Raw genomic sequence first — 56,265 nt, 5'->3', positions numbered from 1 at the left:
TTTAAGATATATATATATATTTTACTATTAGATCAAATTCTTGGAGTTTTAAAGTCACCCTTTTTAGAAGTGACCTTATAATACAAGCTTAAACTAATAATATAAAATATGATTGTGATATTACAAGCTATGAGGGGTCTCTTTTAAAACTTCATTGTTATCGAAGTAGCAAGAATCTAAATGTGACTTGACATATAATTTGTCTACAAACAAAGATGATGTGCAGTCTAGTTTTATGTCTAAAGTATCTTAAACAAGTATAACACATGAAAGATTTTTGAAGAATCTTTTTTGGAAGATGTCATCATTATACAGTCCAATAATTGATTTCTTGATCTTAATGTATATATTACTCCACCAAAATATGTCAAAAAAATTGATCTATTTGGTCTACATTATAAAAACTGTTGTTGACATATCTTGTTTGGCTGAGAAACACCACGAGTAAAATATGGAAATACCCTTCGGTAGTTAACTACCGAGAAAAAAATAGAACCACCTGCAGTTAACTACTGAGGAAAACCTCGGTTGTTAACTGCCGATGATCTTCTGCTACAAATCTGGTAGAAGCTCTCTCATCTTACAAATTTTTTTCCAAATCTCTCTAAAAAATCTCTCAAAAAAACCCAACCAATTCCAACCAAATTAATTCAACAAAATCACAAGTAAGTAATTATAATGCTATTAACTTACATTTTAGTTGTTATAAATGTTTTTATTTTTTAATTTTTGAGTAGATTTTTTTTTTTTTTTGAGTAGATTTACATGTTATAGTTCATTTTTAGAGTAAATGTTAGTTGATTAATGTTGTTAGAATATTTGCATAATGTTTATGTTATAATTTAGAATTTTAGGGTTATTTTTTATTTTGGTGTTTTATATTTATTTTTTCTTTTGGTTTTTAAGTATATTTACATGATTTATTTTAAGAGTAGATATTAGTTGAATAGTTTTGTTATACTTTTTGCATTTTTATGTTTTTTTTAGAGTTTAGTTTTTTTTTTTTTTTTTATGATTTTTAGGGTTTATGTATAATTTGAACATGAATTGTTTAAATGAGTTTTTCATTGATTGTTTTTTATTTCTTATTGTGTAGATTTGAAACAATGGTCAGGTGGATCGACGTTCATGCACAATTCAACGGCGGAGAACCTCAGAGGTTGAAGGTTCGGTGCCTTGATGTAACCTTAAGAGGTCTCAAGGATTAACTGAATGAATTCAACCAAGGAGTCAACCCCAGAGACACAAGGAGGGTGGAACACATTCGGTATAAACGTCAAACCCTTGACGAGGGGAGAGCATCATTCACTTTGGTGGAATTAACGAACGACAAAAACGTGAAGAACATGTTTTGGGAGCACAACATGTTCCAGTGGATCGATATGCGGGGAACGTTGCTGATATCAACTGAAGATATTATCAACAGTTTGATTCCGCCACAAGATCGTCATTAGGTACCGAATGAATGCATCTTTCAGCTACAACAATTGTGTTCCTCTAGATGGGGTAATTCAAACTTGCCAAACGGCAGGACTCCAGCATACGTCCGACATTCCCATTGTTTCTTTCAAAATATTAAATTCATGTTAGACAGGTTTAGATGAAGGTATTGAAGTGTCAAGGAATGCACCTCATTCTTTTAACACTTGAATACCATCATTTAATCCCAGCCTAACAGGAATTTAATTTTGAATGGAACAATGGGAATGTCGTACGTACGCTGGAGTCCTGCTGCTTGGTAAATTTGAATTTACCCCATTCAAAGGTAACACAATTGTTGTAGTTGGAAGATACAAATGTTCGGTATAAACGTCCAAAAGATCATCAGTAGGTACGAAATGAATGCATCTTCCAAGTGCAACAATTGTCTTTTTCTTTGAATGGGGTGATTCAAACTTGTTAAACGACATGACTCCAACATTCGATGAACATTTTAAATGATGGTATTCAAGTGTCAAGGAATGCACCTCATTCTTTTGACACTTGAATACCATCATTTAAAATGTTGATCGAATGCTGGAGTCCTGCAGTTTAACAAGTTTGAATTTACCTCATTCAGAGATAAGATGATTGTTGCAGTTGGAAGGTACATTCCGGAATGTAATGTAATGTGATAACACATATAATTGAATATGCATAATACATGTTGTTTTGAATGGAACAATAATTATCTTATATATTCACTTTTCGAATTTACTTATTCAGTACGCAATTTTAATTATTTGAATTCACGTTATATTTAATTAGTTTTTATTCAAATACGAAATTATTCAAAACGCGACTTTAATCGAAATTATTCAAAACGCGACTTTAATCGAAATTATTCAAAACGCAATTTTTATTCAAAGAACTAGGAAAATGTAGTTTAATGTACCAAAATGCACGCGACATATAAAAAAACATAAAAAAAGATTCAACACAGTTAGGCATTACAAGCCACTACACATCTTCCTCGTCACACAGGTTAATCAGGTTGCCCGCTACAGTCCCTGGGGCACATTCTTTTGGTTGAGGACCAAAATAGCATGTCCCCCCGCTCCTCCTCAACCTCGAATGATTGTACACCGGCAACTTCGAACCCTTTTTTTTTTTTTTTTTTCCGGAACCATCACAAACAATTCCGTGCCATTTCATAGATGATTTTTCTTTGTTCTTCTCATCACACTGAACGTTACCCTGATTCTGATTCTGAGACATATCTACATAAAAAAAAAATGGCGATCAAAACCTAAGCTAATCAACAATGCCATAAAATCATATAATCAAAAACTAAACCTAAACCTAAACTATCATCAAAACCTACACCTAAACATAAACAATTCTAACAATTCTACAACAATTCATCAAAACCTAAACCTAACAATTCAATGAAACTTCTGTAACAATTATAACAATTCATAACAACCTAAACCTAAACAATTCTAACAATTTTAACCTAAACTATTCTAAATCATAAAACCTATATAATCGAAATTTAACAAAAAAAAAAAAAAGTTTGACCACAAAACAACAATGCAATAAGATTCAAAAAAACTTGTTTTTGTGATTGAAATTAGCTTGGAATGGCTTGAAATTGCTCAAAATCGTACTTAGGACAACCAAAAACCTAACAATGGAGTTTTGGAAACTCCTATGTTTGTTCTGTTCTTAAAACAGATTATCGGCAGTTAACTGCCGAAGTTTTCCTCGGCAGTTAACTGCAATCGGTTTCTTCAGAATTCGAAAGTTAACTGCCGAGAGGTATTTGAGTAAATTACTCGTGTTTCTCAGCCTTTGCATTTGTGTCAACAACAATTTTCCTACATTATTCACTAAATAAATACATCAATTTTTATTAACTCATTTGTTTATTGTAAAAATTACTAGATAGAGTTGTTTTTTTTGGTAAATACTAAATAGAGTATTTACTTGCAAAAAATATATTTTAGATTATATATTAATATATTTGTATATTCACAGACTTTAGGATATGTTTGTTTTAAGAAAAATTATAATTAGAGTAAGAGAAGAGAAACAGTAAAATTCTCTTGATTATTTTGGAGAGAATTAAGATAAAGCTCTCACTATTTAGGAAGGGAAACAAGTGTTGCTCATCGTATTAAAGTTGAGAAATGTTAAGAACACTCTCTTTTTAACAATTTTTTATTGGATGAAATTTATATAGATCTTACCATTTTATATTGGATCTATTTCAAAATATGGTACCCACATAGATTTTATTCAGTAAAAAAGTGGGTGCTAGGGAGAATGTTAGAAAAAGAATATCCATAACACTCATCGTAAGAGATATTATTTTATCATGTAAAGCTGTTTGTTAGGTATTTTTGTGCAACGGCCTAACATATGATAGTATGGTCCCTCTACATACTAGAAGGTGGACATAGTGTATCTATCGCTGTTGTTGGTTCATTCTTAATGAAATCCATTTAATTATAGGAAAATGTCATTTACTGTCCTTCATAATTTATGACATGGCTAAATTACCTATTTAGTTATGGATTGTCAGGTTATAATCAGAAGTTTCCATCATGGTTTAAGTGAAGATTAATCTCTATTGTGGAATATGTTGGACATACTAGATAAATTCTCTCATTCCAATTGAATTTTTAATATTGCAAAAGTTAAAGATCTCATATCTAACCATTTGCTTAAGAGCAAAAATCTTTTATCACTAGGATCATCTCAGTAAAACATACATAAATTTGCTTAGGTTAGAAATTGGACCGAATCCATTTAAAGGGCTTTGAGAGCATATTTTGTAAGAATTGGTAATTTATGTGAGAATGGTGAGAACACTTATCAATTTTTAAATAAAAATTGAAAGGATCAGATTAAAAAGTTTCACATGTGTCTCATCCTATTCAATCAATTTTCATGAGATGTGAATTAATTGGATAAATCTTAAATAATATATTAAAGAAAATAGCTCATATGAATAACATGATATAAGTCTAATGAAAGGCTCAAATATAAAATTGGCCTCTACTTCCATAGTTCCACACTATTGATGAAATAACTCAACCACTCATCATTATTCATTTCCTTGACCTTGAATTGACAAAGGCAACCCAAGTTTGAGATAAGTACAACATAAAAGGAGAAGTATGAGAATTACATGTGTAAATTCATTTTTGGATATAAAATATTGGATTAGATGATTAAATAAAATCCAAAATTAAATACATTTACTTAATTAATTGAAAAACAAGATCCATTAATTGAAAACTAATGACAAAATGAATAGAAATCACTTTTGAGAAACCAAAGATTCTACTTGAGCTTTTCCACAAGGCCCTTTTGTCCTAATGTAAAGTCTATATTCATCAAATGTCATTGGTGGGTAGAGTGCTGGCCTATCCTTAGTGATAAGTTCCTTAGCAGGTTGAATTAGTAAATCACTTCTTGGATTATAAAAGAAGGCCAATGAAACTCTATCTTTGTTGGAGTTCACAATTACTCTGTGTTCTATGCTTTTGTATATTGCATTGCTTAACACCTACAAAGATAAGATAAATCATTGATGAGTAGGTAAACAACAACTGATTTTTAAATTATGTGCAATAAATAATTTAGGGTTCGGATGGACCACAGTCTACCCGACCAAAATAAAATAATTTTTTTATAAAAGAAATTATTAAAATATTTTTTACTTTGAGAGAAAATTACTTCATAGCTTATCCTCTTATCCGTCTCACTACATTTTTACTATCACATTTTTTAGTAACTCTAAATACAGTTTATTTTGGTGGTTCACCAAAACATTTTTTCTAGCTCCATGCTAAACATGACAACGTGTATTAAAATTGTATTGAAGTCTCACATTGTTAAAATTTCTAGTTGTTGGATGTGTGTGTATATATATGTGGTTCAATACCCTTATAATTTGATCTAGCTTTTTAGGATAAGATTGAAACTCATTTAACAAACCAAAATTTCACATTGTTAGTTAGGAACGTGATCATGATAACAACTTAGCAACTTAAATAACGTCCAAAATACTTAAATTATTTGAAATCTATGAAGCACAAACACTTCTTAAATTAGGCGTATCCCAGTGTCAGACATGTGTCATATCTAACATCGATACATATAATCACACTAAATTATATGAGTTTTTTAAATTATTAACAATGTCGGTATCCGTGTCGTGTTCTGTGTTCGTATCCGTGTTTCATAACTTCGAATTAATATCATAGAATAGATAAATAGAGGACCTGAATTTGGTCACCAATATTGATGATGAAAGCATTTGGGACAGGCTTAACTGTGATCCAATCTTCTCCTCTACGTACTTGAAGTCCAGATACATAATCATCAGGAAGAAGAATGGTCAAACCACCAGGGTCAGAGTGAGAGGAGAGACCAAGAGTGAGATCAGGTTGAGGACACTTTGGATAGAAATTCACCCTTAAGCAACCACCAAGATCATTTTCACCACCAAATGCATTTAGAAGGAAATCATCATTAAGGCCAAGATTAATTGACAATAATTCAAGTACTCTTCCTCCTAACTTCACAACTTCTTCACCATATTCGTTGATCACATTCCTGTTATCACCAAAAGAAACTTTAATATATCAAAAAGAAATGTAAGTAGCCAAAAAAATATTTTTATTTTTAGATCATTTCATCTCATCTCATTCCTAGTTTGTTTGGATACAACTATATAAAAGAGATTTTTTATTACAAAATTAGTTCAATCTTTTAAACAATATTATGTCTCTCCTCTAAAAAAAATCTAATTTTTAAAAGCTGCTCTTAACAGCTTCTCATTTGAAATTGTTATTAGATTCTGATTTTTTTTAAAGTTGTAACAAACGGATGCAAAACTTTTAAAAGTGATTATTTTATTAAAATAAGTGATTTTTTTTTCTTGAAAAAGCTATAACAAACATGCTCTTTGTCGCGCGCACAAGAATGAACATATATGAAATGCAACTCAAATAGTTTGATACTACTCCCTCCGGTCCTATTTATAAGAGAAATTTTGGTCAACAAAAGTTAATGTATCTGATTAAAAATTGGATCGGATACATCCACTTTTACTGATGTAAATGTCTCTTATAAATAAGACCGGAGGGAATATTAGATAGCCCAACAAAAATTGAATAAATCGATAATATCAATACAATTTGACTTGTAAGGAGAGAAATGACTCCCACCTATAAACACACTTTCAAGTCAAATCCTTTCTTATGGCTCCGTTTCCGGTGGGAGACCTCAATAGGTCTCCTACCATAGGAGACATGCTCTTTTTTTTTTTTTTTTTACAAAAATGAATGTGAGCCATTGGATAAAGGTCAACCAACCCTTAGATCAAAATGCTTACCGTACACCTTCAACATTCAATTGTTTTCTTTTATTTTAAATTAGTAGTGTATTTTTCTTGTGTTGTTTGAGTTAGACATATAATATTAGTGATTAAAAATTATCTGGCATCTATTTTTTAAATTAGGAGACATACTATTTTCTTTTATGAACATTCAACAAATAATACACTACTATTTTCTTTTATGAACATTCAACAAATAATATTAGTGATTAAAAATTGCTATCACACATGATTTGATTATTGGTAGCTCTCATTCGTTATTAATTGTTTAGAAGATATTTTAGATTGATTAGTCATTGAACATTCTTTCATCGTGATGATGTATTCAAATAAGTGTTTTTGTGTCCTGCCGTGGCATTGGAGTTATGTTTGAAAAAAATAATAATAAACGTTGATAAACAATTAAACATTGTTTATATTAAAAAAATTGATAGATTAAGATATATTATATGAGTTTGCACATGTTAAACCAATTAAAAGTGGTTAGTGTTTTTATTGAAAAACAACAATTATTTATTTAAAAATTATATATTTATTACAAAATGTATAAATTTCAATGCAAAATTTCAATTATAAACTTCTTAACATGTGCAAATTTGCACATGATAGAAAAACTCATATTATATATAGAGATAGAGAGGGATATATTAGCCGTAATCCTATTTAATTCGAGTATTACCAAGTTTTCTATTATTGTCTTTAGCGTTAAAATTTCTACTATAATACAAAATCATGCCTTCGTTCATCAAATTAATTAACCATTTAATAAACATCCCCAACTAAAACTTCAATATGCAAAAAAAGGATACTATAATTTTTGTTGAATATTTATTTTTCTTTTCTTGAGTTTGTGGAGCAAAAATATTGATGAACTATAAAACTTTGATGGGAACATATATAATGCACGCCAATAGTTTACTGGCCATTTTCATATTTTTCCAACTATGACATAAATACCCTTTATGTAAATTGATTGCTAATTCAATTACTTTATTAAAGACAAAAATTAAACATTATAATATACATTGCTAGTGGCTCAACATATTTAAAGATCTATACCATTGAAAATTTCTTTCCAAATCCAACGGCTCACAAGCAATTTAGAAACAAAAAAAAAAAAAAAATGTAGTCATCTACGGTAGGAGACCCATTGAGATCTCCTACCGTAGCCTAAGCCCTTTCTTATGTGAAACCCTCAACAAGATCTTACAGCCTTGCAACTCTTTCCAGCTAACAACATAAATCACATCAACTTTTCACAATCTAACCATCTTTTTTTTTTTTTTTTTTTTTCTTTCTTTCTGAGAGAACAATCTAAGAATCTTGTAGCTAGGTTCAATAACATATCAATCTTTAAATTAATATGACAACTCAAAGCCTATCAGTTGTTAGATTAATATGTCTCTAAACCGTTTAGATTAGTGATAACATTTTTAAGAAGATATTGATTTTCATATTCAATCACTGTAAAATATTTTTCACTGTCGATAAATGAAAAATTCATATATATGACTTTAAAAATAATTATGGTTAAAGTTAAATATTTTTAATTATCATATACAACGAACATTTACGGTTCAAAGTTTATACAAATTAAATCCTTTCAAGAATTTAGGGAGTCATTAAGATCCAATAAAATAGTTTTAATTTTTGAGTCAAAGTTGGTGTGAATGGCGAGCTTGATAACACAAACTTGTGATCTATGAGCAATAAGATGTTGGAAAGTCCTTTATGTGAAAACAAAAAGTTGGCGTGTGTAGATTTTTATTATATTATTCTTTTTTTTTTAAATTAAAAAAGAAGATATATTATATGTAAAGTGTAATATTCACTTTGTATTTTATCCACTTTATTTGTTTCATAGAACGTTATTTTAATCCACTTTGATTTTACCTAACGTTGTTTTTGGTTTATATTTGTGGTGGTTAGTCAATGTCATGATCATGAATGTATTATTTAACTATTTTTTTTTTACAAAGTATTATTGAACTTTTAATTAGTCTATGTTGTAACTGTTTTTAACCACTATATTGCTGGTAGTGATAAGGTTGTACGGCCCATAATTTGTTGAATACAGCTTCTCAATGTAAAACAAAATTGCCACATGTGTCAAGTTAAAAAAAAATTGAATAATATTTCTTGATGATTTTTTATCAGCATATTTTTATTGATATTTTATTTCCACGCAGCCACTTATTTGTTTTTTTTTCCCTTTCACGTGCTTATTTTAATAGTATTTTACGACCATGCACTTATGTTGACGTCTGACTTAGACATGATGAATATATACATCACGTTTTACATGCAAGTGTACAACGTGACAGTGTGAGTATTGGCTAGAGTTACACCGAAAAGCCAACTACCTTACATTGTTTTGATACAATATAGACAATTTGTTTCTCTGACACTATTTTCTCTTTATATACACATGCAATATTGGCTAGAGTTTCTCTGCCATTTGCTACTATCAGATTTATGTTATCGGACCATCCACCGTTTATGTATTTAAAACTCTTATATTTCTTAAGTACATGTCAAGAGGAAGAAACCAAAGAAAGCAAGAAAGACATATCTTGTCCATGATTTTTTTTGAAGGATATCTTGTCCATGATTAAATCATGGATGAATATTATAAAAGAGAAATTTATTTTTCCGATCAAATAGTTTAATGGATGAAAATTCACCTATTAATGTGAATAAGTAAGAAGGTATCTGGAACGCAAAATCCAATTGTTGCATATATTATGCAATGTTCTGTCAACTAAGTTAAACTCACTTAAATATTATAAGGGATAAATATAATTAATTAAAGACTTTTTAACACACATATGTTCGTTGTGAATATAAACTATCAATCAATTATAACTATCAGATTGTTGAAAATATTTGACTTTAGCACATATGTTCGTTGTAATTTACCCACTTATAAAACTTTTTACATCAATATTGTATGAAAATCAATCACATGTGAAATATGCTAAAAAAAGATAAGCTTGGTAGGTGATATAGTACCTTAAAGAAGTTGGAAGGGAAGGCCACTTGGTTTGGTCCCTAAGTGAGCAAGGCATGTAATGAAGAAAAAAGTAGTCACTCCAATCCAAAATGGCACCTTTTTTCACTCCCAAACGACTTCCATATCCCTCATAAGTGGTAGGAGAATTAGCATACTCCTCTTTCACCTCAAGTGGTAGTTCAAAAAACTCACGCCAAACTTCCCTAGCACGTTTCATCAAGTCATGACTAACTCCATGGTTCAAAACTTGGAAGAATCCCCATTCTCTACACGCCTCCGAGACGCGCTTTAGCGTCTCCTCGCGGAGCTTCTCGTCCTCGCCGTATAAGTGTTGTAAATCAATGACTGGAATATTGATGTTATTCTTGTTGTTTTCATCATGAACATGATGAAAAGTTTGGCTAGTGAAAGAGTTTGTTTTGGTAGGTCTTTGGGATTTTGGTTTGATGAAATGTTGAGGGATTGAGCTTATGCCACTTTCAGCTAAGGCTTGGACTCTAATCACTGGCTCTGGCCAACCTTCACTAGCCATCATTTTTTGTGTGTTTTGCACTAGCTTTTTAGGTTGTTATATAAGAATATTTAATGCTCTTAAGAAAAATAAAAGAGATATATTACTGGAGGGGACCTAAAAAAAAGATATATTATTGGAGGGGAACACTATACACTAAGCTAGTGCATGCGTCTAAGTGAGTGCGTTTGTGGCTTCTTGTTTTGTGATTAAGATCAACAAAGAGAGGGACTATATATAGGTATTAATGACACGAGAGACTATATATTATTATAGCTATCTATAAAATTCGGATACGACTACGGATACGGGTATAATACGATACAGGTACACAAATACACGAAATTTTAAAATTTAGAATACGATGCAGCTAAAATACGTTAATAATATTTTTATATTAAAACTTATATGTATGTAAAATACTTGATAAAAATAAGCATTGATTATCTTTTCATTGTTATATTATTATAAAAGTCAATTTTTTAAAATTAATATATATTATATTTTCATCCATATGTTATAATATCAACATAAGCATCATTGAAAGAACTCAACACAAATTTTGTCTAATGCCGATTAACTAAATCTCCTCTTTCTCGCTAACTTCATCCACAATAAGTATAATTTTAAGTGGATTATCGAGAAACAATTACTTTGATGCATATCTAAAATTGATCATATACATTTCCACTAAATTATCACAACATTGTCTCACTTTTTTACCCTTCATCTTTTCTAGGATATATATTTGTGAAGCATCTTATAAGTATTCTTGGGTATTTGTTGAGTATTCTATAAGTATCGATAAAATATTTTTAAAAATTAAAATAATTAATTATGATACTTTGTGGTACGTATCCGCAAGTATCCAATGAGTATTGGTATCTGATACATATCCGATACATGCACTTCTCTTTGTTTGAAGTATACGGGCTTCATAGATAACTACTATCATAACACACTACTTTTGACAATAATATCGGACATTTGCACCGTTTATGCTTCTCTTGCCTATATTTTTTTAATTGTAAAATAAATTAATATAGAGAAGGATTTTTGGAAATTAAAAATTTTGAGTTGCGTCATTAACCAATTTCACAATTTCGCTAATCATAAAAATCCAAATCATTAACCAATTATTTTACATAGTTTAAAACAGAAATTTGAAGTACATAAATTTATAGAAAATAAGCGGTCAATGTCTTACATTTTGTGGTTATTAAAAATTAAGCATGTGCAAGACATTGTTATCAAAATGTGTGTTTCAATTGGAGTTTAGATGGAAATTAGAATGATTGATGTGTCATAATTGAAATTCTAACGAAATGGCATTGAAAATATTTTTTCTTCAAACGCATGATCATGAATTGGATATAACGAGACATTGCAGATAAATGTCTAATTTTGTCAAGAAATGTAAGTTCTTTGCACCCAAATGGTATAATATGCTTTTGGACATTCTTTAATTTGCACAAAATTATTGGTTATATTTGTCTACATACATTATGTGATGTGATATTTGTGAAGGTCACAAGTTGCAATTTGAAACGTTGCAGCTTCTTATTTATCCAAAACTATAATTCTATTTGATCACGAGGACAAAATAACTCGTCCCATGAACTTATTTCCCTGGTTTTTAAATTATGATTTCACTTTATGATCAAGTGATTAAGCATGTGCAATTTAATGTCGCCACAAAGAGTGCTGTTCCTATATGCCCCCCACCAAAATTAAAGTCTTCGCACTTTGTTTGAAGTTGTGAACAAGTTCTACAAGTAACTTCACTATTGTCTTGATTAGAAGTTTATGTTTAGAAAATTGTTGTTGACACATTTCATAAGCTGAGAAACATGAGTAAAATACGTTTTTGTTCCCACGGCAGTTAGAATTTAAAAATTGGCTGTAGTTAACTGCCGAGGAAAACAATTATGCAGACAGTGGTTTCTGCATAATTGTTAAGCATTTCCAAGCCATTTTTCGACTAGTTTTTACCTGTAATTTAACCAGAGCATTTCCAAAGCCAATATAACTTATACAACATTTAAACTCAGTCATAAGCAAGTAAAATACAATATCATTTACAATTGTCCATAATTAAATCAAATCGACATTTGGTTCAAAATACACAAAAGTTTGAAATTCATTAAATCGTTACATAGTGTCCATGCATAAACAACACATTACAACTCATTACACATCATTAAATTAAATCCCTACTTACATGCAACGCAATTGCATATGGAACGAACATACATATATAACATATTATCTTCCACCATATTCCGAAACATAAATCCGACGTCGCTATCGTCGCAAATAAGCCAAGCCATATAGCTTGCCGTTTTCCATGCGTATTCATCTCTATCTTCTCCTAGGTCTATGCACGACATTTGCCAAACAAGTGACGTGTATATTGATTTTCACCAAGATGCTCAAAATAAGTGTTAAGTTGTGCATTCAAATCATCAAGAGAGTCTGTCGGCATTATCATAACCTTAATTGTCTTTTTAAAAGCGGAGTACCTAACACGGCCTTCAATTTTTGCAACCTCGGACATGTTTCACTTGACAAAAGCTTTAAGAAAAGAATCATAAATTAGAACAAAATGAAATGAAATGTAATAACGAATAAATCAAGTGCGTAAACATTAATAACGAATAAATAAGTATTGCATTAGTTTCACCACATAAAAGTCATATTATCATATATATCAATATAAATTACATAATGTTAATTATATATTGGCCACAAAAAATTGGCGTTACAATTTCGACCCCAAAATATACGTCGGTGTAATTTCTACCAAAAAAAGGACTAACACCGACAAAAAAAATCACTCATTAAAGACCAAGTGATTCGGGAGTGTCCAACAAAATAGGCGCCGCTTTGTTTGACTCATTTTGTGGTTTCGGCGGTTTGTTTCTACTTTCAATAGCCATGAGCTTTCGGAACAACTAATGTTGATCCAAATACTCATCTTCCCAAGTTACCGCATCTTCTTTCTTGTGATTGTGCCACTCCGTAGATGATGGAGGTAGTGGACAACCATTTTTCAAATAAATAAGCACGAAATGATTCGGAACTGCCCCAAGGCACAAGATGAGAGTTTTTTGCTTACCCGGCGGTGGTTGTAACGCCCACTTTCGTTTAATCGTTATTTAATTGAGTTTAGGCAATTATATTATAATTATATAGTATATGCATGATTTTGTTATGTTTTGGTGATTCACGATGAATTTAGTGATTTGATTGATGACGTGATAAGTTATGAGTTTTGGAGGATTTGATTATGATATGAGATTTATTTTATTGTTAAATAGAATAAAGATTTGAAAATAATATAAAATATTTAGTTGAGGGCTGTTTTGATATTTTAGATAGTTTTGGGGGTGAAAGTGAGATAAGATAAGTAATTAGGAAGAGATATAAATAGGAGAAGACCTAATATTTTAGAAACTCATTGTACGTGAAAACTTTTGAAAAAGGGAGAAAAGCTTAGAAGGGAGAAGAGCATAGAGAGGGCTGCGATTTCTTCATAACCAGGTAAGGGTGAGACTAATAACTCAGTATTGTTAATTGAATGTGATTCTGATGATTAGTTAACAAGAATTAGGAGTGAATTGGAGAAAACGAAAACTAGGTCAAAACCTTAGAATTGATGATCAAACGGTGAGAATTGGTTTAATTGATGTAGAAAGTGTTCCTAGACCTTAGATAATGTTTAGGACGAACTTTGGAATCAAAAACAAGCTTAGAACCATGTGAAACGTCGAGTTTTCGTGAATTTAGGAAGTCTGGCCGTAGCGACATTCATCGCTCGCCACGGCGAGCTATGAATCTCGCCTCGCGAGTGATGAACATTCATCGCTCGCCTCGCAAACCCTGTTTCCTCGCCTCGCGAGTTGTGCAATGCAGCTCGCCATAGCGAGCGACCTTACTCGCCATAGCGAGCTAAGGCAGAGTGCATGTTAGATTTTGTGTTTCGACCTTTTTAGTTGGACCTTGAATGCCTTTGAGTACCTAAACATACCTAGTATTGATTAGGAATGAATGTAGGATCAGAGGGAACCCAGAACAACCTTAGTTTGGGAGTTGAGTGGTACTCGCCATGGCGAGTAAGTACTCTCGCCTCGCGAGTACAACCAGGATGAACTTGGCTATGTGTTTGTGCGATCTGTGTCGCACTTGTTGATCAAGAGTGAACCCCTAACTGGTAATGAGACCTAGTGATGTTGTTAAATGCAATCTGTAGAGTAGTCTAAGTCATGATAATATTGATTGAACATGAGCTAATGTAATGTATATTTATGCAAGATATGAAGAGTTGATAATGATACAATTTATGTGCTATTGATATAATGATATCATCTTGTTATGTGACCTGTTTATGCTGCTTCCGTTATTTAACTAAGTGCATAATTATATGATGAAGTTTAGCTCCAAATTATTGGATGCATGTTGATAAGTGATTACGATGTTTTGTTCATATGTGTCCATGCATAGCATATCATTGAGCTTAGTCCTCACCACGAATATTAGGAGCTTTGTCCTCCGCACGTTTTATAGGAGCTTTGTCCTCCGCACGATTAAAGTATATTAATACTTATGATGACGATTGGTACCACATGCATATAAGGAGTCTAAGAGCATTGTCACATTGTCATGTCCATAATGCTATGTTGTTGATGACGGTTGAATAAGTGAATACGTGATATTGTTGAATATATGAATACGTGATACTTGTTATTTGAATATGCAAAAGTTATCCAAGAATGATTATGATGTTAATGTTAATTTATGATTCGAATTACTTTGATTAGCATTATTTTGTTATGAAATCTCACCCCTTCTGCTTGAAAATGTTGCCCTTCGTATGGGTAACTTGCAGGTGATCGTGCTTAGTGTGCAGTTGCTTCTGTGAGTGGCCTTGCCTCACTGTGTCGTCTAGGTCGCTCTGATACGTAACGGGATGGGGTTTATGTTTATGCATGCTTCATTCTCTTACGTGACTAATATGTTATTTTTATAATGTTATGGATTATGATTATGAACTTTTGATGGGGCCTACGTGCCAAAACGTTTTATGAATTATGATTATGATTTTCCGCTGCAATGTTTAAGATATTGGTTAAATTATTATTTAACTGTTTTGGATTATGTTTTATGTGATATCCCGTTGTTTATGATGCTTACTCTGATAAATGTTTTTAAGAATTTTTATGTTGGGAAAACGGGGTGTTACAGTGGCGGCCCTCTTAGTGGGAAAAAAGATTCCGAGTTTCCAACTTCAAGATTTGTCAACACGACCACACACCTTTTGTAATAATTAGCAACAATGTGTCCCATGTTCGGAAAAGTCAACCACTTATCAACAAGATGTGCACAACTTTTTGTATTTGCGGGAGGATGTAAGCCCTTTAAATATAGTTATAACGATCCTCACCCGCAAATACTTCAACATAATCATCTCTATGATTTTTCAACTCTTGAATAAGAAGTGTACGAATCATGATATGATTTTGTTCGGTCAAACCCATGAACTCGGCTATAACCCGGAATCCACAATGTCCATCGCCAATAACATCCACCACTTTTTCAATAAATGGAAGCATGGAGCGTGACATATAATCAATAGGCCTCATAACTGGGATAGCCTTAGGATTTGGATACCGAGAAGGTGGTGGAAGTGGGTTAAGTGATGTTTTACCAAGACGAGCACCTTTTTTTCTTTTATATGATGATGTTGTTGGTGATGGTGACGGTTGACTATCCGGATTTTAGGAATCAACAACCTCCCACGAAGAAGGGATCCGACTAGTCTATGTAATTTTTCCTTTAGACCTCACAATGTCCACTTTTTTCTTAGCTCCCTTGGTTGGTACTTTTCGTGGTGGTGGAGACATCATGGTGGTTTCAGGAAATGCCAACTGCCACAAACCCTCTTTGACTTCAAGCTTCATTTGGAAAGGGAGTTTCTTGAGACGTTCTACAATAGCCTTCAACTCAACCTCGACACAAAAACCAACTTCGTTACTTTCTTTGCCCATACATAACCTACGTCAATGGTGGTGTATCTCATCCAATAAAATTGGCTTCCCTTCAAGGAGTTTAGTAGCAATTTCGCATGCACATGGTAGCCCGTAAGATGTCCTTTTAGCACAACCACAAATGTCATTGTCCATGCACAATGTTTCACTACAACGTATCTCTTCCAAAGCAATGTTGTCCAAAGCATATCTAGACACATGACCACCTAATTCAGAGTACAAAATGACATATTTGAATCTATGTTCCAACACGGCAACGCTCTGACCAAAGGTTGTTTGTATCGCAGTGAACTGAAGCAACATGTCATGCATTTTCTCCCAACAAGTATCCAAATCACCCACACTGTTGTCCAAATATTTCTTCACTAAAGCATGAGCCGATTCGACCTTGTTGGTGGTCCTGCAACCAAGATGCAACACATGGTTTGTCCATGCCCTCACTATTTTCTCCTTCACTTCATTCAAGGTGGTCATGACATAATTTTGGAAAAGTGGGAAATCACTACATTAATCTTGGAACTCCACTAATGCATTTGCATATAAATCTTGAGTGGGCGATTCAACCATAGCTTTCCATGCCCTCGTTATTTTCTTCACAACATCGCGATGTTTCACCTCTTTCCCATCCTTTTTTTCCAAAGGATATTTACAATCTAAGACACACATTTGTTTAATATTTGCTTGCACATGAAAGTAACAATTCATTGCATAACTTTCGGGGAAAACATTTGCAACCGCTTTCATCAAAGACATATCCCTGTCAGTCACAATCACCTTAGGCATATTCATCTTTGACGTAAGAAGATTACGCAACATTTTTAAAACCCAAACAAAGTTTTTCTCTTTCTCATGTGTCACAAATCCAAACCCAACCGAATATGTCAAATCGGTCGAAGTGACCCCAACTACCTCAAACATTGACATCTTGTACATGTTGGTTTTGTAGGTGGAGTCCATAACCAAAACCGTTGGAAAATTGTTAAACAACTTAACGGATGTTGGATGAGCCCAAAAGATATCTTCGATTGTAGTACTTTCACTTTGTGTTCTTGAGTAATAAGTATAGTTGTGCTCCTCCAACTTCGAAATCAGAAATTGCAACGGCTTCTTGTCACCTCTATTTGCCTTCCATATTTGTAGACATTCATTGTACACTTGCTTCACATTTGTCATGCAATGTGGTCTTTTGTTCTTCAAATCAATTTATCAAAATATTTCTTGAAAGCATCTTGCTCTTGGTCAAGTCACGTACAATCTTCTTGTCGTCCTCCTTTAATCTACCGGTAAGAATGTGTCCTTCTAAACAACATAAAAATATGAATTAACAACTAACTAATGCATAAACATCAATGCCATAATGAATTAAAACAAAAAAAAAAACAAAAGAATTTTTTTTTTTTTTTTGAAAAAATGGCAGTAGCTGCCATTTTTTCGTTGCGAAAATTTTTCACAAGTATTCCTCGGTACCTTACTACCGAGGTTTAACTGCCAATGATTCCCATGACAGAGTTCTACGTAACTGACAGAGATATCCATAACAAAACAAAAAAATGAACGAATTAAAATGCTATATACCTGTTTTTTTACGTCAAAAGGGTGTTGATACCTCCTATGCTTGATGCTTGAATGATTTTGGATCAAGATTTGATGAAAAAAATATTGGATTTAGGGATTGGATGGAAGTGGTATGGAAATTGATGATGAAAATAGTATGTAGGGGGAGCAGGTGACTGTTTCATATGATGAAACATATTTCTCGGCAGTTAACTGCAGCCAGATTTTGAATTCCTCGGCAGTTAACTGCCGAGGGGGCAAAATTATATTTTACTTGTGTGCATCAGCCTTATGAAATGTGTCAACAACAATTTTCTTATGTTTATCGTGCCTTTTTATTTTTTATAAGTAAAATGTATCAATGAGAATATAAGCACACTACAACTCTTATACATAGCAATCAACCACTTAAAAGATGTTGCAAGTATATCACATTGAGTTTACACCTGAATTTGATATTTAAGATATGATATTCTAATATCTTATAGATAATTTTTTGACTCTCATCATTAGTTTAAGGATTAAAAATTCATATTTTTATTGAGATTTGAGCTACTGAATTACCTACCAAAGTTAGTTGGATTAAGGCACACCACTAAATAATGATATATGAGTGAAGATACTGAAAAGAAGATTATAGTCAATAGAGTGAAAGTTGCCATAAACGTCGACTTTTAATCATGCAACACTATTATCATTGTTGTCTCTGACAATTCAGAGGCTCTGCTGTAATCTTGACAAGTTTTAATGTCGACTTTTAGTATAGGCTTAAATGCAGTTTTATCCCCTCTATTTTGACTGAAACTGATATTTGTCCCTCTATTTTAAAACTCGGAATTTTAACCCCCCCCCCCACAGTTCATCAGTGCTCAAGTGGCTTAAATTATATTAAACAAATATCCACCTATTAAAATTAATTTTTTTAATACCATAAAATATATAAAACCCGGAAAAAATACCAAGAAATATAAAGCAGAATTAAAAAAAAAAAAAACAGAAAAATGCTGGAAAAACCAGAAGAAATACTAGAAAAATGAAGAAAATAACAAAAAATATAAATTCATTAAAAAACAAAAATAAAATCAGAAAATGCAAAGAAAATACCAAAAAAATAATAGAAAAACAAACAAAATACTAGGAAAAATCCAATTAAAAGTACATGAAAAAATTAGCATGCACCTGCAAATATATAGATAATCATTAGCATTATATCCCAAAATAATAAAAGGCTGGTTGTTCATAATCCTAAGTGCAAATGTGGCATTGCCAATATTTTAATATGCATAATGTTGTTAATTATTTGTAATACTTGCTTATTCGTAATATGCATAATGTTCTTTAATCCAGCATTTTTCTGTTTTTTTTAAACTCAGTTATATATTTTTTTCGGGTTTTATATTTTTTTTGGTATTAAAAAAATTAATTTGTATAGGTGGATACTTTTTTTTTTTTTTTGAGGGAGAAAAAAAAGGAGGTCCTTAAAAAGCTATCACAAATAAAAGACTATTACTATTCCCATCCTATCCTTTTCTCGCGTACCCTATTTATTTATTTATTTTTATGAAAATTCTCATGAGATTTTTATATTCTATAATCCGAGTTGAATTTTCCCCTTATTTTGGGTGGAAAAACGAGTGTTTCACCAATTCATATTCAATAATCCAAACACCCTTTAAAAATAGGTTGCATTCCTTGCTTTTTTCGAATTATAGAATCCAAACACCCCTTAAACATAATTAGGGAAAACTGTTCAGATTATATAATCCGAACTATATAAAAAACGTTAATAATATTTTTTTTTACAAAATAAATATTTTTTAATATATTTTTTTTTAAGGTGACATGTGTCACTTTGTCATTGGCTTTGGGATTATTTTAAAAAATATATTATTTTTTTTGTAAAAATAAAATCTTAGAGCCAATGACAAGGTGACACGTGTTCAGGAGTTAACTTTTTTTTTTGAAACCCTAACATAAAGGACCAAAACGAGACTTAAAGAAACTTAAAGTACTCAAACAATATTTTTTAGTTAAATTTTAAAAGAATAATTATTTATTTAATATGCTTAAAGAGTGCCTTGGACATTCGTTAAGAAGACCCTTTTAAAATTATATAATCAATTTTTTTTTAGTTTAATGTGACTATGCTTAGGCATGGCAATGAGGCGGGGTGGGGACGTGTTTTACCTTCCCCGTCCCCATATCCGATTCTCATATACTTACCTGTTACCCTATCCATACCCAACGGAGATGAGAAATTGAATCTCATCCCCGTCCTTGACGGGTTCGGGTATCCTTGCCTCATCCCCATTCCCGCATCGAATAAACTTTTTTAATAAAAAATAGAAGTTTTTTTTGCATCCCCAAAAGCAACGTTGTAATACATTATCCAACAATATGTTTACTTTAACATTTGTTAGAGGTAATGATTTAGTTTATCCTTTAAATATCAATGATAGTTTTTTATTAACATGACAATTATCAAATAAAATAACATAACATATCAACATAAAGTATTTACATTTGGGACGGGTATGAGTTTGGGTGGGTACCTATATATCTGTTACCCGTGTTTTGAATTCGGGGAAAACCTATACCCATACCCATATCCAAACCCATTCAAAAAGGAAAACCCGTCAAATTAAGTTTGGTCGCGCGCGTAATGGGTTTTGTTGCCATTGCTACATCTTCTGGGCTGTCTTCGTTGTCGACTGTTTTCCACTTGACCTAAGTAAAAAATACGCACACTCTCCACCGCACGCCGTCGCCTCCCGTTTCTCACTCGTCGGCGTTACTTCGTCGAGCTTATTCCTCCGACATCACCTCTCGTTTTGGTTAATTAAGTGAGTATTTATAAATTCTACACCTTCCTCATTCATCTATCTCCCTCTTTTTGATGATGTAATCTTGTATGTATCTGCTTATACATGAAATCGGCGATGAAATGTGTGGTTATGACGACCTTGTTCAATAAGCATATATAGATTTCTATGAATTATGTGTAAGTGATTTGTATTTGTGTGGAATGCCAATTTTCATGTGTCTGATGGATGTGAATGTGAGTATGTAATATGTGATGTTTGTTAATTGAGAATCGCGGAAAGTAAAGTTTTGTTAAAATTCCGCTATGCTACCGCGCTATAGGGCTGCAATAACGGCTATTTGACGACATTTTTATACTATATACCAGATTGCAGAACAATAGCTATTTACTCAAATTCTGCTGTGCTATAGCGCTATAACCGTCATTTGACAACATCGTGTGGATCCACTATTTGTTTTGGAAAGTTTTGATCATTACTGAATGAATGAATTGATATAATAATGGAAAAAACCGATGAACTTAAAAGAGTAAAGTTACGCATTTTTAGGACCCTAATCAGGTTCGTAAATGTCTTGGAAGGAAATAGAAATGAGAATATATGATTTTTAGTATTTTAGAAACTTTGAGCATGACAACAAGTGATGAATCAAGGAGGTTTATCATGAATTCAATGATGGTTTTAGTCTAGCATGATTAGGTAATGATTTATATTCTTTATAGTGATTGGAACGATGTTTCAGATGATAGAATTGTAGTGGAAAATAATAAAATGCTAGACCACAATTTCCTAACATCATTTTAAATCACTATTGTTTCTACATGACTATGCGTGAAACGAAACACACCGTATCATTTTTTTTTTAAAAATAAAAAATAAATATATATATGTAAGGAAGAATCGAGAGTTTTGTCTCTCTTTCCACTCTTCCATCTAACCTTTCCCCTTTCTCTGTGTTCCCACTACCCCATGATTCATCATCCTTTTTCATTTCATTCTTCTACATTTTCTCATTCAAGCCATCAATTTTCAAACTTTAAGAGTCATTAATAGATTAGGATAGGATAGCCAAGGACAACCCCAAATCACCAATATCTAGCATCACACTTATGTTCCTTTAGTTAATCACCGAATCACCATCTTTCAATTCTTCTTGAACTAGAAAACCCCAATTTCGTTTTACTTCTTGTGGCCTACATTGAGGAATTGTATGCCATGCTTATGAGTTGATTTGGTAGCTAGAAATTTGATGGAAGCTAGAAGAATGTTAATACTTGAAGATTGAGGCAAAATAAGAGATTTAGAAGCTAGTGTCGATGCACTTAGAAGGCTATGAGAAGGGAACTGTTGCTGTCTTTTCTGTACAATAAGGAGTTGTTGCAGCGCAATTGAGTTGATTCATCATAACTGTGAGTTGATAACGATCATTATCGCATATTTTCCCTATTAATTTTCTATGTTAAAGTGTTTATAAAAAAATGGGGAACACACCCTTTGAACTTTTTCTTCTCAATGATGCTCATGTTTAAAGTCATCGATATTATTATGGTCTCTGTTTGAATTTATCTATGATTTGTTGGGCCAATGTTTGAAATTGAGATTTGGATGCATATATTTTGACATGTGTTTTGGAGATATGGGAAATACGGTTTGAAATATATGTTTTTGGAAACTTTCGATATTAATATGCGCTCTATTTGGATTTGGATTTTACTTGCGATTTATAAAGTAGAGGGATTGAAATGGAGAATTTGATTGTATGTATTTTCACAGTAGTTTTGATATGTTGTGAAACGTGGTTTTGAAATATGCGTCTTTGAAAGGATTTGATATTAATTTGTACGCGATTTGGATTTGAATTTGGATTTACTTATGATTATAAGTAGTAGATTTTCGATTGAGTTTTGATGATACGTATTTTGAAATAAGTTTTGTTATGTTGTGAAATATGGTCTTAGCATTGTGTTTTAAGAATGGTGTTTTGAAAATTATGGTTATAATGACGACGACCTAGGTACACCTAGTATGTGATTTCAATTAGGTAGAATTACCCCGTTAGATGGAGCCGCCCCTATGGAAAGGCCGCCATTAGGAGGAGAGGGCTATCAATGAGAGGTAAACTCCCTAATTAAAAATGTTTTACACTTTGTTTTGAGTCGAGAGAAAAGAGCTATCCATTAGATGGAGCCGCCCCATGGAAAGGCCACCATTAGGAGGAGAGGGCTATCAACGAGATGGAGCTAGTTCTCGATTCACCCATTTGATTATTTTCACCAAAGTTAGATTTCTATACTTTATTTAAAGTTGATTATTTTGGTATTATGAAATTGAATATGATTTTATATTTTCTTTGAAGTGATTATTTTGATTCCATTTCGTTAAGCCCGATTTTTATATTCTATTTGGATTTGATTATCTCGATTCCTTTTCATTATAATCGATTTATATATTTTCTTTAAAGTTGTGGATTTGGTTTCACCTCTTGACGACGACATTGAAATTCTGATATAGCCTTATTTGGTTTGATAAAATTACCAAGTTTTATGAATTTTCATGGTACACTTGATTGCGAATTTATTATATTTTTATACAGTTACTAGCCTTGTAAGTTAAAAATTAGATTTGAGAAAAATAACTATTCGTGCCATTGTGTGTTTCCCTTCTAGTTGGTAGTGGTTGTTGTCTTCTCACTAAGTCTTTGTGACTTACCCCTTCATCTTACATTTTTTTCAGATTTACATTCAGGTGAATTTATGTTTCTAGAAGATTACCGATTCAGCAGAGTCCCTCTTTTGGTAGGCCTCTACTCCTTGATGAACGACTCTTTTGAATTATATCTTGAGTCATTGGTGTATCTGCAGCTATTTGAGTCTAGGAATACTATTATTTTGGGATATACAAACTTTGGATATGTAGTCTCTCAAATTCTGCTTGATGGCATATGTTTGTAAGCAAGGTTTTTAATTTGAAAATGTTGAAGATAGAAATATACTTTGTCAAATTATAGTAAGTTTTGGTTTCAGAGTGTACTATTTATTCACAAGATATTTGTCAAGTGTGGTTTGTTAGGCTGGCCAGACTTTATGTATCAGTAGTCTGTGCGCTGGTCACGGCTAGAAGTTGGGTCGTGACAATGTGTCTATGAATCAATTCATCAAGGTACATGCCTCCCGTGAATAGATTCACTTGCCCTAGAAATCAATTCACAACTCATTTTATGTGTAATTTATGAACCATCAGAATCCCTAATCACATTTATGCAAACTAGCCCCCACAGCCATTTAATATAATAACTATATTTTTTAGGTTCTCCAACAGATAATATTATAAACCATATTATAAGGAATCATCACCTGCAAGACCCATTATTGTTAAAGGAAAGACCAGATGTATTTTTTATTCTCTTTTTGGATCATTGTACTTATCGTGTGTCCTTTTCTTGTTCATTTGCTTTATAATAGTGTTGATAAATAGCAGCGCTCTACCCTTGTAGCGTAGCGGCATTTGGACAAACCGTTATTGCTCCGCAATACGCTATTTAGTACAAAATGTTGTCAAATAGCCGTTATAGTGGCACCATAGCACAATTTCATTGCAGAATTTTAACGATCCGCGCTTGACAACATAATATTTATTTATTTTTTCATCAATTAATCTTTCTGATCCAAGGGTTCCAAATTTTGTTGAAAGATGTAAACTCATTTTCCTGCAATTTTATCTATCATGAATTTAGTTTCTGATTACTGAATGAAAACTTTTCACACAAGAAACCCCAAATGGTTTTGTCCACCATTCAATTTTTTATTCTTATTGTACTTCTATTTGTTACTGATATATTTTTATTCTTTCGTCTGTCATTCAATGTTGTTAGTTGCAGATAGTGGAAAATAGTGAATTGTTAAAATTCCGCTACGCAATAGTGCTGTTATTTGACAACATTTTGAACTAAAAAGCATATTGCGGAATAATAGCAGTTGTAAAAAATTCGATACGTTATAGCCGTATAGCACTGCTATAGCTCTATTTAACAACACTGATGTCATTTGACTGCTACATGTTTTTTTCTTTCATAGCAGCAATGTATTTTGTTTTCTTCTGTCAAATGCTGCTGAACTTGTTAATTATGTAATTTTCTCAACAGGACATGTTGATAGTGCCACTAAAAAGAAAGATTAGTGATTGCGAGATGCAATAATAAATTTGAATAATGCAAGTAAGATGAATGGCTTATGGAAAGGAGGAATCTTTTAGTGAAGTTATTGGAAACTTGTTGCAGTAAGTTATCAATTTCACAGTTGCATTCACAGTGTTTGAAAGCGGGTCTTGTTCATGATAGTTTCATTGTTACCAAGCTCAATGTTCTTTATGCTAGATATGCATCGATTCACCATGCACATAAGCTGTTTCAAGAAACACCTCACAGAACTGTTTACCTATGGAATGCTTTGCTTAGGAGTTATTGTTTCGAGGGAGAATGGGTAGAGACTCTGTCTTTATTCCGTCAAATGAATAACGTTAGTTCTGTATCGATTGAGGAAAGACCCGACAATTACTCGGTATCTATTGCCTTGAAATCGTGTGCGGGTTTGCGGAAGCTTTTATTGGGTAAGGTGATTCATGGATTTCTCAAGAAGGTGAGGATAGACGGTGACATGTTTGTTGGATCAGCCTTGATTGATTTGTATACTAAATGTGGTCAAATGAATGATGCAGTGAAAGTTTTTATGGAGTATCCGAAGCCTGATGTTGTTTTATGGACTTCGATCATTAGTGGTTATGAACAGAGTGGTAGTCCGGAACTTGCACTCGCTTTTTTCTCTCGAATGGTTGTCTCGGAGAAAGTGAGTCCTGATCCAGTGACCCTTGTTAGTGTTGCTTCTGCTTGTGCTCAGTTATCTAATTTTAAGCTTGGGAGAAGTGTTCATGGCTTCGTGAAAAGAAAGGGTTTAGACAATAAGCTGTGTTTGGCCAATTCACTGCTTCATTTATATGGAAAAACTGGTTCCATAAAAAATGCATCAAATTTGTTCAGGGAGATGTCTGATAAGGATATTATATCTTGGAGCACAATGGTTGCATGTTATGCCGATAATGGAGCCGAAACTGATGTATTAGATCTTTTCAATGAAATGTTAGATAAGAGAATTAAGCCCAATTGGGTTACTGTGGTTAGTGTGTTGCGAGCGTGTGCTTGCATTTCCAATTTGGAAGAAGGTATGAAGATTCATGAATTGGCCGTGAATTATGGTTTTGAGATGGAAACCACAGTCTCTACAGCTTTGATGGATATGTACATGAAGTGTTTTTCACCTGAAAAAGCAGTTGATCTTTTCAATAGAATGCCAAAGAAAGATGTAATTGCTTGGGCTGTTTTATTTAGCGGCTATGCCGACAATGGAATGGTGCACGAGTCAATGTGGGTTTTCCGCAATATGTTATCTAGTGGAACTCGACCTGATGCTATTGCTCTTGTTAAGATTCTTACTACTATTTCAGAACTTGGGATTCTTCAACAAGCTGTATGTTTGCATGCGTTTGTAATTAAAAATGGGTTTGAAAATAACCAATTTATTGGAGCTTCACTTATAGAGGTATATGCAAAATGTAGTAGCATAGAAGATGCTAACAAGGTTTTCAAAGGAATGACGTATAAAGATGTTGTTACTTGGAGCTCAATAATTGCAGCTTATGGATTTCATGGTCAAGGAGAAGAAGCTTTGAAATTATTTTATCAGATGGCTAATCATTCAGATACTAAGCCTAACAATGTAACTTTCATCTCAATTCTATCTGCTTGTAGTCATTCAGGTTTGATTAAAGAAGGGATAAATATGTTTGATATCATGGTTAACAAGTACAAATTAAAACCAAACTCGGAGCATTACGCGATAATGGTTGATCTTCTTGGTCGAATGGGAGAGTTAGATATGGCTTTGGATGTAATTAACAACATGCCGATGCAGGCTGGGCCTGATATATGGGGAGCCTTACTCGGTGCATGCCGCATACATCAGAATATAAAGATGGGGGAAGTTGCAGCTAAGAATCTTTTCTCATTAGACCCTAATCATGCAGGGTATTATATTCTTCTGTCAAATATTTATTCTGTCGACGAAAATTGGCATAGTGCTACAAAACTTAGGAGACTGGTAAAGGAGAAAAGGTTGAACAAGATTGTTGGTCAAAGTGTGGTGGAGTTAAAGAATGAAGTTCGAAGTTTCATAGCAGGTGATAGAATTCATGATGAATCTGACCATATTTATGAAATTCTGACAAAATTACATGCTAAAATGAGAGAAGTAGCTTTTGATCCACAAGTACAGATAGAGGAGATGCTATGAGTTCTTGAATTCGAAAGTTGTCCCATTTGAATGGCATAAAGACTTTTGGATATTTGAGCTGATGATAGTTAGAGGGGGAGAAAATAGTTTTGAGTATGCTATTGATTGTTTCTTTATTTTGTTTTGGATCATTCTTTTTGTTGAAATTTGTAAATATATTAAGAGGTTTTGATTAGTGCACATCAATACTAAAAGTTACAAAAGTTATTTAGATTGAAGATAAATGACTAAGATTCATTCATTTAATAGTTCAACCCATGTTTTTGAGGTTTGGACATATTGAAGGTATATGCTGGTATTGAAGTCTTAAGTTGCTTTGATTGATCCTATGATATCTTGACCTAACCATGACAATCTGTCTCCCTTGACTAATCATTATTTAATATTAGTGAAAGTATCAGATGACATAAATCTCATTGAGAAGGTTGCACTTTATTTGTTGATCCATTGAAATATCTTCTAAACACACCTTAATCTTTTAAATTACAATGGTTTTTCATTTGATTTATTGTTATTTTTTATTTTTGAACTTGTTCTGTTACATTCAACAGCTTTAATAAAGCTAACTCTTTTTTCCCTTTATTGAAAAAAAGGAGATTATTTAGCAGAAAAAAAGATCATTATTCAAAATAAAGAGACCATTTAACAGAAAAAAAAAAAAAAAAAGACCACTTGCCCAATTCTTTTTCATTGACAAAATATAGAAGTTATGAACCATTCCTCATCACATCTTCATTTATGAAAAAAAAAAAAACTAGTTTTAGTCCTCTATTTTCTCAATTTCAATTTCCGGTCTAATTCACAATTTCAATATCGTTCACTCATTTTTAAATCCACAATTTATCAAATACTACCTCCGGTCCTATTTACAAGAGACAATTTACTTTTTAGATACATTAAATAATTTATGTATTTGATTTAGGTTCTTAACTAGATACATACATTATTCAATGTATCTAAAAAGTCAACTGTCTCTTGTAAATAGGACCGGAGGGAGTATTATCTTAAGCTACACATATTAGAGGTTTATTTTTTATAGGGTTAATAATATTTTTCACCCCTGTAATATATGTCATTTCCGGTTTTCACCCCTATAAAATTTTCGATTTGATTTGCGCCCTCGTAAAAATTTTATTTTCCAGAAAACACCCCTAATAGGCCATTTTCAGAATTTTTTTTCAAGAAATTTTGGTTTTTGAATGGCTTATTAAGGGTGTTTTCCGAAAAATAAAAATTTTACGAGGGTGCAAATCAAACCGAAAATTTTATAGGGGCGAAAACCGGAAATGACATATATTATAGGGGTGAAAAACACTATTAACCCTTTTTTATAATGTGACAAGTGAGAGATACTTATCTAAAAATTTAACTAATAACATAAAAATGATTTATTAATTGAAAATCTACATAGAATGCGTTGCATCAAATTTATTTACTTTTGTGATAAAGAGTAATGTAAATTTTGAAGAAGTTGCAATTATTTGTTAAGTGAAACTACTAATATTGTAGTTTCTTAGATTTGTCCGGCCAATTCAATTTTGTTACACAAACAAAAAATATTTATCTTGCATTTTCACACTTGATTTGTATTTTTGTTGAAATATTTAATTGGCTTAAATATACCAATGATCCATGGAAATATGACCTTTTTATTTTATTTTATTTTATATTATTTCTATAAGTTTTATGTTTGGATTTCATCCCTGCAAAGTCCGTAAATGTATTTCATAATCATAACCATTTTTTGTCTTGGCTCATTTTCTTATAAAAAAAATGAGCAAAAACAAAGGACAAGCTATTTTTATTCATAGTCAGATCACTCTTTATACATCTTCTTGCATGATTCCTTTTCTTGGCAATATCACTTCTTGCAAGTCTAGTGTTTCAAACCTTAGTCACAAGCCATCACCTCAATAGGTAAATAACAAACACACTTTAAGAAGTAAAAATTGAAAGCAATCTTTATTGCATGAAAGAGGAATTGTTGCAAGTAACAAATGATGCTTTGAGGCTGTGACCATTGGTCTTAAAGCATCAATAACAAATTCAAGATTCAAGAGGAGAGGGTTCATCTATAAAAGGGTATAGGAAGGCAGGAACAAAGTAGAGAAGAGGAGTAACATTATCAATCTTTAGCTTCTACGTCCTTCATACAAATTTTCCCATTTTCTCTATTCAACACTGACATTATAGAATCATACTCAAACCATCACCCAACAAACAAACCATATCCTCTCCACACTTAAAGCATTTGATGAACATCAAACAAAGCACACCTCTAACAAAGGTATATTGTTCCCGCATATACATATTTATATAATATCATAAATTATTTATTTATTTTTGATGTATAATTAATTAATTTATTTAGCTATTTAGCCTAAATCTAAACTTAAACCAAATAACTGCTAACAACTCCATCATGCCGGTGTATAATTTTTTAGGGATATTTTGGATGTTTTCTATTTGACTAAATACCACGATTCATATTATTTTATGAGTTAATTTTAAAAAATTGGGATCGTAGTTTTATTTCATTTGTGATGTTTTTTTTTGTTTTTTCAAAGTTAAAGTGCGGGTATGAACACTTAGGTACCCATAAGGTATGGAGAAGGGGACTAAAGTTGTTTCCACGACGGTACGGGTATTTTTTTTTTATAAATGCGGGTATGAGAATGGACACTGTAGTACCCTATCCATTGGGTACCCATTACCATCTGTGCGAACATTTTCTATTTCTGTATTTTTTCGGTAAAAGGGATGCTAAATATTTTCCATTTATCGTTTTCAAGTGTTGTTGTTGTTGTCGTCTCGTGTGTTTATCTATTTCGGCTCATCTCATTCATGTATGTTTTATTTAGACTAACATTGTTTTTTTTAGAGGACTAACATTGGATTTACCTCAAATCAAATAAATAAACCCAATTCCTTACATTTGGTGTAAAACAAAAATTCTTTAAAGAAAAATAAACATTAATTAAAAATGAATTAGTTGGGAGGTGACATCTTGTTAATCCATGATAGTTGTGACAAACTTGATGATCTTAAATCTTAAAATAATTATTTTATATTTTTATTTTTATAAATAGGGTTGATTGACATGCCAACATCTTGTATGTACTAGTGTGAGACACTAGAAATCCAACAACTCGGCGATCATAAACTCCAAAACAAACAACATTTTTAAATAATATGATTGACTGATATGAGACAACTTGTAGGACAATCAAAATATGCAAAGAAATGTAGATCTTGACACAAAAAGTAAATCAATAAAGAGAGAAAATTAAAACATGACGTGAGTATGAGAAAGAAAGTTGTGATAAAATTGTTGTTTAAATATTATTTTTCTTTTGTTAATCATAGTATTAAACACCTTAAATGAATAGATGGTTTTTCAACTAATCCCTTATTAAATAAACTTTAGTGCTGACTTCATTTATAATACTTCTGGAACAACCCTCGAATTTAAGGATCAGATAAATATACTACCTTTTTCTCTTAACTAACATATTGGATTTTATTTCCTCAAAATAAAGACTATAACGAATATTGCAGGTCTAGTTTTAATATAAACAAATTTTGTAAGGACTACAATATAGGGACTAAAAACAAAACATGATGTATTTGTTGTGCCCAAACCCAAATCTCTAGAATTTCATCTTAATGTTTTTAATTTTATTTTTATAATACCTACAATAAAAATATAGGGTCTTTTGCAGCATTCTTGTATTTTGTAGATGAAGATAAACAACTTACACATTTGTGGTAGAAGCTTTGTTCAACAAATAATGTTTAAATACCTATAGTTAGGGTTTTCTAAAGAAAACATCATTTTGAGGTTGGATATAAGTCCAATAATCCTAAATAATAAAGTATCAAACCATAAGTCATTTTGACTTCATGCATGCATTGAAGCTATGATACACATTATTTTTTTTTATGCGTGGACACGGAAGATTCGGTAAAAATTTTATAGTAGTAAAAGTTAACATAAATAACAACTTTCGACTATTAAGGTAAGGAAAAAAGTCATTTATTTACGAAGAAAGAAATGACTTCGTTTCTTTCCTTTAAAGAATGAAGTTGTTATATTTGTTAATTTTTTTTCACTAATGTAAAAAGTATTTCAAACTTCCCATTTCAACACATAAGGAAGAAAAGAAAAAAAAAAGGTGTGTCTCATACCATGAATTCATGCCCACCTACATAAAGTTTAATCTTTCATTATTTAGGAGCGGACTTGTATCCAACTTTAAATGATATTTCCTTTGAAAAAACATAAGTTGGTTTGAGGCGGTTTTCATGAACATATGCTAATGCAGAGACTTTAGTAGTTGTTTCACTTAATTTGCCGTTACAAGAATGTTGCAATAAACACCTTCTTTCTTCTTTCTTCCTTTCTTTCTTTCTGCCATTATAGGTATTTTTGGAAAAAATGCTACGACGAAATGCTTGTTATTTAGGTTTAAATATGAGTCCATACAAATATACCTTGTTATGCTTTTAGGTTTCATCATGATGATAGAAAACCCAATCCTAATTTCCTTTGTTTGCTATGAAAATGAAAGTTATAAATGCGAGGTAAGCTAATGTAACTCACTTCCCCTTTTAGAGATGCATAAGCGTGTTTAGAACCAATGAATCGTCTTATTTTTATGGAGGAATAATTGGAAAAACACGTTAAGCTTGATTATCATATATCACCTCAAAGAAAACTTATAGATCCAACAACAACTAAAACTTTTAAGTTCTCTAGTTGAAGTCTATGATTATAAATCATAATCCTACGACTATTCAATCTTATTATGCTTTTATCGAACTTCGACTTTAAGTTCATCGTTTAATAGATAAGGTCATATAATCATAATCGTGTACTTTCATACTGTAAAGTGTTTAATAATAATAAGATAAATTTATAATGCTTTCAAACTCATAGCAACAAGAAAGAATTGAAATTTATGGAAAATTTTATTATTAGGGGTATACTCACACATGCTCATTGTAGACAAGTACATAAAGGCAAGAGAAGAAAAATAAAGAATAGCTTATTTGATTAACTTATCAAAATTACAAGAACATGCACAAAGAAAACATAATACCATTATTTAATTCCGTGTCTTCAAAACTTAGTCGAATGAAATTTTCTCATCACTTTTCTTCAAGTTTTCTTGTTCTCAAGTGTATAAAAGGAAATCAAACCAAATGCAGTGAACTACAACTAAAATTAAATAAATTCATAAAAAGCATAAGCATTAGTCAAATAAAAGATCAAGGAACAACAATTTTTGTCTATAACTAGCGATCGTTTGCCTTAAGATACGATCAATCTACAACTAACAATCGTTTGACGAGATCGTACTATTGTTCAGAAGTGTCAGGGATTGCTTGAACGGATTTGCATGTTCCCTTTTTTGTGTAATGTTTGTTTTCTCTTTGAGGTAAGGCATCTGTAAATTTTTGAAATTGATGCTCTGTGAGGGAAACTATAAACCTTTTTCTCTAACAAAGTTGAAGGATTTGCTTGAATATAACTTTAATCATTCAAAGACTATTCTTGAACCATATGGTATCTTGAATACACGATTAAGTGGATAGTTCATCTTCCATATGGTTCCTTGTTGGTCTTTAGTTTTGAATATTGATGCACACTTTACCAGACAATGCATTTTCTTTGCTAGGAACTGTAATAGTAATTCAAGACATTGATTGCTCTTTCTAGATAATGCAGCCTTCGCTTCTTCCATATGTTATATAGTAGCTGAATTGTCAATAGTAAATAATTTGGTAAAGATTAAAGGAAAGATGATCAAGTCCATCAAATCCTCTAATTCTTGTTGGTTGGTTAATTCCACATATTTTTTATAATTATTCTTAGTTTCACGATAAATTAATAAAATAGGTATGATAAACCTCTTCACTCAGAACCCTCTTCTCCGATTACAACCTCATAATCTCATATGTGAGTTCGAAGGCTTTTCAATGATAATTTTCAAATCACAGTTTAGCAATCCAATATTTCTATAGTGACCGTTAGGTTGAATAATATTATTAGATCAAATTCAACACTTAATGCTAGTAATCACTTGATATTTAAGATCAATTCATATGTGATCAAGATATAAAAGGCATTAAGAATGAATTAATGATGAATACAGACTAGAATTGTAATTGCATTGAATATAGTTTCACAACTACATGTTTCAATCAGCTGAAAATAGATTCATCCAAAACCTAATCCAAAATAAATTAGCTACTTATGACTAAAGCATAAACAATTAATATATTTGAATATATTACATGAAATGAGGAACAACTGTATGGTGAGACACCATGAAATCCTCAAGCCTAATATGCAAATATGTCTTTAAAATCTCAAAAAATCGAACCCTTGCTTAGAATGGAAAATGAGCTTTATTAGAAAATCCTTGGTCGATTAAACCTGCCACGATGCTCATAGGTCGTAGCGTGATCCTTCACTTGTCTTACGTGTCACGAGGCATCAATGTAAAATCGTGCCATAATGTAGAAAAATCGTGTCACGATCAGTTTCAAAATTTCAATCTCTTCATGGCACTCCTTTTGTGCCACAAAACTATGTGAACTGAAATGCTAATTTTTGCTTTAAAATCGTGGCATGATGATCCCATTTTGTGGCACGATCCTAAATTCCTTGATCGTTAATTTTCCTATCCTTTCTAGCATCAAAATATCCTGAAGCTATTTAAAACCTTACTAAAAGATATCAAAATGAGTAAGATAACATAGTATGATAGAGTGTCATCAATAACTTTCTACACATAAAGCATGCATTAAAGAATAAATTATTCTGTTATATTCTTTGTTATCACCAAATCATAATTAGAGGTCATGGTTATTTAAATCAACATGTTCCTAACAAAATGTTTCTCACCCCTCAAATACTAACTAAATCTATATTTAGGAAATGTTTATACTAGGTAAAATATGTTGTTTTGGAGGGATCAAACCAAAAAAAAAAAAAGGTTTAAAACGCACATATTTATTTCATAATATAATCTTAAATATTCCAATACAAAATTGTTTACCTTAATATGGTAGCCAATGACATAGACCTCTTGTGAATAAATGTGTATTTTGCAAGTTTTAAGAAAATCACAATTCAATAATTTTTTTTATTGTGTTTTATAATTTTGTATTTGCATTTTTGTTGCATTTCATAGTTTGCCCCTATCTATCATAAAAGGATAGAAATTAAAAATAAAATATAATAATGGATTTGCTCCAAAATAAAATTAATGGAATGTTGCCCTTGCGATTGAGTTAGATGTAATTGTGACTAATTGATTAATGATTTTAATTCTAAGACGTTTTCTTGAAAACCAATAAGTGGAAGAAAAAAACAATAAAAAACATTGAGAAGAAGAAACAAAACATAAACTTTTACAATATAAAGTGATCAATAAATTTCTTTCTATTGCAAAACTTACTAGAAAAAATATGGGCAAAATTATTAAGTTTGTTAATTTATCGATCCTCTTTATTTTCATGTTTCTTGTTGTAGTTGACGTCAATGGTAAGCCATTTCTTTATCCTTTTGAACTTTCTTGTTCATCTTATATACAAAATATTTCATCCCCTTTAATATTTGTTTCTTGGTTTTATTTTTATTTTTATTACAGCTGAGAGAACGTGCAAGGAGGATTTTGATTGCAGAATGCGATATTGTGTTTATCCTACTATTCCACTGTGTGATGTTAAACATTGTCGCTGTCGCCGTCCTCCAAATTTGTGATAAGAGATTGACAATGTAACTGCAGGGGACGGAGTTTAAATCTCATATGAAATTAAATATTTATACAATGGTCCTTAAAGCCACTAATATATTAATAATAAATTCTTCTTTCCCAATATTTTTGTTGACATGTAATTGTTGATCATAGTAATTATAATAATTACTTCCTCCGTCTCATTTTAATTGTATCTTTAGCAATTTTTCTATGTTTTAAAATAATTTTCATTTTATAATATCAATGTGATATTTTTTTTTTTTTTGTCAATATACTCTTATTTATTTAAGGAAAATGCTAGATATCAAGAATAATTTTATAAGAAAAATTTAAGAATGACATGGCACAATAACCACCTTTAGATTTCAGTCTCATTTATTAATCTTTCATAAAAAAGAAAATACATAACACCCACCACCCCATGATTTCCGACCAGACTGAGATTTTATTGGTTAACATTAATTTCAGGACTATTTCTTGATAAAATCTAAGGGTGGTTATTCTGCCATGTCATTCTTGGAATTTTCTTGATAAAATCTTTCTTGATATATAGCATTGCTCTGTTATTTAATATCATTCTATTTAACTACTTCATTAACTACAATTAATAATGATGTCTTAATAAATTACATTAGAAAAATGTAACCAGTGTTCCCGGGGGCACTCGTTAAGAACTATAAGTGGTAAATATTACCATTGAAATAAACTCAACTAAAATTTCCTTAATAATCGCACACAACTCTAAAACGACCATTAAAATGAGACGGAGGGAGGAATTTTATTTGCTCTTAAGCCTAAAATTTAATTTGCATGTCATAACAATTTTTATTTTATAATGTTATTACGTTTATGACCATTCGCACACTTTAATTTAAATAATTTGTCCTTTAAACTTTCTTGGCAAGCATAGAACGTATTCCCTTCCTCTCTAATTACAATATCATTTACAAAATAAAGTGTTTGTCCCTAAATATAATATCATCTATATAAATGTGTATTTTGTTGTTTTATTCTTTTTTTTTTCCTTCCTTTTTCTCCTTAACGTAATATTTCTTTCACACGCTCTTTCATTGGCTATACACAAAGTTAGAAATGGTTTCAAAATCAAACTTTAATTTTACTACTAAACTTACACTCTAAGAACAACAACCTTAATATTAGTTTCAAAAACAAAGGAAACACACTCCAGAGACATTGTCTTGTTTTGAGCCTCCTCCTTCTTCTACTTCTTTAAATTTTTCCCATTCGTCAATATTAGAATATGTATATATTTATTGTATGTTTGACTTGAAAATATTCATTATAAATTCATTAACTAGGAATTATATTCACTAGTAATTATTTAATTTCTAAAATAGGATTGACAATAATTGTATATTATTCACAAAACATATGAATGGAAATCTAGGAACTACATTCTTACAGTCAATTCATTACCAAATAGAGATGTTGAATTCTTGTAATAATTCTCAGGTAAATATAGACATGAATTTGGAGCTGATAACTAGTGGCACTAGCTACGGGATCCTACAAGAAAGAAGACTCCCTCAAGAGAGCCTCTTTGGAATTGAGAGGTGTTACTCTATTTTTCTCTTTGACTTCCTTCCACTATCAAGAGTACAGGTAAAAGTATTGTGGTAATTAAACACAATTTTGAGAAATAAAACATTGTTACGGCACTTATGGCTACAATGTTAGCATTTTTTAGATGATAATAATTATAGCTTCTCTTTGAAAAAAAATTGACATTTGTCATACCCCAAATTTGGACCATTTGAAATCTTTTTTGTCCACATTTTTTAATAGTTCAGATTCTCTTTTATTCGTTTTTTTACCTTTTAAAACTCGTGTTTTTCGTCATTAATCATTTAAAAACTTTCATCTTGCATTTAAGTCCTCGCTTGCATTTTTTACAACATTTAAAATCACTCCATTTGCATTTTTATAAACGCATTTTATAATCCTTTTAGTCATAACAGACAAGTCATTTTAAAATGGCTAATCGCATTTTAAAAGGCGTTTTTTTTATTAATCTTTTCAATCGAAATTTCGGCAGGGAGGATACTTTGAAGTACCTCATGTCAGATTCCGAAGGGACTTTTTTATTTTCTTTTTAGACTAGTTTGTTTATTATTATTTATTCTTTTTTATTTTTTTTTTTTTAGAAAAAAAACAAAAAGAAGTCACTCACGTGACCTCTTTCTTTCTTTTCTTTTCTTTTATTTTTTTATTATTTTCTTATTTATTTTATTCATTTTGTTTTTTTATTTATCTATTTATCTTTTTGGTCAAATCTTTTTCTCCAAGTCTCAGCTGCAGGGGCATTTTGGTCATTTGTTTGTACCAGAGCCAACCCTAGTTTGTCACTATAAAAACCCTGTCAATCATTGGGAAATGGGCCAGAGAGATCACTGTTCACAGAAAAATCAGCAACCACACATTTTTTCCAATCAAGTCACAAACACAATTTCCTTCTCTCTCTCCTCTTTACCAGATCAAACACAAAAATCATAAGAACAAATATGAATATCACCAACAACATTCATGAATATGCATGAGCTTTCATCCTCCTAATTTTTTCCAGAAATCAACATAAACATCACATAATCCAAGCACCACAAACACAATCCAAAACCAAAGTTTAGAAAATCAGAACCGAACCAAAACAGACAGAGACGAATCGGACCAGAGGGAAAGCAAGCACGAACCGGAGCAACCGAACCGGAACAAGGGAGAGAGCAACCAAACCGAACCGGAGAGAGAGAGTAGAGGTATTTTTTGCTCACTTTTTTTTTTGAATCTTTGTTCCTAGATCTAGACTTGTACGAGTTTGTTTTGGAAATTCTGAGACCGGATTTGGGTTTAGCAAGAAAAAGGATATTTAAAACTGAAATTTTTTTTGAATTTGGTGGAGTTTTGGAACTCCGGCGCGGTGGTGCCACCACCGGCCACCGCGCCGGAAAACTGCACTCGCCGGAGAAGAGAAGGAAAAAGGGGCACTGGTTTTTGGTTCTAGAGAGAAGGGAGAGCAATTGTTTTTTTAGAGAGAGGGAGGAAGGAGAAGAATGAGTAAAAAAACCGGTCCTTATGCTTTATAACATGTGCAGACCGGTCTGGTTCATCTGAACCGGACCGGTCCATTTGATTCCTTTCTTCTTTCTTTCTAAGCCTTTAGATCCTTTCCTTTTTTAATCTAACGGTCATGTATGTGCAATCCATGGTGACATTTAGTACACCTTCAGATCTAGACTGTTTGATTTTTAATCTAACGGTCAAGGATGATTCTGTTTAGATCACATGTGTGTTCCTTGCTTGCAGTATTCCATGTTCTTTTTTATCCAACTGTTGGATCTTAGATCCTATGGCTATGATGAATCCAGGGGTTTGAACTTGGACCATTGATTTAATCCAATGGTCCAGAATTAATCCTGCTGAACCATTTGTTTATTATTTTCATTTGTTATTGTTTCTATTTTTTAAATGCTGTTTTTTTATTTCTTTTTTGACATTTTATGTTTTAGAAAAAATTCCAAAAAAATGTTTTTTTTTCTCATTGTTAAAAATCCATCCTATTTTTTTTTTTTCTTTTAATTTGTTTTTTTTTACTTATTATTTATTATTTCTTATATGATGATCTTAAATGTCTTTTTTTTTTATTATTTTTATTTCTTGCTTATTATTTCTTATGTCTCATTCATCATAATATTTCTTGTGATCACTAACCATTTAATTTTTGTCTTAGATCATAGCATGCATATTTAATTTTCTCATCATTTTATCTTGTCATTGGATTAGTATGTATAAATAGGGAATTGATGTAATTTTATTTCTTGCATTTTATTTTGGCATAAAGGCCTTAGGGTTGTATTTAGGAATTGATGTAATAATGTAGGTAACACAAGCACCGACACATACACCGACACTACCACATTTTATTTACCGCTTTCCGTTATTTTTTTACGACGTTACGTTAGTTTTACCGTTAGTTTAAAAAAAATCATTTTTCACAAAAAAAATCAAATATGTCAAAATTCAAAAAATCATTTTCTTAGCAACATTTTTCTCTTTATTTTCTTAATCAAATTCTCAATCAATTTTAATTCAACTTCAATCGTTTCCAAAATTTAAAATCAATCAACCTCACTCATTTCTTTTATCTCATGCCTTGAGGCCTCTTTCTCTTCTTAAAACCATTTTCAAAAAATCTTAAAACCAACCTAACCCACCAAAGAAATTTTTGAGGTGAACTACATTGGTTTTGATCCCTTTCTTTAAGGGTATGTAGGCATAGGATTTTTATCCTTCCAAATCAAATAAAAATAACCAAAAACATACTTCTCCTCCCTCCATTCTTTCACTTAGACATTAGGCAATAATTTTTTCAAATAAACAAGTAACTTAGCACAAGATAATTTAGGCAAGAGGTTCCTATGGAATACCATAGACGCTTAGGATGCTAGTACCTTCCCTTCGCGTAACCAACCCCCGAATCCAAAGTCTCGATAAGGGTTTTTACTCATTTTTTCTCTTCCCAAGAATAAAAATCGAGAGTTCAAAGATCGACGATTCAAATCAATTAATGGTTTGACATCCGAAAATCGCGAGCACAACATTCATGATGACTCCTCCAGTTAAGGGTGTATGTGGTTTAAGCAAAATCGACGATGAACGTCTATGACCTGCAAAACAGTAAACCATTAAATAATCTGAGGCGTGACGAAGTCACTGTCTTAAGGATTCATGGACCTCATAAGCGTATATCCTCCCAAGATACAACAGGTTCTTCGCTTGTATGAATCATATCAGGTGACAGAACAACTTGAATCTCATAAACACATGAATGATGCACCCATGAAACCTAAAGTTGATTTTCTAAGAAAGGAAATTAATTTTATGTGGAGAGGTGATCAGTTCTCCGTAAAAAGTATGTTTATTCTGATGTGAAAATAAAAGAACCATATGTTTTTGTATAGTGAGCAAGTTTGGTGGTTCCTTATAATTAGGAAGTAATTATCACTTGGTCAAAGCAAGCAAATAAATGTAACCCTAGGGAGAGAAAACTTCAAATAAGGCTAATTTTAAGTATTAGTACCAACCCATATTTACAACTTTGACTAAGTATATCAACATGTGGTCAAAATAATAGTTTAGTAAAGTTAATCATGTTTCTAATTAACTTTTGAAATAAAATAAAACTCTAAAATTACAACATTTTTAAGTGATTTTCATTATAATCACTACTGATTACAAATGCTCAAGGACACAACCAAGAGATTTCATATGCTCAAGCACACAAGAAAGAGATTTCCAAATGCTCAATCACAAGAGACTTTTAAGAGTTTACAAATAAAAGAGTTTTCTAACACTTGATATATAATCAGAGGTGTAAACAATTACAGAACAGAACAAACTCTTTAAGACTATAGAATTTCTAAGATATGTACTTAGTAAGAAATTCTTAAGTGTTATATGTGCTTTTGATGTTTATAGAGTAAGGGCACAGTTAAAACTGCAGAGACTTGTTGCTTTTCTTCAAGTCTTAAGCTCCTTATATAGGCAAGGATTTGAGAGACGTTGGAGAGGTATCGTCACATTATGATTCGTCGAGAAACTTCAATCAAGAACGTTGAAATATTTCCGGAGATGGATGTTTATATGGGACATTTGAAATTCTTTTATTGCAACTGGAATTATTTGTTCATTCCTTTTGTCCTTGAAGTTCTTTGTTTGTATTTTCACATGATCAGGAGAATACAAATTGTACTATCTGAATCTAATAGAGACAACTTTAAAATATGACAAAGTATGACGTGGATTCCGGGTCCTTCAGAGTCTTATGTCTTTCAGAGAGTCTGATGGTCTTTATAGTCTAGTAGCCTTCAGAGTCTGATGTTCTTCAAAATATGATGTATATCTTCAGTTTCCCTATTTTGCAAATACTCTTGTATATATTCTTCCAAGATCAAAACTTTATTTTATACTATGGATTTTAATCTATATAGTACAATACACTTGAATATATATTAACATATCCAATTATTCTTCAATAATTTATTATCATCAAAACTCCAAAGGTATTGCACAAATCCAATTTTGTACCAATATATTTTGCTAGGTTAAAAAAAAGTACAATTCAACAATTTTTTAGTTTTATAATTTGTATTTGGACTTTTGTTGCATTTCATAGTTTGCCCCTACGTATCATAAAAGGATAGAAATTAAAAATAAAATAAAATAAAATAATGGAAGGTTGTCCTTTTTCGATTGAGCTAGATGTAATTTTGACTAATTCATTACCTATGATAGGTTTAATAATGATTTTAAATCTAAGACGTTTTCTTGAAAACCAATAAGTGCAAAAAAAACAAAAAATAATAATAAAAATCATTGAAACAAAACATAGAACTTTTATTTCCTAAAAAAAACATAAAACTTTTACGATATAAAGTGATTATAAATTTCTTTCTATAGACTTAGAAAAAATATGGTCAAAATTATTAAGTATGTTAATCTATTGATCCTCTTTATTTCCATTTTTCTTGTTGTAACTGATGTTAGTGGTAAGCTATTTCCGTATCCTTTTGAACTTTCTTGTTTATCTTATTATATACAAAATATTTGATCCCCTTTAATATCTCCTTTAATATTTGTTCCTTACTTTTTTTTTTTTTTTTTTTTTTTTTTTTTATTGCAGCACAGAAAAGGTGTAAGGAAGATTTTGATTGTAGAATTCGTAGTTGTGCATATCCCCTTATTCCAGTGTGTATTGATCCCTTTTGTCGTTGTCGCCGTGCTTCTATTTGAAAACAAAACTTTGTGATAAGAGATTGATAATGTAACCTATATATTATCTAGGGATGGAATTAAAATCTCATATGGAATACTTATACTATAATGGTTCTTAAAGCCACCTATATATTAACAATAAATTCTTCTTTTTCTTCTAAAAAAATAATAATTCTTGTTTCCCAATATTTTGTTTAAAATGTAATCGTCATTGATAGTAATTATAATAGTTACTTCCTCCGTCTCATTTTAATTGTATCTTAAGGAATTTTTCTAAATCTCAAAATAATTTTGATTTTTAAATATCAATGCAAATGTAACCAAAAAAGAATATCAATGCTACATTTTTTTTCATTAATATAACATTATTTATTTAATTCCACTTCACTTAACTACTCGATTAACTACGATTAATTAATATATTTTTGTAAATTATACTAATTTTTCCATTAAAATCAATTCAACTGAACATTTCTTTGATAACCGCACACAACTCTATAACGACTATTAAAATGAGACGGAAAAAACAATTTTATTTGCTCTTAAGCCTGAAATTACCATTCAAAATACATCAACACCAATTCATCAAAGTTGCTAAATCACTTCTCCGTAATCATTTATCTATTTCCCAGTTCGCAATTTTTACTCCAATCTCATGGAAATCATCATGTAGGTTTACTTTTGGAGTACCTAATAAGAATTAACTACTTGGTAAGCATCAAATTCATTTCCCTCTTCCTTTCCTTAATAAAATTGAACCACACCACGTCTCTCCTATCACTTTTGTTAAAATTGTCTAATTCAATGTTTTAGGAATGCAATTTATGTTGGGGTGTTACAACTTCCCACACACTTTAGTTTAAATAATGTTGTCCTTTGAACTTCCTTGACAAGCATAGAAAGTATTCCATTCGTCTCTAATTGTAAGATTATTTAAAGAATAAAGTTTTTGTCCCTAAATCATCTATACTAAATGTGTATTTTGTTGTTTTATTTTTTTTCTTCCTTTTGATTGGCTATACCCAAAAAGTTAGAATTGGTTTCAAAATCAAACTTTTACTACTTAACTTACACTCTAAGAACAACAAGAATAATATTGGTTTCAAAATAAAAACAAAGGAAACACACTTCACAAACATTGTCTTTGTTTTGAGCCTCCTCCTTCTCCCTCTTCTAATTCTTTAAATCTTTCTCATTCGTAAATATTATAATATGTATATATTTATTATATGTTTGACTTATAAATATTCATTAGCAATTATTTCATTTTCAAAATAGGATTGACAATAGTTGTATATTATTCACAAATCATATCAAAGGAAATCATTGAATTACATTTTTGCAATCAATTCATTATTATAGTATAAAATATCAAACAGGAGAATTCAAAAGAGTGTCATATGTTACCAAATAGAGATGTTGAATTCTTGTAATAATTCTCAAGTAAATATAGACATGAATTTGGAGCCAGCAAATAGTGGCACTAGCTATGGGATCCTACAACGGTGGAAGAGGGAAGACTCCCTCAAGAGAGCCTCTTTGGGATTGAGAGGTGTTTACTCTATTTTTCTCTTGACTTCTTTCCTCCTCGTGGCAAGTAACAACCATGGTTATTGGGAAAATTTTGACCACCATGATAGCGAAATTCGTAAGCGCACGGTTCTATCGAAGTAGTAAAATATCGTTCCATAGGAGGTTTTTGTAATTATTGTTTTCCTTTCTAATTATGATTAGCTGAAAGGTTAAAAGTTTAGAAATTAAACAGATTGATTGATATAAAATTCAGATAATAAAAAGCGTCTCGGGATTATTGCTTCATCGTAATGACAAATTACTCACAATCCAAACCTATATTTTCCTCTTAAATTAAATTCGTTTCTAAAGACAAGTTTCTCTAATGTATTTCATGGTTCCTTTCAGAATCCATGAGTGTGTTTCAATAGCAATCACGCCTATTCTCATGGTTGATTGTTATTGAAACCCTTTAAGAGCGAAACTTATTGACTCAATACTTCACAAAACTATTCATCTGGGGTGTTCCCATCAAGTTTTGTGTCGTCTTGTCTAATTTCATTTGTTCCAATATCAAACTTCATCTTTTGATCCTTCGTTTGATATTTGAGATGATGAAATAACAACTATTAAACTTCACTTTTCGGTCCTTCGTTTGATACTTGTTAGAAAATAGATTTAAATAAGATTAGGGTTCTAGACTTGGTTTGATAGGAATTAAGCCATTAGACTCAACCAACAATCCCAAGATAACGAGATCTACTCACTCATGGTTATGGTAGATGAAGAAATTAAATTGACAGAATAGAAAGACATGGAAGTAGATTGCTGAATGTAAAAGTGCGGAATTGTAAAGAACAAGGAATTAAAGAACAAGAAAATAAAGCTTTGATCAATTTGATTCAATGAAAAACAACTGTCACAAATATTCCAAGATTTAAAGATGATTTAGAAGTCTGATTGCTCTCTCTATATAAATAGCAAAAGCCATCCTCTAGAAAAGGAAATAGTTCCACATTATAAGGCACTAAAATGGTCATAAAAACGGCCCAAATCCAAACATAAATTTGCACTAAATCAGCACATAAATATGCACCAAATCAGCACAAAAATATGGACCAAATCAGCACATAATTGTGCACCAAATCAGCAACATTTTGGAGGTTGGGATCGCGCAAAATTTCCTCTTTTTAGCTTTCTTCTCAAACAAGCTTCAATCATGCATCTTAATCCATTCTTTTGCTCAAAGACTTGATCATCTATCATTTGTGATTCTGAAAATAAAACGAACAAATTTGCAGTAAAATAGTTCTAATTTTTTTTTTAAACAAACAGAATTCTATTAAAATAAACACTTAAAAACCATCTAAATTACGACTTATCACACTATCAAGAGTATAGGTAAAAAGTATGGTGGTAAACACAATTTTGAGAAATAAAACATTGTTATGGCACTTATGGCTACAATGTTAGCATTTTTTATATGATAATAATTTTTGCTTCTCTTTAAAAAAATTGACATTCATGTTATGATAACTCCTCCTATTAGGGGTGTAAATGGTTTAAGCAAAATTGACGAAACAAAAAATTCAACTGAACCAAATGGAAAACGTATTAGACCTTGTTTAGTTTAATTTCAAAACCGAACCGTACCAATCTAAAGTTACATTTATAAATTGTGTCATGATACTCATAGATCGTGGCGTGATACTTCACTTGTCTTTTATGTTAGGAAACATCAATGTAACATTGTGCCACAATGTAGCAATATTGTGTCACGATTAGTTTCAGAATTCAAATTTTATTTTGACACTCCTTCAAATCGTTTCATGATGCACTTCTCTCCCGCCACAAAATTATGTGAATTGAAATGTTGATTTATGCTTTAGAATTGAGGCACGATGCTAAATTCCTTGGTAATTGATTTTCCTATCCTTTTCAGCATCAAAATAGCCTAAAATTACTTAAAACATTACTACATAAAGCCTAGGCATTACAATGGGCAGGGTGGGGACAAGTTTTACCTTCTCCATCCCTATACCCTACTCTCATATACTTACTAGCTACCCTACCCATATTTAACAGGGATGAGAAATCGAATCTCATCCCATCCCCGACTGGTTCAGGTATCCTCGCCCCATCCCCCTCTCTGTAGTGGACAATATTTTTTAATAAAAAAAGAAATATTGTTTATTCATTATCCTACAAAGAGATTATGACAATTGATGGCTATGGTGACAGGGAAGAGAAAGACCGAGAGTAAGAGTATGGAACGAGAAGAGATAAAAACTTTGAGAAGTGAGTGTCATCTGAGAAATTGAGACTATGATTGTGTGAGAGGAACGATTTAGGGTTTGAGTTTCTATTTATATAAAATGGATAATAAATTGATTTATACATTCGGAACGGGTTTTTGTATGGGTTCGGGGTGGGTACTTATATCCCTGTTATCCGTCCCATACCCATGTTTTAAAATCGAGGAAAACTCAAACTCATATCCAAACTCAGTCAAACGGGGAAAACTTGTCAATTTATGTTTGGTTCGGACGGATACCCGCATGTATGAGTTTTGTTGTCATGTCTAACAAATCATGCATTAAAGAATAAATTATTCTCTTATATTCTTTCTTTTTTCTTTCTTACAAAATTTATCTTATCATAAGTAGAGGTCATGGTTATTTCAATCCACTTGTTCCTAGCAAAATGTTTCTCACCGCTCAAATGCTTTCTATATTTAGGAAATGTTTATGATATATGTAAAATATGTTTTTTTGGGGATAAAAAAAAGTTTTAAACGCTAATACAAAATTGTCTGCCTTAATATGGTACACACGAGCAAAATAATTTTGCTGGTTCTTTTTACAATCCACAAGTAGTCTAATGCCCTTGAATTTTCAAGGAATTTTCACTATAATCACAACTGATTATAAATGTTCAAGCATACAAGCAAGAGACTCTCAAATGCTCAAACGATAAAAACTTCTAAGAATTAATTATAAATAAAAGTGTTTTCTTACACTTGATAAGAAGCTTCGAAATCCAATTTTCTACCAACATATTTTGCTAGTTAAAAAAAAGACACAATTCAAGAGTTTTTTTTATTGAGTTTTTTAATTTGTATTTCGATTTTTGTTTTATTTCATAGTTTGCCCCTATCTATCGTAAAAAGGATAGAAATTAAAAAGAAAATAAAATAAAATAAAATAATGGAAGGTTACCCTTTTTCGATTGAGCTAAGTGTAATTTTGACTAATTGATTACCTATGATATGTTTAATAATAAATTTTAATTCTAAGACGTTTTCTTGAAAACCAATAAGTGCAAAATAAAAACAATAAAAATCATTGAAACAAAGAAACAAAACATAGAACTTCTACAATATAAAGTGATCAATAAATTTGGTTCTATTGCAAGCTTAAGAGAAGAAGAAAAAAATGGTCAAAATTATTAAGTATGTTAATTTATTGATTCTCTTTATTTCCATTTTTCTTGTGGTAACTGATGTCAGTGGTAAGCCATTTCCATATCCTTTTAAACTTTCTTGTTTATCTTATATACAAAATATTTTATTCTAACATATTTTATTTTAATTACAGCACATAAAAGGTGTAGGGTAGATTTTGATTGTAGGATGCGTATGTGTGTATATCCTACTGTTTCAGTGTGTATTGATCGCCTTTGTCGTTGTCGTCGTCCTCCAAATATGTGATAAGAGATTGATAATGTAATCAAAGGGACTGAGTTAAAATCTCAACATATGGAATACTTATAAAACGGTTCACAAAGCCACTGATATAAATTCTTCTTTCCCAATATTTTGTCTGAAATGTAATTGTGGATGATAGTAATTATAATAGTTACTCCCTGCGTCTTATTTTAATTGTATCTTTAGCATTTTTTTCTATGTATTAAAATAAGGGAAATGTTAAGAATTCCACTAATATAATTTTTTTTTGAAAATTGTGTTGATATTGTTCAAAATATTTAATATTAATTATTTTTCAATAAGTTCAACTTCCTTGAACTATGACCCTTAAAATAATTGTCTTTTCAGAATATTTACTATGTTAAACATTTTGTTCTTCGAACTTCCTTGGCAAAATATTTAAGGAACAAAATTATTTAATTGTCTTTCTTAAGGGCACAAGTTAACATGACCCTTAAAATAATTGTCTTTTCAGAATATCGATGCAACATTTATTATTATTTTTCACTAATATACCCTTATTAATTTAATTATAATCCACTTAATTACTCCACTAACTACAATTATTAAGGATATAAAATATTTTCAATGTGATAACGGCAAAGAGTATGGCAACACACTTTCAAGATATAAGCCAGTTAAGCAAGTGAAGATTGAACCCAAAACTTAACACCACATGAAGACATTTTGTCTCCACAAAAATGGTTCCACAACTTCAACTTTATCTCCATTGTTTCCTCTTATAGCTGGAGTCACTGAAGTCATTTCTTGTTCAAGATAATTTTCACCACATGAAGACAAAGATTGTTGTAACAATCAAATTAAAATTCAAGAACAGATATGTATTTTAATTGAAAAAATATAGGGTTAACTTTTGAGGTTTGGAGTGAAACCTAAAACCAACATGAGAAGTATAACAATTTCAGCACGATCCAGATCTCGTTCATTTGCCTTGAACCAGATCTCGTTCGGTTAACTTTCAACCATTCAACTACATACCGTAATAAATATTAATTTGCACAAACAAATGTAAAAAAAGAATATTGACTCTTACAACACAAATGTAAAAAGAGAAAATAGTTCATATATTAAAGGAAAGATAAATTATGTTAAACACAAAAACAAAACAAAAATGAAGCAACAGGAATTTTAGAATAGAAATACAAATTACAAACATCATGCCAAAAAATAATAATGACATCCAAAACCTGCACTCAACATAGAATAAACATTCAAATAAAAACATAACATGTTTTTTTTTTTTTTTTTTTTTTTGGCTTTCGCACCGGTTTCCGACCCACCAAAGGTGGACGACTAATTCAGCTCATGCGTAGAGACATGCGCACTGGCAAAGCGTTGTTCCTCCTGGAAATCGAACCTTAGTTAAAACATAAAACAAAATTCTTTTTTTTTTTTTGTGTAAAAAATAATGTGATTTAGGTTCAGAGATGAGCTACAACTACTAAATTAATTTTGTCAAAAAAAACTACTAAATTAATTGGGTTCAAGTGATTAATGAGATCAATCAAATGACGAATTGTTCAGGAGAACCCAAGTTTAATTCTTGGATGAAACAATTATTGGTTAGACTATATTTACCTCACGATCGAATTCCAAATTCCAAATTACCAGTAGGCATGATAAATGGGGCGAGGTGGGGACGGATATTACCTTCCCTATCCCGTTCCTAATTCCCTTATATTTACTTGTTACCATACTCATACCTAATGAGATGAAAAATTGAATCTCATTCCCGTCTCTGACGGGTTCAAGTATCCAATCTCCCTACCCAAAGCGAATCAATTTTTTAATAGAAAAAGAAGTGTTCTCCAGCCCCTATGGAAATGTAGTACTGTAGAAGAGAAATACTAAGGGTGTGAGATGTGGAAGAAGAACAGAGATAACTCGAGTGAGTGCAGACACATGCTGACATTCTGACTAAGTGAAATGGTTTAAGATTTAGGTTTTTATTTATATAAAAAGAGTATTAATAAAGTAATTTTTAACATTCGAGGGCGAGTTTGGGTATGGGTTCGGGGTGAGGATCAATATCTCTGTAATATGTCCCATACCCATGTTTTAAAATCGAGGAAAACCCAAACTCATATTCAAACCAAGTCAAAGGGGGGAAAACCCATCGAATTGGGATGCATTTAGGCGGGTACCCTCATATATGAATTTTGGTGCAATGCCTAGATCCATTCCTAGAAACCAAATGGTTAACACAAAAAAAAAAAAAAAAAAAAAAGGCCACGACAAACAATAGTTAGGAGTTTAAGTATCAAGCCACATCTAAATTCAACATAACTTTTGGCGTATTAGAGCATATGATAAAAATACGATAATACAAATAGCTATAGCTATAATAAAGAGATAGGATCCACACCAGATGTAAGCAAAAAGACTTGCACTAAAGCTCAACCATTAAATCAAATTGATCCAACAGTTCATAATGTTCAGTAAGAAAGGCATGTGAGTCACGTTTTGGTTTCTTTTCGTCTTTCTTGTTTTCATGGAGAACAAAATGATCCTCAGGTCTATAAAAATTTCAAGGAAATCTAACACCAGTTGTGCAGGGACTAAAATCAATTTGGCAAAAAAAAAAACCACAATATTGTCGATGAAAATATAAAACGCAAAACCAATTTGACTAAAACAAATTATAAATTTTAGTTCAATTTCTTAATTCATATGGATTCTTAAATTTATGTTAAGCCACAATGTGGCCAATTAGTCCCCTTTATTGCCCATTTGTTTTGAAAGCATGTGGACAGTGAAAAGTCCCAACATAGAATTCAAGATGAAATTTAATTAATTAGTGTTGTTCTCTCTTGACGTATTAATCAAAACATTTTTCAAAAACTGATTGCTTTTGTGAAGGAAAAAAAAAACTTGAGTGCCTCAGTCGTAAATTAGGTTCCACAAATTAAACAACGTTTGGGTGACAATTAGTTTGTGATTGATAAGTGGAACTTAATGCCTTGACTATTGTTCAAATTTATTTGATTTTGTCTTCCTTGATGACATACTCTGGGTTTACTCGATCGAAAAGGGATGTCAAGGGAAGAAAGCAAATCACGAAAAATTTCTTATGTCACAAATTTTTAATTTCTCAATTGAATATTTTGAACCGCACGATCTCTTGAATTTAACAGTCCATATTTGATATCATAGAAAATAATAACATGTACACTTCACCTGCAATCAACATCACATACACTTAAAATTAAAAATACGATCGATGAAGTCTGAAATAGGAATAGGAATTTCATACCGAAAAAGGAAAAGAGGAAAAACTTGGCTTTCGCACCGTTTCCGACCCACCAACGGTGGGCGACTAATTCGGCTTGTACGTAGAGGCATGCACATTGGCCAAACGTTGTTTCCACTGAGAATTGAACCCGGTATTCCTCGGGTACATCCTTGAAAGGAGCTCATTGCCACTGGAGCTCAAACAACTTGGTTGGAAAAGAGGAAATTTAGGGTACAACTAAACTTACAGATACATTACACCATTGAATATGAAAATGAAAGCAATCAATAAATTATAAAAAACATTACGTCTCAATGAGGATTTTCGATTGTAAACTTAAAACGAATAATGTCGCGAGCTTTTAAATCATTTGAAGCACAAAAATCTTTCCACGAAAGGCCTATTTCAAATGTCATATTTTTCTTGTATATATTTCAAAAAATTTCTTCTGCTCATTGTCAATGAAAAGTATTGGATGTTGAACAAAGTATTAATCAACAAAATGATCTGGTAATGGCAAAAACAATAAGAATTTTTTTTACATTACATTCAACATTGTTAAATTAATCTATGATATACGTTGATATCATGGGCATAATTTTCATATTTAATAGAAATTCAAGACACTCACCAATAGTTTATTAATAACAATTGTTTGTCCCATATTTTTTATATTTACCATTCACAGAAACTTATCCCAAGTTTCTTTATATTTATCAATGACAAACATTTGTCCACTTATTTTGTTATATTTATCAATGACAAATACCTAACTCGAGTTTTTTTTATTAATTTATGTTCAACAAATATTTGTCTAATGTTTTATAAATCAGCTTGATCGTTGACTCAGTAAGGGTGTTGAGTCATTATGTCATCGATTGAATTGCTAAATCATTGGTTCAATTTGCAATTGAAAAAAAAATTAAACTACATAACACAATCTTATAATTTTTCCTCAATAAAAGCACAATCTTATAATTTTGTCTCGATAAAATAGTTGTATAGATATTAAATGGAAGCCATATGAATATCTATATTAATTGTTTTTTTTTCTTCAAAAAAGTAGTATTAATAATAACAAACCTACTTGATCATTCCTATGTTTTTGCGCCGTGTGCTTTGGAGATTGTCTCCTTCTTCATACCAACGTCCACCGTGCCTTAGTTTGATCTTATCCGTCGTTCATAAGGTTCCAATTGATGTTGGTGTACGTGCCGGAATGTTGATGGTTGTGGAGTCGTTGTTAAGGCGAGGTTGGTGGCAGTATTGTCACCAGTATTGGTTTAGTGTGTGGTTTCGTTCAAGATGGGTCGTTGGTGGTGTTCGTGGTTTGTTTTATTGTTGGTGTGTTGTTTGTATTTGTGGGTTTTAGTCCCTATAAATATACTAATTTTTCGTTTTAGTTTCTATAAAATAATTCGTCGACTTTTAGCCCCCCCAAGTTTTCCATTTCCGTTTTAGTCCCTATAAGTAAACTCATATGTAGAATTCATATTTTTGAATAAAATTTTATAATATTATAACAATTTCTCCAAAAAAAAATTTAGTTTTTTTTTTTTTTTTTAAGAAAACATGAATTTTTATGTTAAAAATTCATATTTAATTCATGTTTTCTTAAAAAAATCTATTCTTTTGGGAGAGATTTCTACAATATACTACATATTTTTGCACAATTTCATTAAAAAATAATGAAAGGTTGCCCTTTTTGATTGAGTTAGATGTAATTGTGACAAATTGATCACGGATAATGTGTTTAATAATGATTTAATTCTAGACGTTTTCTTGAAAATCAATAAGTGCATAATGAAAAAAAATGATTGAAACAAAGAAACAAAACGTAGAACTTTTACAACATAAAATGATCAATAAATTTCTATCTATTGCTTCTTACGAGAAAGAAAGAAAAAAAAATGGCCAAAATTATTAAGTTTATTAATTTATCGATCCTCTTTATTTTCATGTTTCTTGTTGTAACTGACGTAAGTGGTAAGCTATTTTTGTATCTTTTTTAACTTTCTTGTTTATCTTTTAAACAAAATATTACATCCCTTACAGTCATATTTATTATTTTTTATATTACAGCAACCACAAAGTGCAAGAATAATTTTGAATGTAGATTTCTTATTTGTATGAATCCTCTTGTTCCAAAGTGTAAGGTTCCTTATTGTCGTTGCATGTGACCTCTGGTTCATAATTAAATCTCAAGGGACACATTTAAAATGTTATATGGAATAATTATAAAATGGCCATTACTCATTAGATTCATCAATATAATAATAGTAAATTCTTCTTCCCTAATTTTTTCTTTGAAATGTAAATGTCGATGATAGTAATTATACTAGTTAATTTTATTTCCTTTTAAACATAAAATTTTATGTGCACGACATATCAGTTTATTTTATAATGTTGTTACGTTTATGATTTGTCTCACTTTAATTTAAATAATGTTGTCCTTTGAACTTCCTAACAAGACATATAAGGTATTACTTATAGAGGAATGATATATTGACATCATTTTTGTACAACCAACAACTATTTTGCTATTTTTTAATATTCTTTTAGTGATTTTGATTGGCGTGCTCCTCACAATATTAAAAGTTGTTGCATAAATTGTTCAATTTTGATTATACAAATAACATTGCTCTTAACAGTTGCACAAGCTTATGTTGCAAGTGAGTTAGAGTTGTAAGTGGTAGCTTGTTCCTCATGTAATCTCTCTTCTTCTTCATCTATTCTCAACACTTAGTCGCCAAGGAGGGGAACAAATATATGTATGTATGTGTGTGTGTATATATATATAAGTGTGGAAAAGTACATGAAAGAAAGCAGAGATACTTGTGTCAAGTGAAGTGTATCAAAGATGAAGAATGTAAAGTTTTACTTCATAAAAAAAAAGTAAAGAATGGATGGAATAAGGATTTCCATAACTTCTTAATTGAGGGATATGAGATCTTATTGGAGACAGACAGACTAGGCATTAGAGAGGATGACCAAAATTATAAGTACTTTCTCTGGATTTTAAAACATGAGGTAAAAAAAATTGTTGAAAAGGATGAATAATGACAAGGCAATTAGGCCAACAAACATACATATTAAAGTAATAAAAAATTTCAGAGATAAAGACATTGGGTGACTTATCAAAAATTTCAACGAAATTATGAGGGAAAACCAAATGTCGGATAAGCGGATTTGATTAAAATAATTTAATTTAGAGAATAAGCAATTTACTACTTCCATGTTCGAGCGGAATTAGGGTTGTCCGTCCTAATATGCTCCATCTAAAATATGGTATAGAAAGGAACATATACAAATTAAATCAGATAGTTGAATCATAAATTGAATAAAACATTTATTAATTGAATCCAACAAATAAGAAGTAATTCATCGTGGGACCCTAATCAAAGAGGTTTAGTTGCACATGGCAACAAAGCTTATTACAAAACAATAGAAAAACATACCTTAGAAAGAACAACAAGAGGATGGAGATCATCTGCCTTGAAGCTCTAACGTTTGACCCTTGTCTTGTACTAGTAGCTTTCTGATTGAATAAAACAGTGTCCAAGGGTTTCTATTTATAGTACATCATTATTTAGGTGTTAAGAAAAGTAAATAGTAGTTTCTTACCACAAGTTAGGGCTGCCTCATGCGCAAGGGCGCATGGCTAAGTGCAAGGGCACATCAGGCAGTAGCCCGTGTGCAAATTTTACAGTTTTTGTTCCTTTTTGAGCGTTCTTCTGTCTTGAAATGCCTTGAAATTTGAAATGAATTTTCTTCAACTTGTATTGTCTTTAAAGACCTTCTAAGATTCAAAAAACCTATTTTGATATCTTCATATCCTCGATCCTTTAATTGGTATATGGTTCTGCTGATTTACATGATTTCTCGTTAAAAAGACTAAAAAAGCTTGTGAAGTTGTATGGTTTAGGATAAATTTAAATTACAACGACTCAAATGAAAACAATATAAAATGTTCATCAAAGGATTGACAATTCCTCTAAATGATCTCCTAATTTCCTTCAAACGTAGAGAAAATAACCAAAATCAGAGGCAAAAATGTCATATGATGTTCCATCATCACCTTGCTCATTGATAAAGTGTCAAGTGAGCTTATTTGTTATGGGGTGTGAGGTAGTTGATAGGTACTAGGTTGAGATTTCACATAAGTGTGTGGAAATTGAGTTGAAGTGTGGTATTTTAGATTGGTGGACTTGCACCATGGGTTCAGAATGAATAATATGAAGATTTTTCAAACACACTTTGATAAACGTCTTCTAAATCGAAAAATGCACAACATGTCCTAGGATTTCTGGTTTGATCCTGTTTGTAATAACCAAAACCAGCCCTTTGTTTACCAAAAACACGCGTAAACAACGACTAAGATGTCTATCCGATTATTGCCCCCATTATTTTGTTGGTTAATGAGAATTTGGGTCCCAAACCCTTTCAGATGTTGAATTGTTGGGCAGATAATTTGTGTTTTATAATTTGTGTTTTTTATTGTGTTTTATAATTTGTGTTTGCATGTTTGTTGCATTTTAATAGTTGCCCCTATCTATGATTAAAGGAAAGAAACTTAAAACAAAATAAAATAATGGAAGGGTGCCCTTTTCGATAGAGTTAGATGTAATGTGGAAAAATTGCTTACCGATGATATGTATAATAATGATTTTAATTCTAGATGTTTTCTTGAAAATCAATAAATGCAAAAATAAAATGAAAAACTCATTGAAAAAAAGAAACAAAACATAGAACTTTTACAACATAAAGTGATCAATAAATTTCTATCTACTACAAGCTTACGAGAAAGAAGAAAAAAAATGGCCAAAACTATCAAATTTGTTAATTTATTGATCCTCTTTATTTTCACGTTTCTTGTTGTAGCTGACGCTAGTGGTAAGCCATATACGTATTTTTTTTAACTTTCTTGTTTATCTTAAATACAAAATATTTCATCCCTTACATTAATATTTGTTTCTTATTTTTTATATTATAGCAACCACAAGGTGCGTGCGAAATTCTGATTGTAGACATCATATTTGTATGTATCCTCTTGTACCAAGGTGTAAATATCCTCTCTGTCGTTGTGTGTAAGAGATTCATAATATGAAAATCTCAAGGGACGGAGTCAAAATGTTATGTTGAATAATTATAAAATGGTCATTGCTGATTATTGCCATCAATATAATAATATTAAATTTTTCGTCCCCAATATTTTGTTTGAAATGTAAATGTCGATGATAGTAATTGTAATTGTTAATTTTATTTCTTTTTAAACATAAAACTTTATTTGCATGGCATATCAATGTTTATTTTAGGCTTAAATGTGATTTTCGTCCCTATAATTTGGGTCAGTTTTGGTTTTCGTCCCAGCAAAAAAAAAATGAAAAACGTCCTTGCAAAAAAAATTGTTTGAAAAACGTCTCTGACCCTACTTCTGCTCAGATTTGGCATGGTTCTTGCCATATGGCAGTTACTGACTGTGCAACTTTTGTCACGTGGCGCTGACAAGACAATCCACATAATTAAAAAATAAATAAAATTTCTGAAAATTATTTTTTAAAATTAAAAAAATCTGAAAATAAATTTAAAAATCATAAGAAAAATTGAAAAAGAAACTTTCAAAATTAAAATTTTCGAAAAACTTTTTTTTTTGACAAAAAAAAACTCTTAAAATTAAATTAAAAAGTGAAAATTAAATTTTCCAAAAATAAATTTATTTAATTTGAAAATTATATATTTTCAAAAGTTATTAATTTTGAGATTATATAATTTTTAAAAATTATCTTATCATATTTTAATTTTCAAAATATTATTTCCATATTTAAAAAAAAACTAATTTTTTTAATTTTTTCATATTTGTAAAAAATATATATTTAAAAATTTTATAATCGAAAAAAATATTTGAATTTTTTTTATTTATTTTCAGTTCTTTTATTTTTAAAAACTATTTTCAAAATTAAAAAAATATGTCTTATGTTTTTTATTATGTTGCATGTCTCGTCATCGTCACGTGGCAAAAGTTGCACGGTCAGCACTACCACGTGGGCAAAACCATGTCAAATTAATGATGAAGTGGGGTCAGAGACCTTTTTCAAACAAAAAAAAAATTTGCAAGGACG

The 56,265-nt window shown here is 31.1% G+C and overlaps 2 protein-coding genes and 4 long non-coding RNA genes across 12 annotated transcripts; 5 read left to right on the top strand and 1 right to left on the bottom strand.

The window, feature by feature from the left end:
- Positions 1 to 4,615: 4,615 nt before the first annotated feature.
- LOC11420410 (probable 2-oxoglutarate-dependent dioxygenase At5g05600) lies at positions 4,616 to 10,562 on the bottom strand. The gene is made up of 3 exons (XM_003604626.4): positions 9,845 to 10,562; positions 5,715 to 6,048; positions 4,616 to 4,996 (listed from the first exon to the last, which is right to left on the bottom strand). The coding sequence occupies exons 1-3, from the start codon at positions 10,378 to 10,380 to the stop codon at positions 4,748 to 4,750; spliced, it is 1,119 nt and encodes a 372-aa protein (XP_003604674.2). The 5' UTR covers positions 10,381 to 10,562; the 3' UTR covers positions 4,616 to 4,747.
- A 10,036-nt stretch (positions 10,563 to 20,598) lies between these two features.
- LOC11420409 (putative pentatricopeptide repeat-containing protein At3g01580) lies at positions 20,599 to 27,408 on the top strand. Of its 7 annotated transcripts, none has more exons than XM_024782803.2 (4): positions 20,599 to 20,800; positions 22,022 to 22,188; positions 23,513 to 23,574; positions 24,921 to 27,408. In XM_024782803.2, the coding sequence occupies exon 4, from the start codon at positions 25,009 to 25,011 to the stop codon at positions 27,118 to 27,120; it is 2,112 nt and encodes a 703-aa protein (XP_024638571.1). In that variant the 5' UTR covers positions 20,599 to 20,800; positions 22,022 to 22,188; positions 23,513 to 23,574; positions 24,921 to 25,008; the 3' UTR covers positions 27,121 to 27,408. The 7 variants fall into 7 exon arrangements, with proteins under 7 accessions (XP_024638571.1, XP_024638570.1, XP_003604673.2 ...); XM_024782802.2 differs by having other exon boundaries at positions 22,018 to 22,188; XM_039833543.1 differs by lacking the exon at positions 20,599 to 20,800 and having other exon boundaries at positions 21,658 to 22,188; positions 24,921 to 25,054; positions 25,152 to 27,408.
- Positions 27,409 to 34,514: 7,106 nt separating this feature from the next.
- LOC11420408 (uncharacterized) lies at positions 34,515 to 35,077 on the top strand. The gene is made up of 2 exons (XR_003011340.2): positions 34,515 to 34,675; positions 34,782 to 35,077. It is a non-coding gene; the product is annotated as an uncharacterized lncRNA (long non-coding RNA).
- Positions 35,078 to 41,272: 6,195 nt separating this feature from the next.
- On the top strand, positions 41,273 to 41,922 carry LOC11422475 (uncharacterized). Its single transcript, XR_003011402.2, has 2 exons — positions 41,273 to 41,449; positions 41,584 to 41,922. It is a non-coding gene; the product is annotated as an uncharacterized lncRNA (long non-coding RNA).
- A 4,600-nt stretch (positions 41,923 to 46,522) lies between these two features.
- LOC11422474 (uncharacterized) lies at positions 46,523 to 47,067 on the top strand. Its single transcript, XR_003011364.2, has 2 exons — positions 46,523 to 46,697; positions 46,784 to 47,067. It is a non-coding gene; the product is annotated as an uncharacterized lncRNA (long non-coding RNA).
- Positions 47,068 to 54,847: 7,780 nt separating this feature from the next.
- LOC11418174 (uncharacterized) lies at positions 54,848 to 55,326 on the top strand. The gene is made up of 2 exons (XR_003011302.2): positions 54,848 to 55,039; positions 55,140 to 55,326. It is a non-coding gene; the product is annotated as an uncharacterized lncRNA (long non-coding RNA).
- Positions 55,327 to 56,265: the final 939 nt, after the last annotated feature.

This window comes from Medicago truncatula, chromosome 4 (assembly GCF_003473485.1).
Source record: "Medicago truncatula cultivar Jemalong A17 chromosome 4, MtrunA17r5.0-ANR, whole genome shotgun sequence".
NCBI lineage: Eukaryota > Viridiplantae > Streptophyta > Magnoliopsida > Fabales > Fabaceae > Medicago > Medicago truncatula.
This window is presented reverse-complemented; position numbering and strand designations above follow the sequence as displayed.

Bases quoted from the DNA above. Each gene is read 5' to 3' on its own strand.
- LOC11420410 (XM_003604626.4), bottom strand. From the start codon at position 10,380: ATGATGGCTAGTGAAGGTTGGCCAGAGCCAGTGATTAGAGTCCAAGCC. The intron at 6,049-9,844 runs GTACTATATCAC...TGGTGATAACAG, and splicing joins TCCCTTCCAACTTCTTTAAG to GAATGTGATCAACGAATATG. The intron at 4,997-5,714 runs GTCCTCTATTTA...TTATCTTTGTAG, and splicing joins ATATTGGTGACCAAATTCAG to GTGTTAAGCAATGCAATATA.
- LOC11420409 (XM_003604625.4), top strand. From the start codon at position 25,009: ATGGAAAGGAGGAATCTTTTAGTGAAGTTATTGGAAACTTGTTGCAGT.